The sequence below is a fragment of the Ursus arctos genome, unplaced genomic scaffold (assembly GCF_023065955.2).
Source record: "Ursus arctos isolate Adak ecotype North America unplaced genomic scaffold, UrsArc2.0 scaffold_17, whole genome shotgun sequence".
NCBI lineage: Eukaryota > Metazoa > Chordata > Mammalia > Carnivora > Ursidae > Ursus > Ursus arctos.
Window position 1 is genome coordinate 25,647,596 of NW_026622841.1, and position 72,089 is coordinate 25,719,684.

Genomic DNA, 72,089 nt, shown 5'->3' on the forward strand with positions numbered 1-72,089 from the left:
TAAAAATAGAGCTACCCTATGATCCAGCAATTGCACTACTGGGTATTTGCCCCAAAGATACAGACGTAGTGAAGAGAAGGGCCATATGCACACCAATGTTCATAGCAGCATTGTCCACAATAGCTAAATTGTGGAAGGAGCCGAGATGCCCTTCAACAGATGAATGGATAAAGAAGATGTGGTCCATATATACAATGGACTATTACTCAGCCATCAGAAAGAACAATTACCCAACATCAACATTTGCAGCAACATGGACGGGACTGGAGGAAATTATGCTAAGTGAAATAAGTCAAGCAGAGAAAGACAATTATCATATGGTTTCGCTCATTTATGGAACATAAGAAATAGCAGGGAGATCGGTAGGAGAAGGAAAGGAAGAATGAAGGGGGGGTAAACAGAAGGGGGAATGAACCACGAGAGACTATGGACTCTGGGAAACAAACTGAGGGCTTCAGAGGGGAGGGGGTGGGAGATTAGGATAGGCTGCTGATGGGTATTAAGGAGGGCACGTATTGCATGGAGCACTGGGTGTTACACGCAAACAATGAATCATGGAACACTACATCAAAAACTAAGGATGTACTATATGGTGACTAACATAACATGATAAAAAAATTTTTTTAAAAAGCAGAACCACTGGAGAACATAAGAAAAATAATGAAGTAATAATACCAGTCACGTATCTATAAAATATCACATATCCTTCTTCCCAAGTGTATCCATGTCTATTATTCCATCTATGGGCAGACCTCCCTAAGAATATTATTTCCATTTGACAGGTGGGGAAAGTAGGACAGAGAGTAAGACCACGGGCTGAGCTGAAGCCAGACCCAAGACCTCTGAGTTCTTCCCCAACACTTCTCCTCCAAGTCCCTCTGACTCTGTGTCTCCAGTCCCTCCATTCCCCACACAGAGACACGCCAGGTCCAATCCTGGGAAACATGCCATCATACTTGGTTTCTGAGAGCGACTCTTCATTGGGCAGAGGAGCCCTTCCCTTTCATTCAAGGGGCTCCGTTCATTCCTGAGAAGAAACTAGAGTCCCTTGTCTCCCAGAAGGAAACAGCTTCAAAGGGACACAAATGCAGCTATGAGAAATCCATGCTTGGTGAGCCAGGAGGGCCCATGATTCCACTTCCAAGAGGGTTCTCTGCACCTAGGTTTGAATGAAGTGGGTAAATAAAGACTTCACTGGTTCTGCATTAAAACCCAGCCAGGGATGACATCAGTCTTCTGAAATCACTGGGGAGTGAGAAATGGGTTAATAATCACTAGGGAGTCCCACCCACAAAAGTTGGAGTCTTTAACTAAATCCTCTTCTATGAGGACATAATGCACCATCATTAAACTGGCCCGTGATGAGCATTTTGCCTGCAAACACACCAGCCCTGCTTCATCTGCCTTCAATCTGCCGTGGACTCAGGCTCCGGCTTCTTAAGTGGGCTCAACTGTATTACAGGCTTCTGTGGCGATGTGGGACTGCAGCGAGCTCCATTTTATGTTCTTAAATATTCATAAGGAGCTTTGCAACATTAATATCTTAGATGGCTTACAAGAACACTTAAATACTGGGTCTTCACTCCCCTCCCTTCTCCCCAAAAGTCCCAGCCTGTTCTAATTTGTGTAATGCATTGGGCCATTTTAATAATTGTCCAGGGATTTATTTGGTGGTTCTGCTGCCCCATCGCAGAGGGTGTAATTACGACCCCAGCTTCCCTTATCATGCACTAATCCGGCTTGTTTCACTAGCGGAGAGGCCAAGATTGGAATGGGCAAATGCAGGACAGGGCTAATGCACAGGAATTAAGGTATGGGCCTCAGCTTTCCCTTAGCCATCCCGCTCCTCCTCCAGCTTTGCTGCTGCTGAATGGGGAATGAGCAGCCGTCGCGGTGTCTAGAGGATGTTTTTAATTAAAGAGCGAGTTTTATCAAAAGGAGCAGATTCAAGAATGGGAGACCAGGGCCATCAATGAGTACCCAAACAATAAACTTCTGGCACACGCCGCTCAGAGACAAGAGGCTCAGAGATGGGTCCTAGCCTAAGGTGGCGTGAAACTCTGTTGTCATGGTTTTGCATAAAAGTAAAATGGAGTGGACACTGCTGGTTATAACGGGGGGAAAGGGTGGACGGACTCTGAGTATCTTAGAGCTCACTGAAATTTTCTGATATGGTTCAAACACCAGGGACTCAGGAGATAGTGTAATGCAACTACTCAATCTGGACACTTCTAAAGGGATGCAGACTCATTTTACGTAGGGTCAGTTAGTCTTACGTCACTGGTATTGCCTGATCACCTCTTGCCTCCGGCCCTATAAGCTCAGGGCAAGAAAGAAGAGAGGAGATGATGTGGCAATAGTAAAAACATGCAGAATCCATGTCAATGCACAGAAAAATCTGAGCACCAGCGTGCTGGGCCAGACCCATAAAGCTTAGAGGACTCCAATTCTGAGTAATTCCGATAGGGAAATAAGCCAACACACATAAAAGAATATTAAACCCCTTAGAGGTGAACATATAAGCACATGCAAATTAATACAAAGCTGATTAAGAATATCTCTGCTCTAGGAATAAGCCTGTTGTCACCACCCACCACCCTTTTGAGGCAACACTTCTATAGTACTAATTCAAGTTCAAATGTCTGAAGCCGGCAAAGCTGTGTGCTGGCCTGGATTCATGGACCAAGCGTAAGCCCCGTCTTTCTCATCCCTCTCTGCTCCCAGCCCTTCCTTCACACGTGCCTTCCCACAAGGCCATCCCCCGGCGAGCAGTGCTTGCCCATAGAGACAACCATGTGGACCCATTTGATGTCCTGGGAAAGTAAAGTCTTATAATCCAGGTTCTTGCAGTTCTTTCCACGAAAGCCCTAGTCAGAGGAGGCTTCATGGCAGAGACGAGAATTGAACTGGACAAGGCTGGGCTAGTGAGGAACATTCTAAAAAGTCAAGCCATGCTCTGGGACGATTAATTGGTTTGCCTCTTGGGGAAGATATTTATCAGGAAGTTGTAGGAGATTAGGCTGGAAAGAAAGACCGAGGCCAGGACATCATGCCTAGATGATGGGGCAGCCAGCTTACAAAACGCAGACCGGGTTTCTGAAGTTACCTGCTGCCTTTGGTCCAAAAGCAATGAAGTAGTCTGAAAACTGACTACTTTATCTGTCTTTGCTTCCACCACCTGCCGTTTCTCTTCTTTCTAGAAGACATCATGGAATAGTCACCCCTCTCCATCTTCAACTGTTCAACCACCCATACATGAGCATAAGAAGGTCTCTCTACCTAAAGCATGAATTATCATGCGTTACTTTTACTCACTCACATTCTTCCCTTTAAGCTCTTAAAGGTACAGCAAGATACCTCCATTTAGAGGAGAAAACAGTATCTCCTCTCCCACCACAGCCACCTCCATAGAACGATCCCCCCACCACACACACACACACACACACACACACACATACACACAGGGGTATTAGCCCCTCACCAAGCTTGCTGACATCATGAAATCTTCCAGGACATGGGGTGTTCTAGATCAGAACTGAGAACAGCGTGGGATCAGACCCTACTCAAGGAGTCTAGTGAAGGCCAAGTGATGTTAAAAGCCGGAAGTCCTACTTACCATTACCTGCATGATCTTGAACAAACAGATTCCCAACCTGGGCCTCAGTTTCCCCACTTACAAAATGAAGGAGTGAGTCCTGACAATCTCCAAGCTACCTTTGGGATCTAAGACCTCACGCATCTCTTTTTACAACAAAGGCACTTTGTTGCAGCGTGGTGTTACCTGGTGGACAGATTCCGCACACGGACTACAAAGACGGCTTCATAACCAAGGGCCTGTGGACACTGAATTAATAATAGCATTAATCTCTCTAATCCATGTAAGACTCTGAAATAGAAGAGAAGGTCAACTGCTCCCAAAACCAGCTCCCTCAAGCTCCTTGATATCCAAGCACCAGGATCACAGACTTTCCTTGTCAGAACATGATTTACAGCACTCAGAAGAGTTACATAAATTTCCATAAACATCTGCAAATGCCCCAGACCTCAGATTCCACGAGCATGGGGGTGGGGGGTAGGGAGAGAGCAGATCCTGGGGATCGTGGGTGATGAGGCAGCTCCCTGTGCCAGGCAGCACGGCAGCTCCCCTAACCTCAGGGCATTAAAGCTAAATTTGACTAATCGTGAGTGGTTCTTCCTCTGCTGAGCACCTGAGCGCTAATTACATGCCTGGATAATGCAGTAATGCACAACATTGCTGCGCGAACCCAGCTCTCTCCTTTCCTCCACCTCACGAGATTTGTGGGTGAAGAAGAAGGTTCTTACAAACCTGTTTGTGTGGTTGTTCTTTACATCTCCTGTGATGACGACCAAAGATGATCTGAACCCCCTTCCCCAGTGCTGCTCGGGCGCCTGCATGGGCAGTCTTGAGCCCACAGCACCTCTCCCCCAGCAGCCAAGCACGTGTGCACAGTCAACAGAGGGGTGGCGAGCTTGGCAGGGAGACTGGGGCAAAGGTGCCATTCTCAGGGGAACTTTTAACATAAATTCCCCCACAGTGCCCAGATGTCATACATTTTTTAGCAACTGTTCCCAGATGGCCATCGTGGGGTGTTGGTTTCTGGGATCACTGAAAGCTTTCTTGTCCCCCCTTCCCCCGCTCCACACCCCTCCAGATGCTGCTTGGTTCTGTCCTGTGACGATTGAACTAGGCGTGCATTCCAGGGTCACAGCTGCTCCCTCGGGGCAGGAACCTGAAATTCCAAGGTCTCTGGGGCCCAAAGCAAGGCAGAGACTCAGAAACGAAAGGGTGGAGGGTGGAGGGTGGAGGAATGAGGTTTGCCAAGTGGAACAAGGGAGAAATCTGGGGTCTCCTAGACACTGGGAGACAACTTAGCCCTGCCACCCTTGCTGCCAACATCAGGACAGAACAGGAGACATGGCTCCTTCTGCCCCACACACCACTGGCTGCCCTTCTGTGCTCTTTTCCCCAGCAAAACTTGCCTTGGTGTTTATAGCCTTGTTCCATTTTTTTATATGCTTATAGAGGGATGGGGAGCATATCCTGTCATTTAGCCCAGGTCCGGCCCCCGAGAAATACCCCCAGCTCCTGCCCTCACTCCCGCTCAGGAAAGACCCTCAATTCTGCCCTCCCAAGGTGTGATCTGCTCACTTCAGGCCTGGCTGGGCACCGTGGAATGGAAGGAACCCCAGCAGCAGGCTGTCTGCCTGTGTTCAGTTCAATAACCATTTGGTGAACGTCTACCTTGGGGATGGCATTTACCGAGCATGCCAGGGAGGCCAAGGTGACACAGACAGGCTCTTGCTTTCGGAGAGGTTTCAATCAAGCAGGGAGTAGAACAAATTTCTCACTCTGTCCGCTGATCGTGCACATCCAGGTACATGGCTCCTGGGGTGCAGAGATGAGACCATTCTCTGCTGAAGACAGGGATACTCAGGGACACCTCTCCAGCAGAGAGGAGATCGGAAGGGAGAGGTATGCTGGACCGACAGAGCGGAAGCAGCAGGAAGGACCAAGGAAGAGCACGTGCAAATGCATGGAGACTGGAAAGTGGCCAAGGCAATTCGGGAGTGACTCTTCTCCTGTGTCACCCTTCCTTCCCTCTTCTTCTTCTCTCTCCCACCTCCCTCCCCGTTCCTTCACTAGCTCCCAGGAGAGCATCCCCAGAGGCCCATGGCCCGTGCAAACCCTCAGCAGACCCTCAAGGCCACTCAGCGGAACCTCAAGGTCACACAGCAGCCCTGTCCACACCTCGGCATAAAAGACAGCCAGCCTGTGGCTTCTCCACTTCCTTGTCTGGCATCTGTCCCTCCCTCTCAGGACCACTTACCACCTACGCTGGACCAGTAAGCCAGTGACCTGCAGGGCAGATTTACATCTTCAAAGAAAAAGAATGTGATGCTTAATAAAACGATGGCTGGAATATCAGGCACCGAGCACAAGCCCTCCTGAGAGCTATTCTGGAAGGTAGGCACGCCCTCATTGTCCTTCACTGACCGACTCGGGTGTAGTGAATTGGGCAGCCGTCTTTAAGAGCATCTCATTACATCAAAAGACCTCAAGGCCTCTTAAGAGCAAATTCCTCTCAAGATGAAACATGGAAGCTCTGGCACCTAGTGTCTCTTGCCTTCAGAGTCCACTGGCCATTTGGTCATGAGACAGCAACTACGAGAATGCAGAGCTGAGTTCCTGATCAAGGTAAGTCAGGAGCCAGGCTGGTCCCCCAGGCCCTCCTGGTGTCAAAGGAGGATTAGAATTCACATTGTCTCTTGGCCAATTATCCCGTTCCATTGCCTCCACACCCCTCTCCCCAAACCTCAGTACCTCTCGGTCTTACAAAGGGACCCTGGACAATGTCCTTCAGCCCCAACTGTGGAATCACCCAGTGATGTGGGGGATCCCCATTTGTGGACAAGCTGTGGCCTGAGCCCCGGAACAGACCAGCAGTGAGGTCACATCCCCGCTCTGCCCCCTCCCCCAAGCCGCCCGGCGATCAACAGTGCTGGCCAGGCCCATCTCCACTTCCCAGCAAAGGGAAGCTTTCCACACAAACCACATACACGGGGTTCCACCGCTGTTCCCATTGATAACCAAGAGCTTCGGCAACCGCGCGGCCTCTAAGCACAGGGCAAGTCATCCCAGAGATGCCTTGATTACATCACGGGCTGCAGCCCAGCCAAGCTTTTACCCTGGCCCACAAGAGAACCGGGCCTGCAGCCGGCCCCAGCTGCCACTGGGCGGCCCCACGGCCACCCAGCCATAGATCACATCTGTAAGCCCGGGAGTTCATTATCTCCCTAATGCTGCTTCTTTTGCAGATCATTAGAAAGAAACTTGACCTGACCTGTGAACTCTGAAATTGATTGTTGCCTTGAAACGGTCAACAGCCCATTTTCTAATCGATGCACAGAATAATTTTATACATATTTAAATTATATATTAACTTTAATGCTTGTTAAATTTATCCACCACTTTCCTCCTGTGCTTCTTTCACATTCGCTCCAACTCAAGAGGGTGTATTTACCAGTGGGTGGGAGGGAAAGAGGTGGGGAGGGGATCTAGGCCAAGACCAAGTGAAGGAGGAAAGAGGAGTCCCTGGGCTGAGCCAGAGGCCACGGAGGACGGGGCGGGGGAGTTCTGTGCATCTGGGAAGACATATGTGAGGGTGTAGGTGTGTGTGTGGTGTATGCGTGAAAGGGTGTGTGTGTTTGTGTGTGTGTGGAATTCTGTGTGTATCTGGGAAATACATGTGTATGTGAGTGTGTCTAAGAATATATGTGTACAGAGTGATCTGTGAGTGTGTGCATGTGTGCCAGAGTGCATGTGTATGTGGAAACACATACGTGTGTCTGTGGGTGTGTGTGTAGGTAGGAGACAGTAACGTGTATGAGAATGTGCGTAGGTGTGTAAGAGTATGTGTGTACCTGGGAAAACACATGTGTGAATATGTGTGCATTTTCTCTTCCATGCACTCTCCCCCAACTTGTCAAGTGGTCTAGACACCTTGCCCAACTCGTAGTACTGAGAATTAGAAAGAACTTTTCCTCCGGCTATACATTAAGGAGCTATCAATACAGGGGGTTTGTCTGAAAAGGGCAAGCTCAGACCATCATGTTATCCTCAGTGTGGCTTGAAATTGTTAGTACAGAGAGCGGTCCCCAAAGTGCTCAACTATCTGGAAGAAAGGCCAGAACTCCTAATGGTCTCAAAAGCAGGGGTTCTTAACCTGCTGTTCATGAAGGCTGAGACCACTGTGGATCAATGAACCCCTTGAAATTGAAGAAAGCACCAGCGTCCGTGCGCATGTGCGTGTGTGCGTGTGTGTGTGTGTGTGTGTGTCCAGGGAGAGACTGGCCACATTCACTAGACTTTCAAAAAGTCACTCCCATGACTATGGAAGAAAGAGGGCTCAGGTCAAGTGATACATCACATTTGTAGGTAGAGGCAAGGATTGCTTTCTCCATCCCCCCTGCGTCTAGCACTTGCAGCCCCAGCACGCCTGCCCTTGTTTCTCTCTGGGGCAAGACTCCCCAGGAGTCTCTAGCCTTAAGCCAAGAACACCAGATTGAGCGCTACTCATACCCAGAGCAGAGCAACAGACAGACGGCCTCCAAGTTCAGAGTCCAAATCAGTATGCTCGTGCTGTCCTTCCTGATCCCACCCTTCCAGAGTCTGGACACTCCCAAGATTTATATTCTCTGCCTGCCCCTGTGGGTGAGGTGTATACAGATAAGCAAACCTTCTAGGAACAATCTTTAAAATATCCATACCCTTCATCCCAGTTATTTTGCTTCTAAGACTCTATCCTAAAGAAATAGTCAAACTGCAAACAAAGGTTTGTACACAGAGCTATCCCTCGGAGTATTTAAACACCAGAGCAAATGACTGGAAACCACCTACTGGCCCAGCACCAGGGGAAACCAGATCAATGCAGAGCGTTCCTGTGAAGGACTGCTCTCCAGCAAGTAAAAAGCATATTTATACTTAGGAACCACGTAACTAAATTAACTACCAATAATTTTAATTGCCCATCCTCTATGTTTTTAAGTATGTTTAATAGAAGTTTTAACGACATGGGAAAATGCCTACAATACAATTATATAGTAAAACCACAATATGGTGGGTTTTCAAAATTTGTTCAATGCGTACAGAAAACAATTGAAGAAAAAAATCCAAAATCGTAATAATGATTTCCTGAGGTGGAGTGATTCTTCCGGCCTTTCCATACATTTTTATATTTTCTAAGTTTCTGTCATTAGCATGCATTGATTTAATTTTTTTAAAGCTAAATTAAAGAAAAACCTCTGCTTTCCAATCCATCCACTGCAAGAGTCATCCCTAACTCCAAACCCCAAACTCACAGACTCCAAATTCCTGTGTTTCCCTCCTTCTGGGGAGCACTGCTGCTAAACTAATGCCCCCACCAAAATTCGCATTTCCCCTTCGTGGTCCTCTAAATAAAACCAAAACAGTACTTACCTCCTCAGTTCCTTCACACTTCCACTTTCTCTTCTTCGTGAATTCCCAGAATCCTTCCTTGGGCAATCTGTTTTAACTTATTTCCCTTTCCCTGGTTACTCACGACAGCCTGACCCCTCATTTACACACAAATGCCCAATTTAGGTGAGAGAATGCAACCCCATTGTCTTTGTGAAAACAAGAAGGAGGTGGGCCCGGAAGAGAAAAAGGAAGTGGGTGAGAAAGACCTGCTTTGCTGTGTAGGTGGCTACCTACCTCCCCGGGAAGATCAAGGTCATCTAGGATGAACTGCCTTGACTTCTTCCCTCTGCCTCAGAGACTCTCGCGTCATTATCATCCATCCTTTCGGCCGCCGTCCTGTCTCAAAGGAAGACGTATTTTCTTACTTTGCCAAGGTGCACCCCTCCACCTGGACTATTGATCCCATGCCCTCCTATCTCTTCCAGACCATTACTGGATCAATCAGCCCCAGCTCTCCAGGGTCTGTGATCTCCCCTCCCTAGTGGCTAGTCCTCCTGCAGAGTCAGACTGCTCGGATTTGAATCCCTCCCCTACCACCTAGCAGATAAGCCGGCCACTTTTCCTCTTGGTGCCTCAATTTGCATGTCTGAAAATTGGAATAATAATAATAGCACCTGCTTCCTACAGTTTGGGAATGAAATGAGATGTTCCCTATAAAACACTTAGAATACAGATGTCATACATCAAACGTTAGCTGTTTTCCTTATTGTTATGGTCCGCAGGCATGCTCAGTGGGGGCTCCTGTTTTGGGAAATGCCTTTGCCAGCCTCTTTGTCCATCATTCCAACACCCTGAAGCTCTCCTTCCTGTCAGGGGAAAATCTCTCACTGCCCAGAATTTCTCTGCTTCTATCTGATCTCAGTACCTTGCCATCTGGACACCGTCTCCCACACTAATAAAGGTGCTCTCGCTGCCACTGCCAGTTGCACCCCTGAACCCCCAGGACTTCCCTCAGCCCTCACACTCCTCAATCCCCATCATGATTCAAACCCCTCGCTTCTCTAAACTTTGGTCTCCTTGGCTTCCTAACAGTGCCCAGCCTTTGGTTCTGTCTTCCCCTCTCCACATCCTTCCATTCTCCTTCTACTAGCAACTCCTTGTCTGTTTGCTCCTAGGATGGAAGCTCGTTCCCCAAGGTTCTGAGGCAGGACCTTCCTCCTCTCACTCAATCCCCTTTCCCTGAGTGACCCTGTACGCCCAGCTGTGGTACACTTTTCCTCTCATTAGCTCTTCACTGGTAAAAACAGGTCATAATCAATCCTGGAAAGCTGTGGGGAGTCCTGTGGCCAATTATTAGTTTCCACCTCTTTTCCCTGCCTTGGTCTCAGTTTCTTTATCTGTGAGATGGGGGCAGCGGCATCAAGGATTTATAAGCTCCTTTGAGCAACTCCTTTGAAAGGATTTGGCCCCAGTCCTCTGCCTTACTTACGAAGTGACTCCTGATGAGATTTTACAGGTCAATAAATAATACTCCTTTTCCCAGACAGATGACTCAGAAGCGCTGAGCCCACCAGAGAGGTAATCAGCTGCTTCACCGCCAGACCAGAAGACACAGTTTCAGATCTGTGGCAGTCACGGCTGGCTTACATTTCATTCCAGAAATCCCACCGCCCCTCCTACCTGGGAGACCTATGTCCCCTCCTCAGTGGGCAGCGGGCTCCATTCCCTGCTTCTGTTCCCAGTGACTAAAGTCCTTTGAGAACATGAGAGAGTCCTGAAGTTTTCCAGCTGGGCAGGGGAGATAACAGTTTGGGTTGAAACGGGTCTCCTGAATCCCTTGCCTAATTTCCTTGCCACTGCACCAGGAAAGCCACGCCGGTGGTAGTGAGTAATGCCCATTGTTCGTGCAACCCTCCCCCCAAAGGGCGGAGCACCCAGGGACTGACAGTGCCCCATCAGATCGGCCAGATACCCTGTGGGACCCCAGTCCAGAAGCCCGGGGTGATAGTAGTTCATATTTGTGGGGCACTGTTCTTGATGTTTTGTATGTATGAGCTCATTTCATATTTACAATAGTCTTACAGGTAATGATAGGTAATAGGTAATAGTCTTAAAGGTAGCTACAATTATCAACCCCATTTGGGGGATGAGGTTACTAGTCCCTGATCACACATCGAGCAAGCTCAGAGACCGGGTACAAAGTCAGGCAGTCCCGACTCCAGAGCCCATGCCTTCACCACTCTGCTCTCCTGCCTCCTCCACTGTCACGGGACCCGCCACTCCAACAGAAGTGGCATAGGACCCTTGGAGGCTCCGCCCACACATCAGATGCCCACTGTCATGGTTAATTCTGTATCAACTTGACCGAGCCGTCAGGCGCTCAGACATTTGGCCAAACCTTACTGTGGGTGTATCTGCAAGGGTGTTTCTGGGGAGATCAGCGTTCGAATCACTGGACTGAGCAAAGCAGATGGCCCTCCCCCACGTGGGTGGACCTCATCCATTCAGCTGAAGACCTGAATAGAACAAAAAGGCTGAGAAAGAGGGAGCTCCCCCTGGCTTCCTGCCCCCCCTAGAGCACTGGTTTTCTTCCGGCGTTTGAACTCAGATTAAACCATCAGCACCCCCTGGGTCTCAAGCCTGCCAGCTTTCAGACTAGAATGGAAAACACCTTCAGCTCCCCTGGTTCTCAGGCCTTCCAACTCAGACTGGAACTACATCAAGAGCTCTTTGGGGTCCCCAGCTTGCCCACTGCACATCTTGGGATTTGTCAGCCTCGATAATCACGTAAAACAATTCCTGATAATAAATCTCCTTCTATAATATTTGTATGTCCTGTTGATTCCTTTCTCTGGAGAGTCCAGACTAACACACCCACATCAGCTCAGATTTCCTAGTTCAGTTTCACCCATCGGGTGACCCGAGGACGAGGGTCCAACCATAGCCGCCCTAGTACTGAGCACTGGACCATTAGGGCAGGTCAGCAATGGCTACTGACCACAGAAAGGACGGAGAAGTAGAGAAGGCCACCAAGAAGAGGTGCCTGGGGGACAAGAGGGAAGAAGGCAGTGGGGTTGGCAGTTGGGAGCAAGAGAGCGTGCACTTAGCCTGACAAGCTGGAGGAATCCTGGTAGCGAGAGGGGAAGAGGAGATGGGAGGAGTCCTCCATTCCGCACTGCCTCCACAAAGGATGTCACACCCACCTGGGCCTAGTGTGCCCCCAGCTGTTGTCTCTTGACTCCCCTGCAGGCACGTGAAATCCCTGGGGAGAAGCCGGGCTTCATCTCCCATCGCTAGCACCTGGCACAAGTAGGTGCCCAACAGTAGTGGAATTGGGGGGGAGGGGTGCCTATCAGTCTGAAGCCAGATGAGAATGTCACCCGGCTTATTGTGTGATACAGTTCTTCTTGAAGAATGAAGGAAAAACCCTAGAGGGTAAATGAGGACAAGAGGTGGGAAATGGTTCTGGGGAGCAGTAGCCGGAATCCTCGCTCAAGGGAGTGGAACATCATGGGGGAACAGTGTTCTGGAACTGCACTGCCAGACTCAGATTCCAACAGCATCTCTGACTAGCTGTGTGGCCTCAGGAAGATTTCTTGACCTCTCTGTTCCTCGCTTTGCTTCCTCCTCTGCAAAATGAGGTTGACAGTAGCACTCACCCCGGAGAATTAATGAATTAATGCAGGTGAAGTGCTTGGGGCCCTGCCTGGCACAGAGCAGGCTCTAAGTTTGCTTGATCATCAGCGTCCCCACCACCAGTCATCATCTCGCACACACAGGCCATCAAGGGGACTCCGATTTGTTTTGTAACTAATATGAGCCATAGGAGTCCTTTTTGAGGTTTGCCCTTGGGGACTCAGCCTCTTGTAGATGTCACAGATCACCTGAATCTGACCCTCAAAGGAGAGACTAGACCCGAATGAGGACTGTAACACAACGTGTTTCCAGAAATCGCTGATGTCCCAAAATAAGGCTCCATGGATCAAGAACCTGAGAAGCGAGCTACTAAGTCACCAAAAACATTCAGCTTCACTCAAGGTGGTGGGGGAGGATTATTTGTTTTTGCAAATATTACACTTTCCAATTCCCTTATAACAGTGGCGGCTTCATCAGAAAGCTGGAATTGGATGCCCAGATTATTATGAGAGAGGCTGTGGCTTAATCTTCTCGATGTTTTTATATTTGAGAATAAAGAGGCATTTGGCACTTATCTAAAATTACAACAGCAGAGAAGGGAAAAAGCCCTTGCAGGTACGTGGCTGTGATCTGCATATTTACATGCTTTTGAGTTCATTACGGAATCACAGAATCGAGGCATCTCACAGCTACGAGGAGCCTCAGCGCCCCTCTCTTCCAACCCCTTCCTCTGACAGCTGGGGAAACTGAGGCCCAGAGGGAGGATGTTCATTACCCAGCATCACTCAGCTAGTTAGTGACAGGCTAACTATGCTTTCTGTGTAGAAAGCTCTGAAATGAAACTTTCAGGCAGGGAGAAGGTCCACTCCTTATTTTCTTATTCTAACAACAAAATGCCTTCCATCTTCCCTGTCTGGTCGGGAATGGGCCCTAAGCCCTCACTCTGTGCCTCTCCATAATCTGGTTCGGTCCGACCTCACCACCCCACGTTGGCCTTCGTGGCCGGTCCCCCCGCGACCTGCAGGGCTCCCACCCTCCCGACTCCCCCGCTTCCTTAGCCCACCACGCTGCTTCTTCCTTTCCTCTGAAGCCAAGTCGGAGGCCACTTCTTTGACGTTTCTCTTGCGACCACCATGGCCACAGAAGCACTATCAGCCACCGAACTCCCTGAGCAAGTTCGATGTGTGCGGCCTCAAGGCTGAGAGACGTGTGAGGAGGAGCACAGGGGAGTCTGACGGCCCCGGCCTCCATCCCGGCTCTGCCTCCTGACCTCAGGCCAACTCTTTCCTTCTTCAAGCCTCAAGTTCCTCCGCTGTAAAGATTCTTCGTTTGTACAGTTGTTCTGAAATTAAATAAACTACAGCATCGTAGGTACGCAGGTAATGGAACCTTCTATTTCAAGAGACGTGATTTAGTTCACCCATATATGGACAGATAGCACACCCTTTTGTCCTGTAGCTGGATCCCATGCTTGCTGGTTTTGTCTTCCCGACGAGACTGAAAGGAAATATGGCTAAACTCCAGGAAAGTGGGAATTGGATCCCTTTGATTCCCTAAACTACGCCCAGTGCCTCACACAAGGCCTGGGCACATAGTCGGCACTCGGTAAATCTTTGCTGAATAGAGGACCAAACTTTCCTTTCATCCCCGAAGGCGTTCAGATCCATGGGACTCACGGTAAGCCTTGTGTGGGTGTAGTGACGTAGGCTTTTCAAAGCATTTTCCCGTGGAAAAATCTGTTCGATATTCAGACAACTGTGAGTGGGAGGAAGATCGGGTATTACCCGTCCCCACTTCACAGGTGAGGATGCTGAGGCACAGACGACACGTCTAGAAAGTGCTGGGGCACAGGCTACACCCATTTCACGAATCCAGACGGAGTCTGCTCTCAGTCTGCCCTACCCGGTCGGTGCTCATGGAAGGACCGATTAATTTGGATTCTGACTGTGATCAACTTGGTGAAGCATTTGATGACTGTGTGGAGCTCTAGAAGAAGGACATCTCTGAGAGTGGGGGCCGGATAACGGGACGCCTAGGCAGGGAAGCTGGGGCATTGGGAGGGAAGTGAATTAGAGAAACTCTTCCTTCAGCAAGACAAATTTGTGCAGGGAAACCATGCTTGGCTGGGGAAGCCAATTGGAAAAGAATGATAGAGGGCCGGCTCCTGAGGTTCATCAAAGTCATTTGTTGCAGGTAAGCTCATTTTTCACAGGCCAAGGGGATATTTACCTGGAGTACACCTTTAAGGAATAGCCGACAGATTGAACGGTACAATGCTTTATTATATTTCACACCCTGGTGATTCAATATGATGGAGGCAGGAGGAGGGGTGATGGTGCTCAGGAGGGAGAGCCAAGAAGAAAGGCAGAAGAAAGAGATATTAAAATGCCCAGCAAGGGAGTGTCCCCCTTCTCTAGTGCCTGGAGCAAGCCTCGACAGCACTGGAAGGCACCAGAAAGTGCCTGACCAGCCATGCCCTGTGGATCATGCTCCCAGAGACTGGGTATCTGACATAGGTTGACCTCACGCCTTCCTCCTAACCACTCCCTTATGTCTCTTGGGGCCAATTCACCCCTCCACCATTTTTAGATGGGTTTTCACACAATTCTGGGAAACCTGAAAACCTGCATTCTCGTCCTTGTACCACCGCTCTCTCAGTTGGGTGAGCTGAGGCAACACGTTTGATCTCTCGGCTCACTTCATCATCTAGAAAAGAAAGAATTCCCTACCGGTCTAGGCTCCCTTCTAGCCCTTGCGTTCCACCATTCCAAGTCAGCCCCAGAGATCTATCTTTATCCGAACAGCTGGCTGCTCTGCAGCCTTCCCTCGCATCCCCGTCACAACGCTCAGCTGCCGAGGACAGAGGAAAGCCAGCTGCGGCCCGGAGGCTGCCTCCGATCTGGGTGTCAAAAGCAGGAACGGTTATCTCCTTGACAACCAGCATCCCTTCATGACTCTCCAGAATTCTCTCCTCCAGGATTCTCTCCTCCAGGATTCATCTCAACCCTCTGGGAAACTATATTTTTAGCCCTTTCCACCATTTACAAAGTCTCATAAGGTGGGTGCGTACGGGTGTTTGTGCAACATAAGGATTGGGTTTCTGCTGTCCTCAAATCTTTAAAGCCTTTTTTATGGAGTCCTTCCCGTTGGTTTCATCCTCTTACTCCAGATGTCACCATGAAGTGCTTCTTCCTATCTTTGCCCCTTATTCCCCCAGGAATCCCCCTAAGGGCCTTTTCCCTTTACTCATATCAACATGGCCCATGTGTCAAGTGGAAGGTACACTCCTTTGCCCTTGTCCCTTCCTCATCTTGCTGCCTGGAATGAACATCTGATAGCTGGACCTCTGGTGGCCATCTTGGAATGAGGCCACCTTGAGGATGTAAGTCATGAGCTAAAGATGGTGGGCCAGAAATCAGAAAGGTATTGGCTCCTTGATGACTGGGAGACAGAGCTATCGCACCAGCCTGACAATGCCACTTCTGGATTTCTCTCATATACTCCCCTTCATTTATGCCACAGTCTCTTGGGTTTTCCATCGTGCACAGCTGAGCCAAATTCTTAATGGATGCAATCACCTCATGTAAGGGTCTCTCCACTACATTCACCGTTCTATACCGTGGAGCTTTGCACATAACAGGGAGCATGGAGCATGTGAATATTTGTGAAAGAAAGTGGAAGGAGGGAGGAGTGGTTGATTTCCTTCTGGTTCCTTCTCCCTCCTCCCCTGTTCCCTGGCCATGGGTGGAGGGCCTTGGGGGGTGCTGGATGCTGAGCAGGAGTGTTGGCTGGGCTGACACCCACCACGGCATGTTCATGTTCACCCCCTGGGGCGATGTGTTTCCGAAGCTCTGATGAGGGCACATGAGGCCCTTTGGATACGAAGAATTTACTTGTTTTTAAAGCTAACTGGCATGAAATTGAGCGTGGAGTGTGGCGGCAAGTCCCCTTAGTGATAGCCTTCAAACCCTTTCCTCTGATTTCTCCTCCATCGGTGTTCTTTGGGACTGGAAACTTTTTTATTTGTGTTAGAACATTGAAGAGACATACTAAGTAATAACCGTGAACTTGAAGCGATACTATCAGCAATTTGGCAATTTAGCAAGGTTCGGAGACAGGGGGGCATGTGACAAGCAGTTTGGATGAAAAAAAGAAGCTCAGAAGCAAAGGGCCAGATGGAGAAAAAGCCAAGGAGAACCAGACCACACAGGATTTGGGGGACCAGAGCAGCATGGGGACAGGAGGCCTAGAGAGTGAGGGATATAGCAATTCACCTCAGCCCAATCAACAGTCACTGAGCACCTCCTTCTACCAGGGAAATACAGTAGGGCCTGAGGGGACCCTCCCCTGGAGGAGCTCAGTCTAGAGGAGGTCAGGATGTTTATGCAGATATGTAAAATATAATTTTGAATGTCCAAAAAGAAGAATACATCAAGGCCTATGAGAAGGAAAAATGAATTCTGCCTAAGGATAAGAAGGCTTCCCAGAGGAAGAGACCTAGGGTTGGGCCTGGCAGGCCGAGGAGACCTCTGGCAAGCAAGGACATGTGTGTTGGCAGGAGTGGGCAAAGGGAGCAGTGGGGCCATGCAGGGATGTGCTAAGAGAGGAAGTTGTCTCTAACTTCAAAATTGCTTCGATGAAATGGATGAATGTTTTTTGGAAACCGGCCTCCTCAGAGAATAGACACAGCTTTATCGTCCAGGAAATGGTTATTTTCCCCACACCCATAAAGATGGCTTCAGAGCCCTAACTCAGGTACATGGCGTTTCCTGGGAGTGAGTCCAGCAGTGGAAATCGTTTTGCTGAAACTCAGGTAGCCAGTGAGGTCAGCAGGCCAAGTGTGCAGGTGCACTCCTGACTGTCCCCAGATGCCACACCTGTGGGGTCCAGCTTGCACCAAAATGTCCCTGGACATTCTAGAAACGCAGGCTAGATACTAAATGGTTTGATGATGACGTTGGCATCTAAGCCAGTCCCTAGTGAAGAGCCCTGAGGACATCAAAACTCCCATGTACTTTTCTTTAAGCATTGGGTAGCCCTGGGAGCCTTCTAGTACCTTACTCCTAAAGTGACACAGACGTGTTAGCCTCAACCCAGCCTCTTCAAGCTCACAGCGCAGTTACAAGGGCAGGAAGCACATACGGGAAATAGCAAGAGAATATCTTCAGAAGGTAACAGAAAGGGAGTCAGAGGGAGCTAGAGTGCCATAAAATAGATGAGCAGAGTTGTAGAGTGGTCAATCTGGGAATACTCCCTGAAGGAAGCAATTTGGGGTCCTAAAGTGCTGGGAAAATGGGAACCCTTTGGTTGGTGGTTCTATGAGTCACCTACCACAATGTTAATGCTGCATAACACACCATCCCAAAAGTCAGAGGCTCAAAGCAATAATCCTTCCCTCTCACCCATGTTACTCCAGGGCACTGATCCAGTCTCGGCTTTGCTGGGCTTAGCTCCAAGCTGCCGGTCAGGTCCAAGTGTGAATGCAACTTCTTATGCTCCTTGCAGGAGCAGGCCAGTTGGGGCATGTTCTTCTCTGCACAAGACAGCATGTTGATGTCATATCTGCTAACATCCCATTGGCCAAAGCCAAGTCACATGACCGAACCCTTCATCAAAGAGGTAAAGTACACATTGTCTGCTAGGACACAGCCAAGCCCAACTTCAACAGTGCAGGGCAGAGTGTGTGTGTGTGTGTGTGTGTGTGTGTGTGTACGTACATGTGTGTAGGAGGCAGGAGTGGGTGGAAAGGAAGTGAGTTGTTTTTAAAACCTACTATAGTGATGGAGAAAAGGCGAAAGATATTCCACGTAGAGGGATCGTATACACAAAGGCATCGAGGCCAGTATGAGTCTGGTGTGGGGGGACAGCCAGGAGGGCACGTGCCACCCAAATCAAAATGGCAGAAGCACAGGAAGAAAGTGGAGACCCACCTGTCTCGGGCAACAAGGCTGGGGCCTCAGTGGCTGGCAAGCCAGCTAACCATCTCTTCCTTGGGCCCTTGCCTTGGAGAATCCCTTGGAGAATTAAGAAATCACAAACTGGAAGCAAGAAAGCTCACTCCTGTGGGACCTCCTCCCTGGAAAAATATTACAACTCCCGCCTCCTCCTGAGGCGTTCGGGGTTGGCCCAGCCCTGGGCTCTCACCCTTATCCGAGCAGAGGACATGCACACACGGGCCTCGCCACACCAGCACTCAGAAAGCGCTGCACTCCCTGTCTCGACTTCCCAACGAGACTCGCAGCCACTGCGGCCTGGGACTATATTTCACACTTTGTTTTCACTCTCTGAACAGCAGGAGCTCCATCACCACATGTGGAATGAATGGCTGAATAGTAGACGGTGCTAAGAGAATCAGGCAGCGCCATTTCTGGAATAAAAAACTGGGGAAAGTAGGTCAGCTGGACCAGCCACAATCAAGACAGTCCTATTAATAGGAAACGCAAATATTATTTAGGGACAGGAGCGTGAAATGGGAAAGGGGAAGGACACTTGAAGGTGGATGGAAACTCAGTCTTGTGTGAAAACACACACTGGAGCAGAAATGAACTTGCCAGGGAGGTTGTCTTTTCCTGAAGAAATGTAGTCACAGGTAATGGCCCCAGGGAAAGCTTCCATGGCAAATCAGCCCACCAGCCACCTCCTGCCAAGCCCAGAAGGGTGCTGCTAGCAAGGCGGGCTCTTGAGAAATGCTCATGGCAAGCTTTGTTGGCCACGTGAGGAGGGCTGTCCAGAACATAGAATTTACCCTGCCTTACACTGGGGCTCTTCCCACAGGAATGAAAACCTTCCTCCTTGCCTCCTCCAGGAAGCCTTCCAGGGTAGATAATACCATAACACTGACTTAATCCCAAATAAAGGACACGCGTTCCCCTATAATCAACTTAATATATTCTATTTAACTCATGATTACAGAGTTTTAAAATTGTCTTTATGGGGCGCCTGGATGGCTCAGTCGTTAAGCGTCTGCCTTCGGCTCAGGGCATGATCCCGGCATTATGGGATCAAGCCCCACATCAGGCTCCTCTGTTGGGAGCCTGCTTCTTCCTCTCCCACTCCCCCTGCTTGTGTTCCCTCTCTCACTGGCTGTCTCTATCTCTGTCAAATGAATAATAAAATCTTAAAAAATAAATTAAAAAATAAAATTGTCTTTATGTTTTGTACGTTAATTATAGTAGAAGCCATGGCTTTTCTTTCCTGTGAACCTCTCCTCCAGGCTGGGCACTCTCCTAGCTCTTACAAAATTCCCTTCAACAGAAGGTGGGATAAGTATGTGCAACAAAGACCACTCGTCTCCCTCCTCTAGAACAGGGATGAGAACCGCCTGCGTCTTCCGATGCTCTGTGCTTTCCTTCGATTCTCAGCAGATGTTCTTAGAATCCTGACCTTTCTCACAGCTCAGTCAGGGCAGAACAGTCACAGGGAGGGTCCCTGGAGGGCCCACAGGGAGGACCTCGCAGCCAGGTCATGGTAAGGCACCCGGAGGCTGGCGTCTCTTGCTGGTCTGCTCACTATCATCACTCGGCCTTCCAAGGCCCTGTTCAAACACCGTGTCCTCCAGGAAGCGGCCCCCAATCCTTTGCCGATGTCTGCAGAGTGCCACACAGAGCCGGCTCTATGCCATGGAGGGTTTGGGGGATCAGTTCCTGATCAGTTCCCTGAGGGACCTGGCCTGGTCCTCAACACAGGTGGCAGTCTCCACGTGAACTGATGCCCCCTACCCAGAAAGGGTCCCGGCCATCTCAGGGTCTGTATCCACCCACAACCCAGGTGAGGGAGGTCTTAGGGCTGACCTGGCCCTGCCATTTGAATGAGGGGGGAGACGGGAATGTCAGCTATGTCTCCAGACATTGCCAAATGTCCCTGGGGGACATCTAAAGCACGATGCCCCTGTTGGTTGACATCTGGTTGGTTGGTTGGTTGAGTTTTTTGACAAACGACCTCGTTTGGAGGTTGAGGAAGTCAGAGGCCAGTGGAGGCCAAGATGTCAGGGGTCCTGCTGCCAATGGCCTCCCTTTTTTCCAGCACACCTGAAGTTCTGCCTCTTTTTGGAAGGTTGATTCTGAGACCACGAATTGTTCCACTGGGGATTAATGAGAGGAGGCCAAAATTGAGCCCACGCCACCCAGAGATCTTCACCCGATGAACACAGAGCTTCCCACTGTCCATCTGGTGAAAGGGTTTCTCGTTCCTCCAATTGAAGTGGTTATACACACTCACGCTCAGACACACACACTCACACCCACACACTCAGACTCACCCACTCTCATTCACTCACACTCACACACACACACACGTTCCCCGCCCTGTGCCTGGACATAAAGTGGAATCAGGGATTGCTGTCCAACAATGCTGTTCATTGGTATCATACTTCGGGCTTTGCAAAGGATGCTCATAGCTAGTATTTTTGAACCTTCCATGTTCCTTGTTGTGACCACTCTCTGAAGCAGGCAGGCAGCGATTGTCATCGCCAGTCGAAGAAACCGAAGCCCAGAAAGATGAGCAGCTCATTTCAGGCAGAAGACACACGTCGCCAGCCGACGGCAGTGCCGGAACCAAACATCCGACAGTGCACGGGACAGCGCCCAGCAAGGGCGACCCAGCCCCGCCCCACAGCAGCGCCAAGGTTGAGAAGCCCACAGCAGAGTCAACAAGGCATCAGGAAGCCAGGCTTTTAGCCTCCTGTTTTGCCCCAAGCTGCTGTGCGACAGAGGCCAAGCGACCTCAGTCCTCTGGAGTTTGGATTCCAGGCAGTCTTGTGGCCCTGGTATAGGGACAGCCTCGGCTCCTCCTGCTTGTCATAAGAGCTGCTACTGTACCCCACCTCCAGACCCCCCTCTGACCACAGGCATCCCGCCCCCGGCACAGGTCAAATGGTCCAGGGATGGGCAGGTGACCCAGCAGGCCAGAGACCTTCCCAAGACCTTCCATTCAGAACTGGGGACAAACGACCTGTCTCTGGAGACCAAGCTGCGACGGGTGATGGCAGGAGCGGCGGTGGCCGTGTTTTGGTTGATGAGAGGAAGAAGGCAGTCTGAGAGACAAAAGCCAACCCGCAGAGAGGGCAAAGTGGAGCCCAGGACTTCTGGAGCACCAGCCCTAGCAATCCTGGAGGCCCAGCCTCTCCCTGGCCTCCCTGACATTTGGAGACTGAAGATAATTAATTTCCCTTCGGCTTCTCCTCATCTAAACCAGGTTTCCATCACTTGCAACCAACACCCTACCGCCTAACCTCAAGTGCTTTCCCCTCCCCCGTCCCTACCTCCACTGCCCACGCTTTCTCGGCCTCCCGAGCAGCAAGCAGCCAAGAGACCCAGTCTGGACCACGAGACACAAGCAGACGCCTGCTGGGACATCTTTTTTTCCTACCTTGCATGGTTCGTGCTCTGGCCAGAGCCACTGACTGATTCCAGCCGCCACTCTATTTCTAATTTGGGAGAAGCAAAACAAAACTCTCTTCATTTAAGACACCATCCTGGGGTTTCTGCGTACCCCCGTTAGACTGGTAAGGGTCTCCTGTAGCAGGAAGGGAGGGGCCCGGTGGTTGTTCACGCAGGACCCCTCAGCCCTGCACTGCCTTCCAGCTCTGTCAGCCCCTCCCCTGCTTGCCAAAACCCTGACTCAGAGCTGGGGATGGGAGAACAGCGAGGCTACGGCACTGCTTCTCGTGGGAGAGCGCCTGGCTGGCCCCAGTCCTCAGGCCAAGGGGGGCTGGTGAAGGCAGGTGTCACAGCATAACCCTGACAAGTGGGTAATCCTCGTTAAGTCAGAGAAGAAAATAACAAGTGTGATGAATGATCCCAGGAGACTTGAGGCTTGGGACCGGGAGGGAGCCAGAGAGCACCGGGAATATTCCTACCTGGTAAGCAGGGTCTCTGCAGGGCAGGCAGGCCTCTGAGGTCAGGAGGTCGGGCCAGAAATCCCCCCGAAGGGCCCAGGCGCCTCTTCTGACTGGTTCTCTTGCCCCACTAGGGGCCGAATGTGCTGCTCGTGGCCAGGCCCCGTAGGCCTCGCGGGCAGCCTGAAGAAGAGGCACGCAGGAGACGTGTCCCAGGCGTGCCCGGTCATAAAATTTAGTTCCTGGCCATCTACAAATCCCGGCTCTGTCGGAAAGCATTTCCACAAACCTCCAACAAATGGTAAAGCCGGAAATCACCTTAGAGATGGTCTAGGTCAACCTCTCATCCAAAAACAAAGAGACTGAGGTCCAGAGAGGGAAAGAGCCTTGACCCAAGGTGCCCAGCACAGGGTTGACAGAACCACACCAGGACTCCACATCCCCTGGCTCCGTCCTTCGGCTGTTTGTCACCGCAAACCCCTCCCCCTCGCTTGTGGAATTATCTCTTGGGTCCAAAAACTTGTGCTAGAATAGTAATAGGTCTCCTAGTCAGGGCGAATGTGGAAATGTATCAGTTATCTACCACTGAGTAATAAATTAACCCACAACTTAGTGGTTTAAAATGACCAGCACTACCTATCTCAAGGGTTCTGTGGATCAGGACTCAGGCCTGCTGAGCTGGGGGGTCCTGGCCCAGGGTCTCTCCTGAGTGTGCAGTCAAGATGGAGACTAAAGCCAGGGGAGGGGATGGCAGTAGGGAAGACAGTGTTTCCGGCAGGGAGAGGACAGGGAGCAGCAGGGATCCCCAGAGACTCTGGGATTGCAGAGTTGAGCGAGGCTCACGTGAAGCATGGGGGGCGGCCAGAGAAACTTCAGTCTCCATGTACACTTCTTTCCAGAAGCCTTCCCCAACCCTGCAAAACTCTCAACCGGCTCCCTGGCTCCCTGCGTGTGTCCATACTGCACAATTATAATTGTCTCTTAGCTTCTCTCTTACTCTGACATACTACAAGCACAACAACAGAAAATAATAATAATGAATAAAAACAATATAATAGCAACGGCTAACAATTACTGAGTTCTTACCAAGTAAATGCCAGGCCCTGTGCTAAGCAATTGGCATGAGCCAAGGGATAATTTTTTGAGAAAATAACTGGCTTTTACTTTTCCCCATTTGTCTCTCTTGCCCCTGGAAATCAGGGGGACAGGACAAGCTTAGAACAAAGAAGTCAGTGGAACTGCTGAATGAATTTTTTTTTAACTCATTGAAGGACTGCTAGTCTTGAAAATATTTTATTTTAAGGAATAAAAATTCCTTAAAATAAGGCTTTTCAGGCCAAACACCTGACGCAGGGTCCGAACTCTCGAAGGGGCTGGAGGACTTGATAGCCAAAGGTCACACAAGGAACACGGTAGGGGGAGAACATCACTCACATCCGTTCTCAGCCACAGGGAGAAAGCTGAGCAGCAGGCAGGAGGAGGAAATGGGGAGCATGACAACGGCTTGAAGTTCTTGAGAAGGAGCCCAGCACCCAAACAGGCACTGAATGTGGGGAGCGGGCTGGGTGGTAGAGACCACGGAAGGCTGAGCTCCCTGGCACCCTGCAGCGTGGGGCAGGAGCCCTTGAGCCTGTGTGCACCTCACCTGGCACCTACAGGTGTGGGTAGCAAGGCTGGAGGGGTATCTGGGCTGCTGGGCCTGAGGGCACCCCACAGCAGTGCGTGTTGGGGGAGGGGTTTATACGCACATGTGTGCTGAGCTCCATCAAACCAGTGTGGAAGGCTGAGGGAAGGCCAGGGCCCCAAAGTGATAAGGGAGGCACAGCTCGGCCTGCCTGCGCCTTGTGACCACAGGCCACAGGGGTCCACGGTCCTTGTAGCAGGTGCTGCGGGGGTAAAGAGTGAGATCCGAAGATTCCATGAGACGGACCACACTTCAGCCAAGGACTAGGCCAGAGGACCTGTTCAGACCTGCCCCTTTCCCAGTGCCAGGACAAACCACACACACACACACACACACACACACACACATACACACACACACATACACTGCCACCACTTTGCCACTCAGGGAAAAGGAGAAAAGGAAGAATCATGAACCTACTAGTTTTTACTCCAAAGTAACTACATTTAAAACCAGGAGAGACTTCCTTAAGTGGGCAGAATTATATTTCTGCCCCCACATTGATAGAGTGCTCACGGATCAGGTTATAGTCGGCAAAATGAAGTTAGTTTTGCCTATCTTCCTACTCTCTTGTCTCTACCCCCAACAGACGCCATCTCCCTCCCTGGAAGACAGCCTTCAATTCTCCTGCTGCCCTCTCCCTGTGCCTCTGTCTCAGGCTACCTCCTCTGGTTCCGCTGCCCTCCTTCTCGGGCTAGGTCTGCTTTCTCCCAAGCCTGCATCCTCCCCTCACACCTTCCAGACACCTGCAAGCGACCAGAATGGTAGAGAACATTCTGGACAAAGAGGGAGCAGCTGAGTTCCAGATGGTTCCAGCCCTGATGGACCATGAGATCATAGGCAGGTGAGCATACCTTTCAGTCTCGGTCTCTATATCCTAAAAATGGGGGTATTGGCAACAAAAGATTCTCACAAAGTTGCTGTGAGGCTCACATGGAACAGAGAGGTACCAGCAATAACTGTCTCTGTCTCAAAAGCTCACGACGGAAGAGCCAGATATTGTTTTAAGCATCTTCTGTAAATTGGCTCGTTCTGTCCATTTCACAGATGGCACAACTGAGGCCCCGAGTGTTCAGTGTCTTGCCTCAGGCCACACAGCATCAGGGATCTGCCAAGCCACCATCAGAACCTACGTTGTCAGCTACAGGCACTGGCCCACCAGCGCCTCTCCAGGGAGCGCAGGTCTCCTGTCTTCCCACACCCTGGAGGCTCCGCTCACTTCCAACAGCAGCCCGCATCCCTCCCAGTGGTTTGGTAGTGGTAAATCAGCACCTCACACCTTCTATCCCCGGGGAAGGGCACCCATGGAGCTCAGCGGTGTAGATGACGTCCCCTGACTCCTCAAGTCCACCTGCCTGGTGCCGTAGACAGGGCAGGACACTGACCCACCTGGACCGAAGCTGGCCTAACACAGGGGCAGGGTCCCTGAGGCCCCCCAGGTGTGCCAAGGGTAAGCCCTTCGGCTGTTGGGTTGTGAGGAGATGGGGAATGAGGAAGTCTCAGGTGGAAGAGGGACCAGAGCTACAGACAGGATACTCCAGGGATTTGGGAAACTGCCATGGTCTGAATGTGTGTATCCCCACCACCACCAAAATTCACCCCAAGGTGAATGGTATTAGGAAGTCAGGCCTTGGGGTGCCTGGGTAGCACAGCAGTTAAGCATCTGCCTTCGGCTCAGGGTGTGATCCCGGCGTTACGAGATCGAGCCCCACATCAGGCTCCTCCGCTATGAGCCTGCTTCTTCCTCTCCCACTCCCCCTGCTTGTGTTCCCTCTCTCGCTGGCTGTCTCTATCTCTGTCAAATAAATAAATAAAATCTTAAAAAAAAGAAAAAAGGAAGTCAGGCCTTTGGGAGGTGATGAGGTCATGAGAGTGGAGCCCTTCTGAAAGGAATTAGTGCCCCAATGAAACATGTTCCAGAGAGATCCCTCACCCCTTCCACAGTGTGAGAATAGAGCAAAAAGGGGCCAGCTATGATCCAGAAAGAAGGCCCTCCCCCAACCTGCTCCTTTCACTATCCTGATCAGTCTTCCCCAACGGGCCACTCTGAGAAAAGGTGATTAAAATGTAGATGGCGTCTCTTCTCTAGTCATCAGCTCTCCTCTGTCTTCAGCTGCCCCCCTGCCTTGCCCAAGGCCTCCCAGACCAAAACGTAACTACCCAGCAGTGAGGCCAGCCTCAGAGGATACAGCCCAGCCCCGGCCTCACCCCTCCTTGTCTGGATCCCAGACTTCCAGGCCCTACCCTCTTCCCAGTGGTGTGCCAGTCAATGACTCCCGGGACCTGCCACAGAGCATTTGGGGACATCCATGGTGTGAATATGGCCGACTTCAGGTTACCAGCGGTTAAACAACCGGCTGGCAAAATTCCTGACTATTGAACAGTCAGCTCTTGTGAGCTGGTATGAGCCAGTTTCAGGACACTCCCAGCCAACCTGTCCAGAGGTCTTCATGCCTGGATGGGGCAGCGGGAGGTTTCTAGGACAGAACACGTTTCCCACCACTGGGTCAGGGCAGGATCTGGCCTCCTTACTCCCTCCACCCACCTCCAGGCCAGGACAGCCTGAAGTGAACACAACTGAGCATCTTTACCCACTTTTCCTTATACCCAGAGATGGAAAGAACAAGCTACCACCAATAATAGATGATATATAGATATTTCGAATATAGGTTTATAGATACAGGGACAGGCATATAAATATACATATCTATAGATACAGACGTAGATTTCCTCTGTGTCTCATATATTTTGCAACTTGGAGTAAAAAATGGCTCTATAATAATAATTATAATTATTAGGGCACCTGGGTGGCTCAGTCGTTAAGCATCTGCCTTTGGCTCAGGGCATGACCCCGGGGTCCTGGGATCGAGCCCCGTATTGGGCTCCTCCGCTGGGAGCCTGCTTCTTCCTCTCCCACTCCCCCTGCTTGTGTTCCCTCTCTCGCTGGCTGTCTTTCTCTCTGTCAAATAACTAAATGAAATCTTTAAAAAATAAAAATAAAAAAATAATAATAATTATAATTATAATTAATATCATATGAGATGAAAGACAATCTAGTCCTGGTAGAAGCATCTAGTTCACACTCCCCAACAGTGAGCTTGCTTATTCTGGATAAAGATCTGCACAAAGAGTGCGTGGTTCTCTCTCCCTTTCGGGGGCTCTCTCTCCCCAGACCCATTAGCAGGCAGTGAGCGCTCCAGCGGCCGCTGACACGTACAAACGCTTGCCGGCGGGCCCACCGCGTGTGTGCTTTTCAGCGGTGTGAAGGTTGAGTTGAGTCATTTTGCACCCAATTACTTTGCAGTAAATTTGCCGGATGGTTCTTGTCCTGCGGTATTGATCCAGCATCTCACCTTGAGCTTGTTTATTGACACATCAAATTCAGAAGTCAGGTCCGCTCGATTGACCATTTCCCAATTAGGGCATTTATATGATGTCACCGAGGCTCCTTGTCATGTTCTGACGAGAACCATTTGTCCCCCCAACCACTACCGCCACCCAATCGCCTGCAACCGAGCTGCCATTTTTCTCTGACCTTTCCGGAGACAGATGGCAGTCCATAAAATACATCATTAGCAACGTGTCATTTTATCTTGCCGCCGTTTCTTCACGTGAAAGGTGCTCCGTTCAACAAAAGATTCTGCAGCCTGGCCCTCCCCAGAGAGAGGCTTACAACTGCTTCTTTGCTGGAACAGCGGATGATGAAAACAAATGCTTCCTTGGTCTTCGGAGGGATGCCCTTGGCCTTTTGGGAAAGGAGGTGTTTGGACAGCGACACAGGGCAGACGACCAGGAGGGGGAGAGTTGAGGTGACGGCAGAAGTGTCAAGAACACAACTGGATGTCAACAAGACAGCAAGTGCCCAGGGACGTGGTGATTCACTCACAGCCAGCCAGCCCCCTCGGTGAGGTTTATCTGACGATGTCACACTGTTGTCCCTTCACCTGCCTATGTGTGTGTGGTGGGGGTGGGGGTGAGGGAGAAAGGCGGTGTCCTGACACGTGCACTCTTAGTGCTGAACTCAAGGTCAGGAGATGCTGGCCCTTCACACGGCGAGGTTGCATTATTCCCCCATTTGGGGGGCAAGTTCACAAGTGCAGGGGCAGTGGGGGTGAAAGTAGGTCTTCCACTTCCTGATATAAGCCTAGAAAGAGCTAGATGGTGGGCTCCATGAAAGCAAGCACCAAGACTGGAGTTTTGCTAACCATTCCATCTCGGGGACTGTCACACCTGTCCCGAGGAAGGCCCTCCCAAAAGTGCTTGTTGAAGAGTGGCTGAGAGGTGCCACTCAGTACAGAAGTTCATATGACATAGTAAACAGAAACACTACATATATATTCTTACCACCAGCGTCGGGAATTTGCATGGTTTTCGGAGGCCATTCACATAATGTGGATGAGAAATATGATGGTCTGTGATACTCTTGCTAGTGGGGGAGGTGATGCTGAGCCAAGATCGGGGCCCTGGTCTCTGGACTCCAGGTAGAGCACACTTGGCTATGTTATGTTTGGGGGTCACACGAGTAGAGTACAAGACAGAGCTGCCTCAGCTTTTTCAAGTCAAGGCAGACAAAACATGAGACGATCTGTGAAGCACACTGAGGTAAATGGAGGGGTGGGCAGTCCTAGAGGCCAGAGCTATGCAATCTGGGGATCCCGGCTGCCCAGGGGGCTGAAACGATCAATAGCTCAGCAACCCGTAACCAATTCAAGGCACTCAGACCAGGAAGTCTGGTGTGTGATTGGAAACATGGCAATGGGAGAGATTAAATCCATCCCAGTCATTCACTGTGGCCATGCAAGAGTGAACAGTGGTCAGAGCTGTCCCTGGGGTGAGTCCCCTGCCCCCCACTGGCCACTCCCATTCCTCTCTGTGCCCTCACTAGAAGCCATCAAATCCTAGGTTACAACAGGGTCTGAACAGGCTAGTCACACCATGTTAATCCCGAAAATCAGTCCCCCTCCCTTAATCTCAAAGACCTGTGGCAAATATCCTCCACAGTCAAGCACTCAGACAAATCCTGAATGTGAAGGCCCGTGGTTTGTCTTACTCTCAACTCTTATTAAGATTAGAGTCTGATGCAACTCGGAACAAATTCTTGTCCTCAGCAGGACGAACAAATGGGTGAGAGGGCCTTTCCTGACCATAGGCAACCAGGAATTATGGGGAGGAGATTAGATTTTAACACAGAGTCGCCAGCCCGTCACTAGAAAGACGATCTTGGTATGAGACACTCCTAATTCAGTACAAGTTTGGTTGTTTTCTTTTAGCATGCTTGTTGACAGAGGCACATAATAAAGGATAGGGCATGATACCTGTCCGCAAGGGGCTTAGCTCTACTTAGGAAGATGAGGAACTTCTAGGAAGCAACAAACAACATAATGTATCGGGAGTATCTCTGAAGAGGGAGCAAATGGTAATTACCATCACTTGTCAGTACAGGTGAGGACGAACCGGACTATGGAGGAGGTGTCGTGGAGGCAAGACTTAATGGATGGTAAGGTTTGGGTTAGTTCTACTTCTTCTGTGTGCCTGAGAAAGACCTGAGATTGTCCAAAGTCTGCTAAGAATGTGGACAAGTAGTCATGCTCTGGGCAGTTCTTCAAACTACAAGGTGTGACTCATTAGTGATGATGAATCAGTTTAATAGGTTATTACCAGAATGTTTTTAAATGAAAGAGAGCGAAACTGCAGAATGGAATGGAATGGAATGGAATGGAATGGAATGGAATGGAACAGAACTATAGAAGAGTGCATCCACTGTGTAGTGAGGAAGACCATCCATAAGCCCACACCTTGGTTTCACTGCATATGGAGGCTAGGGAGGGTGAAGTGTACTGGGTCCCTAAGTAAAGGCATTTCTCTCTGTGAATCATCGTCAAAATAATCTGAAAGAGATGGTTGTGGGACATCATTATTTTCCTTTATCTTTTTCTTTTACCAGAAGAGCTATCCATCTGTCTGAATCCTTGTCCAATCCAATGCAATGCAATCCAACCAATTTCTTATTGGGCACCTATGTGCCAAGGGTATGAGGATTATAAAGCAGTCAGACCCTTTCCCAGGGTCCTGGGATCGAGCCCCGCATCGGGTTCCCTGCTCAGCGGGAAGCCTGCTTCTTCCTCGCCCACTCCTCCTGCTTGTGTTCCCTCTCTCACTGTGTCTCTCTCTGTCAAATAAATAAAATCTTTAAAAAAAATAAAAATAAAAAAAAATAATAAAGCAGTCAGACCCTGTGCTTGCCCCATGCACAACATTAAAGAACTAGTCCAGATTCAGCACTCAACACTTACTGTGTGCCATGCACTGTGTCATGTGCTAGGGACATATCCTTGAACAGAAGAGCCATGAGTCAGTGCCCGGGGACCCCAGGGTCTTGGGGGGAGACCAGCAAGTAGGCAGGTACGCTAGCCCAGGTGGGGTGTGCAGGGCTAGGGAAACAGCTAGTGATGCGGCCTGAGGAAGGAAGATAGTTAGGACTGATCTGCCTTAGCTATGACCTAAAGGGTGAGAAGGCAGTGACCCAAGCAAAGGAGAGTAGTTCCGGGCAGAGACAGGCCCATAGGTAACTAAGGTGCAGGATTTGTCCTGACTTGCCCAGGATTTTCCTAGTTTGGGCACTGAAAGTTACACATTCCAGGAAACCCCTCAGTTAGGCAATCCAGGATGGTTGGTCATCCTAGAGGTAAGACAAAGTGTGGAATGTTCTGGAAACCAAAATTGGTTCAAGTTTAAGACAAGTTTAGTAAGAAAGGTATCTTACGCTTTGTCTAAAACCTCAAAGTTGATTCTAAGGCATCGTATTTAAATATTGAGTTTATTTATCATCACATCAATTCAGTTGTTTTAATTTTTTTGAGAGATGCTATTTTAATTTTTTTTTTTAAGTAGTGTTTATCTCTAACTCTAGAACAGGCCTAAACCGGGAGTGTGGGGAAGCAGACAGGTAATGTAAATAAGAGACCGCCAGCCAGATGAGGACAGCAGCAGTGGAGGCTACGTGCCATGCAGAGGGCAACTCCTACCCATCCCCCAGCTGGCTGTAGGCCTGAGGGAATGTTGCCAAACGTCCTGATGTTTCAAAGGAAGCCCCAAATCAGGAATTTTATGTGTGGTCTCCTAATGTTAAAACAGTGGTGACGAATTCAAGATTAAAAAAAAAAAAAAAAAAATACAGTGCCAAAGAAACATTCTGTGACTGCTGGTTTTCACCTCTACCATTACCATTCATAGCACCTAGTCAATGGAACTACCGCCCCCTTATGGCAGCATAGCCAAATTGCAGGATAGTCTCTCAGGGGTAACAGACCCCTTTTGTTAGAGTACCCAAGGGTAAAACAGTCCTTGGTGAACCTGGAAGAAAGTTGCCCTGGAGAGAAGGAGCGGAGTTCCCCCCCCCCCCCCGCCAAAAAAAAAAAAACAGAAGGGCTGAGGAGAAAGCATCAAAACCCAAGCTTTGCCAATGTCCCAGATTGGGACAGGCTGACCAGGCTCCATGACTGAGAATCAAAGTCAGCCAGCAATTGATCTTGGGTTGGGCCTTGAATATGACATCTCAGCATGAAAGTGGCTGTCTTGCTGGCTGATTTATAAAACCGCAAAGAAAAGTCCTCAGAGCAGAATCCTGGGCATTAACTAAGGCAGCCTGCGTTCCCTCAGCAGCAAGGCCAGGCCCCTGAGGGAGCAGCCATATTGCTCTCTGCACCTGCAGGTCTGAGCTCATCCTGATGCCATTGCAGCCAAGGCGAAGTTAAGCAGCCCTGGCTGCTTGTCCCTGCGTCAAGGACTAAATTTTTATGCTAGAGCAGGCAGGTCTGTGCCTGGATTCCTACACCTCCTGTCAACAGATTTCCCCAACAGGCTTCTCTGGTTGCACTTGGCTCCAGACCTCGTCTTCATCTTGTCTTGAGCTGTTGGTCTGCCGTTTCTTAGTGGCAAGGGACAAGTTCAGCCCCAGTCTCTGATTAAGTTAAGAAGGCATCCACCCATATGCTAAGATTTCAGGACTATTTCTCATGCCCCCAGTTTTCCCCCCATATTTCCTGAAGTGTATTCCTTAGCAGGAGAGAAATGCAAACAGCAAATACATGTGCACACACACATGTGCATGCACACACCAGGTACATATGTGCATACACACACACACACACACACACACACACACACACACACACGCCAGACCAGGAGTCGGCAGTCCTGGCCCCCTTCCCCACCTGTCACTGACTTCTGCATAAAACTGGGGGATATACTTCTTTCTGGTCTCAGTTTCCTTCTCTATGAAATGAGGGAGTAGGAGTCAATGATATGACCTCCGTCATTCCTCCATGATTCCCTATAAAGTCACGCTAGCAGGCAAGCCAATGGGTAGGGGATGGTTTCTTGAATCAGGGTTTCGTAAAGCAGAAATGGTCGCGGGGCCGTGACCAGCTGAAAGGAGAGTGGGGGCCCGCTGAGTGGGGAATGGACCAGGACAGGGGCAGGGGGCCAAAGGTCCCGGAAACCACCTTCCCTTCCACTCAAGGTTGACGCTGGCTGTGAGGTGTCTGTAACATTCATCTCCTAGTGACGTTCCGCCTCTGCTCCCCCCATTACCTCCTCACGGCAAATGTTCTATGAGGCCCCTCTCTGCGCAAACCCCTGTGCCGGGGGCCAAGCAAGGCTGCCTTTGCCTCAGTTCTTCCTTCTGCTTTGGATGTCTCCCACCCACCCCCTCACGGAGAGACTGAGGCTCTAGGAAACTGTCATCAGATTCTGAGCAGGAAAGAATGTCCCACCAGAGAGATAGGGTCGCACAGCGGTCTAGAGCAAGTCTTGATGACGCCATGCAGGCCCAGGTTTAACCCTCAACTCTGCTCTGGGGGCACAACACTTAATCTCTCTGGGCCTCAGTTGTCCCATCTGTAAAATGGGAATAATAATAGTACCTCTCCCATGGGATTATGAGAAAGAAGTAAAATAATTCAGGCGTGGCAAAGACTGTCAGTACCTACCTAGTACCTAGTTTCTCCTTCCTTTCTAACAGAATCCCCATCGTATTGGGGACTCATTACGCCTAGCTAAATAAAGTACATTTCCCAGCTTCTCTGTAGCCAGGGATGCTGGAGAAAACATGTGCACCCAGTGACATGAGTGGAGGCCCCGTGGGCAATTCTGGAACATGTTTGCTTGCCTGCTAGAGGTCTTGCTTCCTTTCTTCTACCTCTGTCCTTCCTCCTGCTGAGAACACAGGTGATGGCTGGAACTGCAGCCATGTTGCAGGCATGAGGGAAAGGCCAAGGAGATAGGAGTGACCTTGGCTCTAACTCATACCGCCAACCACCTGCACCCAAACTTCCTGCTTATAACCACTATTTCATTTCTGTTGCCCTAATTTTCATCCATCTGAGCCTAATGCCCAGTTGGGTCAGTGTTCAGCTCAGTGTCATGCACACAGTCAGCACTGAAAACCTCTTATCCATTCCGTGGGGAGATCTCTGCTGGCCCACTGCACATGCCTTGTGGCGCTAAGGACACCAGATAGGACTCCAGCATGACACCGTGATCCTAGACTCTGCCACTCTTGAGCTCGGAGGGCTTCAGTGGGTCCTCTCTGTACTTCAGTTTCCTGTGTAGGGGTTGGACCAGAAGAGGTATGAAGCTCCTTCCAACGCTGACCTTCCAAGGATCCACGGCAGTCTCTTGAAGGACATCCAGGTCCACCGTCTGGCCCCCTCATGCTGTACATGCCCAGACCTTTTCCGATGCCTCCACCCCCACCCCAGCCCCTGCAAGGTTTCCTGAGATCCTGAGAAATGTCCAGAGAAGAGAACTGTGTAAATAAAAGGCCATGCTGCCTTAGTTAACTTTGCCACCTGGTTTAAATAAGAAAAAATACCTAGAGTAACATCAAACCTAATGGAATCAATAAGTCCGTAAATAATGTTGGTAGCATTTCACATTAAGATAACATGACTACTTTATTAAGAGCTGATAAGTAAATTTCCCTTTTTCTGAAATTATGCTAGCATGTGTAGAGGCATAAATAATTGCTCGAGCTGCTGCTCTGAGGTGCTTTCTTGCAAGTTGTAATATCATCTATTAACTAGGTTACAATCATTCTGACGGCTCTCTGTGCATCTTGGAATAATTTACTTTGCAAGCAACTTTGATGAATCATTTATTCATCATTATTAAAGTATTTATAAATCCTGCTTTAATTTAGCCCTGTTTCCTTAGCTTCCTTGCAGCATATTGACCAAAAATAAGAACGCTTAGGGCAGTACTTCTGCTTTGTTCCTTGGTTGCATTTTAACCAAAAGAGCGCTGTTGGAATGAATGGCCTCTAAGCCCACATTATAGCCCCATCCCCCAGACCCCTTAGCCTGAGCTTCAAGGTGTCTCCACCTGCCTCCCCGGCCTGTGTATGTAATCTGGCTAGGAGGAGAGGGGCTCCCCACTCCACACACCTGGGACGAATGAAGAGAAGTAATATTTTATTGAAGACCCCCACTGTGTTTCAGCTCCCTTAGCAAATACTTATTGAATTATTAGCATGTACCAGACACCGTTCTAGCAACTTCTTCTGTATCATTTCACTGCATTTTCTCAGCAATGATTTCAAACACATAGCTCTTATAACATGCCAGGCCAGGATCTAAGTGCTTTGTATATATTAATTCACTTAATCCTCACAACAGAGATTGGCTCTACCATGAGTGATACTACAGCTTGTTACCTCACATGATTCCCATTTTAAAGATGTCAGAACTGAGGCACAGAAAGGGTGAATGAATCGCCCAAGGTCACACAGGTGGGGAAGGACAGAGCTGAAATTCACATCCAAGTGGTCTCGTTTCAGAGGCCACGCCGTTCACCACCAACCTACCCACTGATAATCAGATGAGGTAAGCACTCTTTTCAGCCCATTTTTCAGAAGAGGAAACTGACGGACATACAGAGGATAAGTGATTGTCCCACAGTCTCAAAGCTAGTGTGTAACAGAACGAGGATTTGCACTCATGTGATCTGAAGTGCTCTTGGCTACTTGATATATAATCTGGCCACGCTTCGTACATTAGATGTTGCCATTCCCATTTCACAGATGAGCAAACTGAGCATGACAGTTCGTGTAATCTGCCAAAAGACTGCATGATTATTAAGTGTCAGAGCTGGTATTCAAACCCCGTCTACCTGGCTCTTTGAATCAGAGCACGAGAGGAAGAGAGGAGGAACATGTTTAATTTCGGGAAGTTTTGCTTGGGGCCTGCATTCCGTCTACTCCACTCTATCCCTCCAAGCTCAGGTGCCCATTTAAGTGCCCAGAGCACCTCCAGTTTTTGATGTCTCTGTCCTGATAGAAGGGAGCAAGACAAGGGAGGCTTCTGGGATACTGTGAGGAGGATGAAACAGGGACGGGGACACTCACTCAGGAGTTTCTCCCTGTGGCCTCTTAATGCATGTCTACCTCCTATTTCCCCCATATCCAAGTGTCCGTCACAGTCACCACGTTCTCCAGGGCCTTGGTCAGCCACGCCAGGGAAGGAAGAGAAGCAAACTGCTCAGATGTACGGAGAAAGCCTTTGGGTTGGATTTTCAGCTGGAAAATAAGTAATTAGAAAATCAAACTAACATTCAGACCAGCAGGGGTCTGAAGCCATGGAAGACAGAAGACTGGAGAATCTTCTTAGGGAAACTTGGGGCCTTCCGATGATTTGCTAAAGTCCTACGCTGGAGCAAGAGAATGCACAGAGACGCTTTTTGAGGTTCTTTCTGCTCTTTGTCTTCATGTTTCAAGGAGCGCTGGCTTGAAGAAGGAGTTGTTCCCAAAAATGCTAAAATTCAGGCCCGAAGGAAGCATGCTTTCAAGAGCAAGAGTGTGTGATTGACACTTTCAAGACCCGCAGAGCGGACCTTTGTAACGTGAGACTTGTGCTCTGAGAAGGGACTGTTCAGTGCACTCTGACTGCACAGGAGAGGAGGGGGAAAGGAAAGAGAAAACCTTAGGAACTTTTCTTCAGAGCTGACTCTTCCTTAGAAGAATGTCACTAATGCTGACAAGACATTAGGCCTCATACCAAACCCCGAGCAGATTGACAGGCCTCAGAATCCAAAACAAGATGCTTTTGTGAGTTATTGTAAAATACAGAGGTACCAATGAAATGGAGACTTTTGATACGCACAAGGTGTTGGACTAATGGTGGAGGTTCAAGATTCAAGGAGGCTGCAAATGAGATGTGCGGATACGGGAAAATCTTTTAGGGCTTCTCAAATAATCAAGTCATTACTGAGTTTAAATGGTTGCTTGACCCAGTACAGACTGAAGACATCTGCCCCATGGAATGTTCCAGTGCCGACATAGACCTACCCTCTCAATCCAATGTATCTGCTTACGAACCGGACCTAGCAGAACACCAAGGTCTCATACTGAGTATAAAGGCATGAACAAGGCATGGTGCTGTCCCCAAGGAGCTCCGGCCTAGTAAGGGAGACAGTTGATTACACATACATGGAAACCAGGAATAATTTCCCTTGTAGCTCAGAAACACACCCACTAATCCCCTGCAGTAAGGGTTATTCGTGGGAGCTAGAGAGATGCCCTGACCCAAAGCCCACATCTTGCGGATGTCATTTGGACAGACGAGGCTTGATGCCCCAAATCATGCAGTGGCCCCCCAATCCTGCATCCCTGCTTCTAGGGTCCCCAGGCCCAGCCCTCAAGTCCCCTAGACTGAATGGCTCGCAGGACCTGTCACTTTCTCATGCAGCATCATTTCCTGCCTCCACACAAACAAAAGTGGACAGCAAGCCAGTGCCATCTTGTTTTCTGCTATTGGATTTATGACATGTCAAGTTTAAATAGCATGTGTAAGGCTTACGATGGAGGCAACACAGAAATTCATTTTTCAAGCCCATCAAGGCTCTGAGCCCCCCAGCCCCTCCCTGCTGGGTCTAGGAGGACGATTTCGTGACATCCCGATGCCGAGAAAAGACCTCCCTGGATCCCTACATTCAATTCTGCTTCTGTCTCTCTCTTTTTCCTTTCCCTCCAGTCCCCCAAAATACCAACATAGCATAAATGCCACTTACCGGTACCCAATAAATACCAATTAACCTTTATGCAAGTCTGCTGTGCGTCAGCCCTAACCTGATTCCTGGGGCTGAATTATTAATCCCTTACAAACAAACCACCAGCCCACCATACACAGCCTTCTTGCCACCCAGCTGACGTAGCTGGCTCTAATTTAGGCCCTGCTCCACCCACCTTTTGTGCTGTTCTTTATTGGGATGTGAGAACCATTTTCTCTACTTTCCCTTCCCCCTCATCAGGAAATTAAACTGCTCAGTCACCCCCAGCTTTTCCCAATAATAGAGGCAGCTTGGACTTGACCCATTAAAGGAGAGAGCCCGGAAAAGTCTTGCTACAGGACCCAGCAAGTCTCATTTTTATAACTGATTGGTAAGACAAGCATTTGGGTTGCAAAGTAGCTTTGGTCAGGTTTCCATTTTGCAGCAAACCCCCAAATTAAAAATCCCCTCCAGGGGATAATTCTTTTGCAAATAATATGAGCCGGGCTATTTCTGTTTTTGTCAGGCACACTGTCACTCGAGGCTGGTGTCTCATATGTTATTCTGGCTGCATGAGAAAGACCTATAATAATCGCATTGGCAACTGAAATGACGGCGAGAATGGGAATGTCAATTTACAATCGTGAAACAAGGTGAAAACCACACTCCTCCACAGAAAGTTGAAGCCCACTTTAAACAAGGAAAAACAACAAAGTATAGTTCCCAAAGTCCGTTGGCTTAACCCCTGACACGGCAGGCAGTATCGGGGGTGCTGTTAGCCTAGAATCACCCGGGGAAGCAGGGCCCTTGACCTCTTAAAAATGAACAAAAGGACAAATGTGATGCAGCCATCTCATTAGTTTATGCTCGAGTCACCGTGAATCATGGCCAGTTACTCTAGATCTCTGCCCATGTGGCCACTTTCAAATACCACACCCTTCTCCACCTTTGCCAAATGGATCACTCCTCCTCACCCTGAAGGATTCAGCTCAAATATCTCCTCTTCCAGGAAGCCTTCCCAGTTTTTGGCCAGATTTTATCTGCCTCCCGTCTCCCATTGTAAAATGTTTAAATAGCACAGTCGTAAGGTGAGTTGACTTTTCAGTCTCTCCCACTACAGTGTAAGTCCTTTGAGAACAGAATACACATCTTAGTCCTCTTTTAATCTCCAGCAGCTGGCACAGTGCCTGGCACACAGTAGGTGCTCAGCAAATGTTTGTTGAATGAATAGGTATGTCAAAATATGAAAATACAAGAGGGGCGCCTGGGTGGCTCAGTCATTAAGCATCTGCCTTTGGCTCAGGGCGTGACCCCAGGGTCCTGGAATCGAGCGCCACGCTGGGCTCCCTGCTCCGCTGGGAGCCTGCTTCTTCCTCTCCCACTCCCCCTGCTTCTGTTCCCTCTCTCACTGGCTGTCTCTCTCTCTCTCTGTCAAATAAATAAATAAAGTCTTTAAAATAAATAAATAAATAAATAAATAAACAAACCAACAAACAAACAAAAATACAGGAGATGAAACAGAGACCTGAATTTAAAAGGACTGATTATGCTGGACTCAATCTGTGGAATCCAGTGATTTCTTTATTTTAACATGGCCTTCCTAAGCGCCTACCAGATACTCAGCCTGTGTTAAATGCATAGGTGGTAAGATGAAAGGGGAGAATCCCTCGTTCAGGAAACTTACCATCAGACTGGTACATTTCTATGCGAGAGCAGTGGAAAGCAGTCCGTGGCCGGATTGATGCAGCACAGCAAGATGGTACCAGCACGACACTGGGGACTTTGGAAAACTGATTCCTTGTCCTAATCCCACCACCGAGCCATGATGTGACCTTGAGCAAGTCACCGCACATCTTGGGACCTCCATTTTGTCATACGTGACATCAAACTGTTGAAGTGATACTGGGACAATTGCTACTCATATGGAAGAAAATAAAGTAAAATTTCTGCCTCGTGTCATACAGAAAAAAATGAATTCCATGTGGATTAATGACCTAACTGTAACACATCAAAATTCAGAAACTTTCCGCCCAGAACTGCAGAAGAATATCTGCATAGCATCAGTTTGGGAAGAATTCTCTTCACAGAACGTGAAAAGCCAAAACCACAGGGAACTCTCTGACCAATGGGACGCCCTGAAAACAAACGCACACCCTAATCAGAGTGAAAAATGAAGCTACGACATGGAAGAAGTCATCTACGACCATCACGGTGAAAAATACGGGAGTAGTCCGACCAGCTAAAGAACTCTTACCAATCTATGACAAAAAGACCACTTGGAAGAAAGAGGGTCCAAACATATGAAATGCCATTCACAAAAGAGGACGATGTTCGACCTAACTAGAAATCAGAAAAATGTCAATTAAAAATGGAGTCAGTTACCAGTTCATACGCATCAGATTGAAAAAAATTGGAAAGCCTGATAATACCTAGTCTTGTCAAAGATGTGTCGCCACAGGGACTCACGTGCTGCAGATAGGCACATAAATTGGTACCGCTATCGCGGAGGACAATTTGGCAATAATTAGTAAAAAATGAAGCTATTTGTACTTACAACTCAGAAGTTCATCTGTCACTGTCTACAAGGAGACATACATAGCCGAGTATGTTCCTTGCTACATCGTTTGTTACAATAAAACATTAGAAACAACTTCAGTGAGCATGATCAGTAGATTGGAAAAACACAGCATGGTAACATAATTCAGCAACACAGCACAGCGTACTGTACCGTACCGTGGCATGGTATCACCGTAGGATGGGATGGTGGTCTCATCATACAGTGGACTCCTACACAGCAGTTAAAACTAATTCCCTAGAGCTGCATGTAACCACATAGCTAAATCTCAAAAGTACAATGCCCAGGAAAAGCAGGAAGTTACAGAATTACATATGCTGATGACTGCATTGATGCAAAGTTTAACACAGAGCGATAATCCTTAGTTACGGAGGAATAATGCAGCAAAGAATGTAAACTGGGCAGGACAGCAGTTACCTCTGGGAAGGAGAGAAAGGAATGCGGCGGGGAGGGAGTTTGGAACAAAGGAGGCCTCAACTGTATGGTAACATCTAATTTGCTACAAAGAATAGTTAATAAAACTTTTGTCACGGTACCTGGGTGGCTCAGTTAGTTGACCGTTTGACTCCTGATTTCAACTCAAGTCACGAGCCCTGCATCAGGCTCCAGGAGTCTGCTTGTCCCTCTCCCTCTGCTCCTCCCCCAACTCTCTCTCTCTCTCTCAAATAAATAAATAAAATCTTTTAAAAAACACATTTGTCATACCTCAGTAGTGGACATACAAGTGTCTGCTATGTTATTTCCTGTAGTTTCTTTACACGAAACATTTCATTATCTTAAAGGTGGCAAGAATATAGACCAAAATATTCATCGTAATTATCTCGGGGAGGAAAGATTATAAGTAGTTGGTTTTTTTTTAACTGAAGTATATAGTTGACATATTACATAGTTTTAGGTGTTCAACAGAGTGATTCAACAACTATATACATTTTGAAACGCTCATCGTGGTGAGTGTAGTTACCATCTGTCACCAAGCCATTACAATATTATTGACTATACTCCCTATGCTGTACTTTCTGTCCTGCGACTTATTTATTTTATAACCGGAAGTTTGATTTTGTTTTTGCTTGCCTATGTTTTCGAAGATTTCCCTAATGTGCATTAGCACTTTTGAAGAAAAATAGAACAAAAATTACTTATAAAAAACAAAACGAAGTGTTTTTAGAGTAGATTGGCTTAAAGTCCCTTCTGATTCTTGAGGCGCATGATCGGGACCAGCTTAAGGACAAATATGGGCCAACAATTGTTCTAGATCCGTGTGAGAAACTAGTAGAGCTCCACCAGCAAGTGTCTAATCGAATCCTAGTGGATTTTGGCATCAGTGCTCCAGGAGGGCAGGGGAGGGGAGAACAGTGCCACGGGAGTGTCTGCAGGGCCTCAAGACAAGGTGGCTGATGAGTGGGCTACAGCACCGTCTTGGGCTGGGCTCCCAACCTGCTCCCAGCAAGAATTCTGTTGTACCACCCGCTAACACCCACGTACAGCATGACATTAGGCAGGTAACTTTAAACTGCTTATGCCTTGATTTTTACATTTGCAAATTAAGAATAACAATGGCATTTCCTTGTAGGGCCCCTGGAGAATGAACTATAATAATCCATATGAATGTGTCTAGTCCAGAGCCTGTAGCCATTGCCAGGGACAGGAGCTGGCCCAGCTTCTGGCCAAGGTGAGTCGGAGGCTGGAGGCTGAGTGTGCCCTGTAGGTGGGCAGTCTGGGGAAGCTGGGAGGTCTCATCAGGGAGGAAGGCAAAGGGCCACAGCAAAGTCTGCACTGTGGGGGCTCTTCTGGGGCTCTGTGCAGGCAGTCTGCTTGGCTCAAAAAGGAAATAAATGAACACAGCCCTCAGAGGCAGATGGAACACAGGATCGGGTTCCCTGGCTAATGTGGCCTCTTTACCCAGCATCCCTCGCTGCCAGTCGATGATCATTGTCACCCCTTAGGAAAAACAGGGGTCTTTGGGGAATCACGGGTGGGGAGGGATAATGCCTGAGCTGTGTGGCCTTAAGTGAGTCACTGCACCTCTCTGGATGCCATTTTTTCATTCATGCAATGAGGAATTTGGAATCCTGGAAAGAGTATGAGACTCACAAGAGCAAGGAGACCTTGGTTCTGGCCAGCCCTGCCTCTAACCATGGGGCTTCAGGAAAGTCTTACCTTCTCAGGCCTAGTTTCCTCTGTGTAAAATGACCAGTGGGACATGAGGTTCTCCAAGGGCCTCTCAAGCTCCAGGTTAGGTCACACACACACACACACACACACACACACACACACACACAGACACATGCACATACACGGGCAGTTCATGCTGAGTTGAACCCGGAAGAGGATTTAGGGCAAACTGAACCACCTGGCATGTTAGCATCCCATATCCAAGATTTACATTTTGCTTTTTTAAAAGCAGCCGCATGCCTCTGAGCAGGACCACTTCTCTGGCGTGGCTGCCCGCAAAGGATAGTAAGGCAAGGCACTGGGCCCGCCCTTCCCCTGGAAAAGCACGGCCACCCCCAACCCAGACTGCCACAATGTCTGAGATGTCACCATTCACATGCCATTCTGTTAGGCCATCGTTCAGATTTCCACTGAAAATGCCAAGGCTAACCCTGGGCACATCACCTCTTCATCTTGGTCCCCAATTTCACAACTGGCTGTAAGCAAAATCCTGAAAGGATAGGTTACAGACGGGGCTGGATTGGGGCAATCACGGAAAAGGATGAGTGTCGCAAAAGCAAACCACCTCCTCACACAGGTCAGCGAGTGACCACTGTCTCTTGTCTCCTACCCACTCTCTCTGTAAGACCGTCTCTGTGACTGGCCTTATGGGAAGGAATCACTGTCCCCTGCTACAGTAACGGCCCAGGGGCGTCAGGTTGCTTATGCAGCCTAATGATTCGGACCTCAAGACCTAGAGAGATGAACTGTCCTTGCCCGAGTTCCCAGGGCGGGCTAAGGGCAGGGCCTCAACCAGAGTAAAAATGGTGACGGCAGCTACTCATTGAATCCCTGCAAAGGCCAAGTCATTCCAGCCTCACCACACCTATTGAGCAAGGACTATTAATATTCTCCTCTTTCAGAGGAGGAAACTGAGGCACAGAGGGGTGAAGTGTCCCAGCTGCTGGGACACAGGGTCTCTGGCCTCCTGGCCCCAGGTGCTGCCTCTACGATGATCTGCCTAAGGCCGGCCCTGCTCCCTGCTCCTGGCTCCTGGATCTGGGCCTCGTCCCCCCTGCACCAAGCCCTCAGATCTGGCAGGCTCTGGGGGTTGCCCTTCTCCACGCCTCACCCCTTCCCACCCTCTCCACTGAGAAAGGGAGACACTGCCACAGAAACGGTGCCAGAGAGAGTGACTAATGGAGGCTGACCCCAGGTTGGCACAAATGCGGTCTGACTCCCTAGCTCCAGTGACACAGACCGCCTCCCTCATACTGACCGGACAGGACCCAGCCCCGGGGCGGGAGCAGCACCCAGCCCCGCATCTCCCGGGGCCACCCCCCGCCCACCTCCAGGGCACAGTCCCCACTCCTGCCAGAGCCCCTCAGCTGGCCAGGCCATCCTTCAGACCCGGATGACACGCGCTCCCCGCTCCCCGTGTGCTGGTGACAGGCGCCCAGCTGGAAAAGCGATGGGCTGCGTGGTAGGGGCAAAGTGCGGGTTTTCCTTCATCAGAATTGGCAGCTGAGCTTCGGCTAGAGGCGGCGACAGGGCAGCCCCGTGCAGGAGTGAGTGCACACACGCCTGTGCGTACCTGCTCTCTCACACGCACACACACACATATGCACAATTGCTCACACGCCCACTGCATCCAGACTGCACACATGAGACCCAGGAAGATGAAGCTGAGTATCAGCTCTCAGGGACAGGTGCCCACTGCCACTGCCTGTCCCTGGAAAATGAGTAGAAACGACAGCAAAGGCTTCCCCGCGGATCGCGCCCTACAGTTTGCAAAGCACTTTTACACCCATAGGATCAGCAGAAAAGCAGGGGTTAAAGACTGGAGCTAGGGAGTCACTTTCAGGCTGCGTGACAACAGGTGAGCCGCTTAACCTCTCTGTGCCTCCGCTTTCCCATCTGTAAAGAAAGACTAGTAACAGACCCTGAGGAAAGCCTTGGTCATCGAGGAATTAGGGCAGCTCCACGGCAAGCCCAGAAGAGACCATTTAGCTCTGCCCCCGGCCCCCACCCACTCGAGCTGCTGATGGCTGCAGCTTCCCAGCTGCCCAGTACTCTAAATTTATCGCCTTCCACAATAAGCGCCCCTCTGGGCCACTTGGGTGAATTCCTGGGCTAAGTGACCCAGCCTGGGAGGGAGAGACCACGACAAGCCATGTGCCAGACACGCATGCGCCACACAGGCATGACCGCCCAGGCTGTGTGTCCAGTGCTGTCGGCAATGGGTTCGGTGCTGGGCTGAACCTCCAGCCCTCCACAAAGTCTCCTGGGGCAAGACTGGAAACAACGCCAAGAAACCAACCACAGCTCTCTCAAGACAGCCAATGAGAGCATTTAGAGCAAATGTCCGCATGCAGTCGTCAGCACACGCACATTCATCCCAATGTTCATTCAGCAGATTAATAACCCCTAAAAGCCCTGCCCAGCTCTGGGATGGTCGTACGGGGTGGGCGGGAGCTGGGGAGGACACTGCGCAGGCAGACCCCAGAACTAGACAAAGGAGACAGAGGTGCTCCCAAGTGCCCACCACAGTGCCTAAATTCCACCACCAGGAAAAGCCATTGTGTCCATGGTTGTTTTGGGTTTTTTTAAGATTTTATTTATTTATTTGAGAGAGAGAGAGATCAGAGAGAGAGCGAGAGCACAAGCAGGGGTGGAAGGACAGAGGGAGGAGAAGCAGACTCCCCGCTGAGCAAGGAGCCAGATGTGGGGCTCGATCCCAGGACCCTGGGATCATGACCTGAACCGAAGGCAGACGCTTAACTGACTGAGCCACCCAGGCGCCCCGCGTCCGTGTTTGTCTACAGATAGGTCATGGAGAAATCCTGCTCCTCTTTATGGAATTGTACCCTTCCTAATCCAGTTGTCTCTAGAGACAGTCTCAGTATGTCAGAATTGGATGGGACTTTGAAGAGCGTCTAATCTTACCATCCTCAAATTCTAAGTCGATGTGTAAAATATGCAAAAGTGAAACAGGGGCCATCAGGCTGGGACAGGCAGGAGTAGGCGGGCTAAGCCCAGCATCCGTGGACCACTCTCCCAACTCACGGTGCCTGTTGAATTCCCTTGAGGAGTCTGAAAAGCATTTCTTAAGATGTATCCCTTGGAGTAGGTTCCACTCACGTCACAAAGACTCCAAAAATAATGGCTTAAACAGGATAGTGGTCTTTTCTGTGACACGAAAATCAGATAAAGCAGCACAGAGCTAATGTGAGGCATCCATAGTCATCTGTTTGCAGACCACTGCCAGGCCTTTGCTCCTCATCCTCACGGTTCAAGATGGTGGCCTTTGATTCCAGGCAGCTGGGAGAAGGAAGTAACAGAGAAGAAAGGTTCCCAGAAGGTGCGGAAGGGGCTCCACTTACATCTCATTGGCTATGATTTAATCCCATGGTCATACCTAGCTGCATAGACTGCTGGGAAATGTAGCTTACTCCTCAGTGGCCATGGGATCAGCTAAAAGCTGTCATTATGAGATAAGGGGAGAAGGGATACCAAGGTAAGCAGTTAGTGGTCACTATCCTGCTAGTCCAGTTTCCCGCTTTATAAATGAACAAAATGAGGTGTTAATGACACTAAGATTGATTAAGGCCCCAATACCCAAGAAATCTTCCCCCAACACCCACCATAGGGCCTGAGTTAGACAAAAAATGGGAAGATAAGCCCTGTCTCCCCAGTGTGGAGGCAGATATGCCAACCAACATTTACAGTATGATAAATGACGTCACCAAGCTCAGTACAAAATAGAGTGGGAGCAGTCACACGAAAGCACCCAAGTTGTCCACGAGGGTCAGGGAAAGGGCCACCAAAAGAGAGAACTTCCCAGCCGGGACCGGATGGGTTAGAAGGTGTTTGCTGAGCGGATGAGAGTGGGGGAGGGTAAACCTGGCAGAGGGAAAAGCAGTGCAAAGGCCCAAGGCAGGACCGGGTGCCATGTTTAGAAAAGAAACAGAGGGGCAGTATTGCCAGAGCATAGAAGGCAAAGGGGGTGTGATGGCTGATTTCATGTGTCAACAGGGAGGGTGTTTGGGGATGATTAATATTTAAGTTAGTAAACTTGGGTAAATCAGATTGCCTTTATTGTGGTGGGCCCCATCCAATCAGTCGAAGGCCTGAACAGAACAAAAACACTGACTTCCCCAAGCAAGAAGGAGTTCTCCAAAGACTGCCTTCAGACTTCATCTGTACCATTGGCTCTCCTGGGTCTCTGCCTGTCTGCCTTCAGACCATGGCTACCAGCCCACATTGCAGATTTTGGACTCACCAGTTTCCATGATCATATGAGGTAATTCCACACACACACACACACACACACACACACACACACACCCTATTGCTTTGGTTTTCTGAAAAACCCTAAATAATTCAGGGGTGGGGTGAGGGGAATATAGAAGATGAGGTTGGACAGACTGACAGGGATCAAATCATGAAAAGGCCTGGGTGCCATTCAAAGCCATTCTGAGTTTATTCTCTAGAAAATGTGGAGTCACCAGAGGCTTCAGAGCAAGAGAGGGTTCCTACCTGTAAACAGACATCATATCTACAGGCACATGCACTGTGGGCCTCCTGCACGTGATAGGTACCGTTCTCAGGGCTCCGGAGGAGAGGGTCAAGGCCAGCGGCAGGGAGACAAGACAAGTGACTGGATGTACTAGAGCTGGAAAGGGAGAAGGGCCAGGATGGCTCCCAGGTCACTGGCCTGGGCAGCTCTGCAAGGCCAGGAACTGATTCTCTTTCCACGCTCAGCCCCTAGCCCTGCCTCTGGCCACTGTGTCTGCATATCCTTGTGGGATGAAGAATGAGTAGAGAAAGAGATGTAGACCCTGACAAAATAGGACTGTGGGCCCAGCACAACATTGTAAGCAGACGAGCCTTTTTTTTTTTTTTTAAGATTTTATTTATTTATTTGAGAGAGAGAAAGAGAGCGAGAGCACGTGAGCACATGAGCGTGGGGCAGGGAGAAGCAGAGGGAGAGGGAGAAGCTGAGCAGGAGCCCGATGTGGGGACTCGATCTCAGAACCCTGAGATCATGACCTGAGCCGAAGGCAGACGCTTAACCAACTGAGCCACCAGATGGGCCCTTAATTCAATTCAAAGACTTGTTGACTGGCTGATGAGCAGCCCCAGGATGTTATCTGCAGCCCCACCACTGGCCTTCGCCTCCTAGACCCCCAGGCCAAACAAAGCTCTGCCAGGGAAAGCAGAAGGTGTCAAGGGCACATCCAGGTTTCAGGAATGCGGCCTTCCCTCCCTCCCTCCCTCAGCTGGATGCATGAAATCCCACCGTTTAGAGTTCAAGTCCTTAAGCCTTCATTTCAGTCCAACTAAAGGCACAATCCCACCGGCGAGGATCCCCCTGTAAGCCGCTCTGCCATCTACTCCCAGGGCTGCTGGGGCCGGAGAGCAGGTAGGGGTGAGGAGGGAAGAGGTAGGACTGGAACAGGTCTGAGGGGACAGCAGGGTGGAGGCAGGGAGGCTGAGTGCCCCAGACCCCCTCACCCCTCGCAGTCACGCCAAACACGGCTCCTCGAAGAGGAAAGACCAGAACCGAGAGAGGGAGGCCGGGACCCAAACCCATGTGGCCCCATCGAGGGGGCCCCAAAGGCTAAGACTGGGAAAATTAAATCCAGTGACTAAGCTTGGCGGCAGGCCCTCACTACAGACACACGGGGCCCTTTTCATACCACGTTTTAAATATATTTCTGCCCCGGAGAGGCGGTTGACAGGCTCGGAACGACCTAATGGGACACAGCCGCTAATACTGCAAGTCAGCAAAGCTTGTCAGCCCGGGTGCCATCATCCCTCACCCCCTCTCTCATTTTTATAGAAACGGCTCAGAAACAGAGAAGAGAAATTTCCAAAGCCAAACAAAAAATCAATACTGCGGGAGATAACCCGGCATTAATAGGAAAACCAGAGAGGGCTGCTCTGTCGCCCGCCTCGGCGGCGCTATCAATCACAGGGCCCGGGAGCTGGGCGCCACCTGTGCTCCCCACCATCGAACCATCGCGCACAAAACGCCCGTGGACAGCGGCCTGGGGGCGCCGCAGGGCCTGAGCCCCGGGAGGGGGAGACTGCCAGGTCCTCAGCCCCCAGGCTGCCCCCACCCCGGGCCTCGGGGACCTCGGTCGCCAGGCCAAGGCCCCGCACCCAGGAGGACGATGGGGCTAGAAACAGAGCGAGGAGCGAGGCCGCCAGCAAAGGAGAAGCAGGAAGGCCTCCGAGATTGACCGGAGCTTCTTAGACAAATAGCCCCGCTCCATGCTCTCCCCCAACGTGCGTCCTGAGACCCTCGATTCCAACACCAGGGCGAAGCGGACTCAGGCCGCCCGTCCCCACCAGGCCTGCCCTCGGGGCCCGCAGGAGGGACACAGAGCAGGCCTGGCGGGGAGCAAGCCCACCACCGCCTCTGCGCCCCTCACCTCGAGTTCTCAGGATACAGCTGAGCTGGACGGTGGGCACCCCTCCTCACTCCTCCTCTTCTCTCAGCTCTGCGGCCTCTTCTCCGACCCCCAGTCTAAATCCGGGCCTCTGCCGGAGGGCTCTCCGGTTCTCCTTCCTCACCCTTCTGCACGATGACACGCGGGCGGATATGGTTATTTGTTTGTCTCCGCCCACACACGGGAGTTCACAGGCGTGTGGCCACACCGGCCCAGGTAGAAACGTGTCCCATGCACAGCAGCCTAGCCGCCTGGGCTTCCACTCTGCACTTCGGACCCGCGGTTCCGCTGACAATGGCTTCTCCCTCCTGGTTGCTCCTTTAAACCTCCTAACTACCTCCAGGAAAACCCCTTGACTCCTCCTTCTGCAGAATCTGCCTCTTCTCTGGTCTTCTAGAGGTAATGGGCCAATCCAGGGGTTCTCCGGGTGCAGCCCGAGAGTCACACAGCCCCAGGACCTGGAGCTGGAAGGGACTTGGAAAGTCATCTCAGGATCTCCTAGGGAGCTTAATTTTTTTTTTTAATTTAAAAGATTTTTTGTTTATTTGTTTTTGCTAGAGAGAGAGAGAGAGCATGTGCAGGGGGAGGGGCAGGGGCAGAGGGAGAAGCGGACTCTCTGCTGAGCAGGGAGCCCCCGGGACCATGACCTGACCCAAAGGCAGACACTTACCTGACTGAGCCACCCAGGCGTCCTAGGGAGCTTTAAAGAACATGCCAATGCCCAGTCCCATCTGGGCACGACATCAGATCACCCAGCAGGAGACTCACAAATTCATTTTTTTTAAACTCACCCGATGATCATAACGTACCAGAGCTGAGAACCACTGTCTCTAAGCCAACCCGCTCGGGAGCTCTGCGTACGTGTGGGCAGGTTGTGTACTGCACCATTCACCCGGAGGCCGTACCCGTGGTGCCCTTGGAGGGCAATTTTTAAAAAGGCCAAGTGATGCAGCCAAGGTCATGCAGCAGGTTAGTGACAGCCTTTTGAAACCCACAGCTGCCACCTCCTCTTCAGGGCAGTTCTCCCCTTGGCCACTCAGAGCAGGGCTCTTGCTTCATTGTGTGAGCCTCGAAGAGTCCCAGACTCCGCCTCAGACTTCCTGCATCAGAATCTGCATTTTACCAAGGTCTCCAGACAATTCAGGCCACACATTCCCCCGGCTCCTCCTCCCGATCTGTCTTTGCACGTAGGAGGCGATCAATACATATCAATACAATCAGCAGATTGACTGATTGACAAATCCATGGTTTGCATTAGACACAGGCCCCCTGAGGGTTGCTATATTGGGAACGACCGACTTTTCAAGTTCCTGTAATCGGCGATTACTGAAACAGGGAATCCCTCCTCACCACACCGGAGGCATCCCTTTGCAACCATAAAAACAGTGACACTGATAACAAAATAATGTCTTGCTAAGCGCGCCCAGGGTCCACTGGATGATTTCATCTGCCCCTTGCCCCCTTCTGTAAATAACATCTAATCACCTTACCCGGCCTCATTTGGATAATGGTTCCTTTTTCATCTCCACAAAGAAAAAATTAATCCAAAAACAAATAAATAGAGAGCAGGAGAGTTCTTCAGGGCTTAGGGTGTCTTTTGATTAGAGTTTATTTACTGACTCTTATTAAGCAACCTGATTAAAGGCAGCCTGGCTCAGGAGGACATTGCCCCTCAGAGCGTCTATCTCCCTCCCCTCCCCTGCTGTCCTGCCCTGCGTCAGGGGCTGAGCCCACTGTGGCCAAGGGCCAGGATGGCTGCTCGAATATACTGGCTCCTGGTGCTTTCTTTCGTTTTCTTTTCTTTTTCTTTTTTTCCTTTTTTTTTAATTAAAGTAAAATTGACATACAATATTATATTAGTTTCAGGTGTACAACATAGTGATTCAACATTTATATACATTGCAAAGTGATCACCATGGTAAATCTAGCTACCATCCGTCACCATACAAAGTTGTTACATATTATTAACTATATTCCCTATGCTTTACATCGTATCCTTTGTCTTTTTTGTTTATAACTGGAAGTTGGTACCATTTAATCCTCTTCCCCTAATTTGACCACATCCCCAGCCCCTCACTACCTACCCCCCGCTTGCCCTCTGGCAACTACCAGACTTTTCCCTGTCTCTATGAATCTGTTTCTGTTTGGGGGTTTTTTTGTTCATTTGTTTTGAAAAATACTGAAGACTTCATGAATTTGTGTGGCACCTGTCACTTTTAAATGGGTGTTGCTCTTTCCAGGTATTTGTTCTACAAACGCTTGGCCATGCACAAGCTCTGGTCTCTGCTTCAAGCGTGCGCGCTCCTTGGGCAGCACGACTTTCACTGGAACACATAAACGCCTGCCTGATTCAATGGACCACCTCACCTGCAGCAGCAAGTACCCAACTCCATGTACTCTTCTCATAGGATAGCCCCAAACTCCTGGCCAAATGATCCAGATCAAAGTGTAATGGATAAGAAATAATCTACCGAGATCTAATCTAGCTGTTTCTCTAATTCAGTGGTTCTGAACCTTTAGGGGAAGACTCATGGGCTCTCACCCTAGAAAAATGCGCATAAACATGCATTGAAAATTGTGCATACAGGGTTAGGGTTTCGTAGGCTTCATAATGACCAGTTTGATATTCCATGATGTCCACCTGGACAGGGCAGAATCATCAGATACCTAGGCACACAAACCAATGTTTTGCTGTCATTATGGAAACACTCTTACAAGAATGAACTGTGGTGTTGGCCATCAGTTACCATTTGGGGCCATTCCGAGATTCATGCTCATGGTCTTATGGAATAGATGTAGCTAAGATGATTACCTGTCACGTTACATGCTTTCTCTTTAAGAGAATCCACCGGGAAGCTTTCTTTCCAGTCCTAGTGCCAGGAAACTTTGTTCTTCTTCAATGCAACTGACTTGTTTTCACTTGATGGACAGGGTCAATCCTGTAATTCATCACATTTACTTCTTTGCATAACCTCCCAGGTATCTCAGAGCCTAAGCGTGGCTCCAGTGAACATGCCTTTTTTGGGTATTAACCTAATTTGTAGTATTAATCTTATCCAGAAACTGAATTTTCTCACTTACTGATTTTTTTGTACTCTATATCTTTTCCTTAAATCCTTTTTAAAACATGGTGGGGAAGAAATAAAACAATGACATTATTGTTTCAATTTTTACTTTTCCTGCCCTCAAGGATTAATGGGAAAGACAGACATGTAAACGATAAAATACACTGCAAAGAAGCCAGGTCTATATTTGCAGTGTGAAGAAGACAGGTTCAGAGTCCTGAAGATAGAGAGGCTAATAATTACATTGAGGAAAGGAGTGGTCAAGGAAGCCTTCCTGGAAGAAAAGACACTGAACTAAGCCTTGCATACTGAGGGGGAGTGTTTCAATCAAGAACAATTTTGCTATTTCCCCGCCATCTGGAGGACACATGCTTTGAGTCACTTTCCCAGTAATTAGGGATGTATTGCAAGAAGCACCAGGGGGCTGGGATTAAGAAGACCTTATTCCTTGTTTTAGGCAAGGCACTTAACTGGCTTGTTCCTTAATGACTTCAACTGTTATGCAAGGATAGCCCAGCTGCCCTGCCTCAAAAAGGTTGAATAACGTAAATTTTGATGTCACACAGCTCAGGGCTTAAAATAGGCAGTCTAGGTGTCGAGTCCATGAAGCACAGAGGCTTCAAAGGATTGTTGGCTTTCTGTTTATGGAGACACTGAGTCAATTATGTCTATGTCACCATTGTGTGAGGGTAAACTGGCTCTCCAAAGACATAAAAAAAAAAAAAAAAGCCCTCTGATTTATAGTATTTGTTGATTTGGGTAGGGTAAATACTCTATATTCCTGATGATTGGGCAGTGGTCTCTCACTATCCAGCACAAGCTGGCTCCAGCACAACACAACAATGAGACCTTCAAAGAAAGACCTCTGTCTCCTTTCTCTTTGCATCCCCGCTAAGCAGTACTGTGCTTGGTGAACAGGAGGGCTCAGTAAGGATTTGTGAATGAATGAATGGGTGAATGAATGCAGATAGGGGTTAGTTTCATCCCTCTGATTAGTGCGAACTCCTGAGAGTTATCTCTTACCAGCTTCTAGTTCAAGGCCCATCTCTTACCAATCCCAGCTCTGCAGCTGGAATGCATCCCCCTTCACATGTTCCCAATGCCAAAGGTTTCAGGGCGCTGTGTAGACACGCACTAAAAACAGAAGCCAAATCACTCCTGAAATTGCCATTGACGAGAGCAGGATGTAGCTCATTCAGGCGGTGCTAGAAAGCAAGTGTTCCCATAGTTAAAGCTAGAGGCAGCTGCAGGTGCTGTTACCTTAAGGCAACGAGCCCCTTCAGGTGGAGGTGCGGAAGTCATTATGCCTGTTAGGGTGGGTTATAGCCTGTGGGCCGTCTGTAATGCTCACTACCAGCAGAACCTGAATTACCCTCGGGGCTGGCTGGGAGCTCCCTGCCTTGTTAATTTTCTCTTGTTTTGGGGAAGCATTCCCCAGGGCTAACTTGCAAAGGGTGATGCTGTGCCTGTTACCCAATGTGCCTTGCAAGGTCCAAGATATTTACCAGTTAGCTCTAGGGTTTTATGCAAAGCCAGCCAGAAAGTAATTTGAAACCCCCTCAAAGGACAAAGGTCATGGGCAAACCACTTTGTGTGCCACCAACTCTGTGATCTTTCTCAGCCCCCCAGCCCCACCCTCAGGCAGAGCTCATCAGCTGGCCTTCACCCCCACTGTCCTGGTACACGCGGATATACTGAACCACGGTGGTTTTGGACATGGCTGGCCTACTAGGAGAAGGGTCATGGCTTATCAATTGTTTTGTGCCCTTCCAGAACCTAGCAGAGACCTTGCAAAGTGATACTAAATATCAATTGAATAGATAAATAAATGTGTGGTTATATCCTGCCCTGGATTTATTGCATCTCTGAATTCTAAAAGGTTTTGCGTATATAATTGGAAAATAATCCAGTCTTTAAGGAATCATGGCGAGTGACAAAGGAGTCCGAAAACTGAGCCTAGGCAAACGCTTCACTTCTCAGGCGCAGGGGAAGAATGGATTCTGGAAAATATAAGACAGGAAACCTTTAGGCTTCCCTCAGCTAAGTGTGAGAGTAGTGTGAAAGGGACTTGTGCATGGAAAGATCTGGCAAACACTACCTCGGCCAGGGGATCAAGATCAAGCCTATCAGTGAGAAGTCGTGTTAGCCTCATGTATCCCTGGTGTGTATGATGGGATAAGAACAGCGTTCTACCTCTGTGACCTTCCTCCTCAAATCCATAACCCCAGTGAAACCATGAGACGAATATCTGACAAGGTCAGGCTGAGGGTCATTCTACAAAATCCCAGCCCAGTACTCCTTAACACTGTCAAGGTCACCAGAATTAAGGGAACTGAGAAACTATCTCAGCATAGAGGAGCCTATCCTTGATGGGATTCTGCAACAGAAGGAAGGAAGGAAGGAAGGAAAGAAGGAAGGAAGGAAGGAAGGATGGAAGGGAGGGTGGAGGAAGGGAGGGAGGGAGGAAGGGAGGAGGAAGGGAGGGAGGGAGGAAGGGAGGGAGGGAGGAAGGGAGGAAGGAAGGATGGAAGGAAGGGAAGGAGGAAGGAGGGAGGGAGGGAGGGACGGAGGAAAAAAACACTGCGGGAAAATTGATGAGATCCAGAGAAACTGTGATACTTGCTTAGCAGTAATATACCCATGTCAGTTCCTTAGTTGTGACAAATGTGCCATCTTAATGAGAGATGTTAACGATAGTGAAGAGGAAAATTGACCAGAGCAGGCCCAGGCCAGGAGGCCCCCAGAAGATGGAAAGTTACTAACAATAAGCTAGAGATAACCAGAAGCCCTACTGGGAGCAAGAGATAATGAGCCTCCGCTTCCGTAAACAGGCTTCCCGCCACAGGCTGCCTGCACTACTGTTCCCGCCTAAAGCAGCCCGCGCTCTCCCAGTTTAAACCCACCGACCAGCAATCAGCATAGCCCTTGGAACCTCACCCTACAAATAAGCCCTGTAACCCTGTGGCCCGGGGCCCAGAATTTCACGAGCGCATCTGGGTCCGTGGACGTAAAATCAATCCAAGTTCTCCTACTTCTTCAAGTGTCACTTGGTCTCTCACGGCTCTGATTCTTTTTTTTCCGCAAAAATAGGAGAATCCCGGTATGGGGTACGTGAGAACTCTCTGTACTATCTTTGTAATTTCTGTTCACTCTAAAACTATAATCAAGTTAAAAAATTTTTAAAGATATTATTTATTTATTTATTTATTTGAGAGAGAGAGTGAGCGAGAAAGAGAGAGCACACAAAGCGGAGCAGAGGGAGAGAGGGAGAGGCAGACCCCCCTGCTGATCAGGGAGCCTGATGCGGGGCTTGATTCCAGGACGCTGAGATCATGACCTGAGCCAAAGGCAGATGCTTAACCGACTGAGCCACCCAGGTACCCTCAAGTTAAAAAAAATTTAAGTAAGTTAATGGACATTGAGGAGACAAAACTGGATTATAAGAATTTGTCATGGACTCAACAATAACAGACCTGAGCAGCTAGACTCATTGGCTCCTATGAGAGAGCAGGGCACCTTACCTGTCTCTAGGGACATGCACTTGTGAACCTGGATAGGTGTGGCCTGGGTGGCCCTACGCTGGCTGGTCCCTTGGCTCAGGGATTGGCTGCCCTGGGAAGGGTGTTTACTTCGTAGGCACCAGCTAGAGGGTGGATCTCTACAAATACAGTGTTAGGTCTCAGGATTCTTTCCTTGACCCTGTCCTTTTGGATGTCCCTGTTAATCAGGAGATATGAGTACATCAACTGATATCATTGGGATTCCAAAAATAGCTAGAGCCAAAACTAACAAAATGGAAATGAACAGATATAACGAAAATATTAATTTACTAAGCAAGTAAAGGATAAGAAACTTGGTTAAATAATCATTTCATGGAAAGAGGGGAAAAACGCTTTGGGATTTAATTATTTCATTGACACAAAGAGAATAAAGCTGCCAGTTTAATTAATTATAAACCTGAGACCAGTAAGTATAAACTGTACATTTCAAGAAAGACACTGACACGCTCCCCAGAGCAGAGTGACCAGGATGGTAACAGATCTGAAAACCACGGAAGAACAGATGAAGAAACTGACTGGAAATGGGGGCATGGTAAGTGCTCTCAAACAGTTGAGAGGCTGCTGGGCGACTAGTCCTGCCTCCCCCAAACCCCCGGGACACCCCCTGGCCAAGGCAGACCCTCCCCAAGTGGGCTCAACTGCCCCCACTGGGGGTGTCTGGAAGTGGTCTTATTGCCCAACACTGCGTGGTGACAAGTTCAGTAGAGGCTAAAAGCTCACTTGTCACAGGGGGTCATTCCAATGACTCCTATCCAGCAGGAAGGGGAAGGTAACAGAGATTGACCAAACTTTGATCAAATAAATTCCATGAGGCCTGGGGCCACATGACTTCTCAAACTGTCACAGTGCTTGTAAGTCACAAGCCAGTTCCCTTCCCTCAACATCTGCCTCAATTCTTACTTTCCTTCAGGGGTCCAAGTTTTGACTTCTCCTAACAAGACACCGCTCAAACTGTGGGCCACAAACCTGCGTCAGAACCACCTGGAGAACTGATGAAAATACAGATTTCTGATCCCTTCATCAGACCCCAAAATCGGAATCCCTAAGGGGCAAATCCCAGGAATTTCATTTTAATAAGCAGAAGGTAGAAGGTGACTGTCACAGGCCGGTTCTGCTGTCACTCAGGTTTGGCGTGAGATCGTTGGGCAGGCTTCTCTGGCTGCCAGGCCCACATGGGAGTGCAGTGGAGACACACAGAGCTAGAAGCATTGAGGCATTGGAGTGTGTTCCTGAGTGGACTGTTGCCTCAGCGGTTTTGACTCAGAGGAAAGGGCAGGCCTGGAGAGATAAATCTAGAACTCTGGGTACGAATGAAACAAAGGTATGGAGTGAGACGAAGAGCGAGCCCAAGGTCAAGCCTCCGAGAAGGCTTGAGAAGGATGAGCCTGCAAAGGAGGCAGGGGAGGAACAGCCAGGCAAGTCAGAGCAAAACGAGACCAGAGAGCATTTCCGGAAAGCACTCCATGGTCTTGAAGACCAATGAGCAGTCATGGGGGAAGAGGACCCCAAAACGTTGAGATGTCAGGGTGACTGGAAATCCCTGGTGACATGGGGGAGCATTGTTTTGTGGCACAAAATTATCATCACACGTTAAGGAATTTGGACTTGATCTTGAGCGTTTTAGGCAATAGAACAACGTGCCCAGATTTGGGAGAAGGATGGAGAGAAACAAGACTGAAGGAATGGAGGCCAACAAAGAGGTTTTTGTGAGTGTCAGATGGTGGGAAAGAGGAGCTATAGGACTTGAGGAAAGTTCAGGAAGTAAAACATAGCAGAAATGCATTATTTACAATAGCCCCAAAGTGGAAACAACCCAACGTCCAACAACTGGGGAATGGGTAGATAACACGTTTATCCATACAAAGACTAGGCCGGGAGAAGGAACAGAGTCTGATTCGCGCTCCCACATGGATGAACCTGGAGACCGTGAAGTGAAGTGAAGTGAAAGAAGCCAGCGGCAAAAGACCACACTGTGTATGAGCCCAGTTACACAAAATGTGCACGACAGGCATGTTCCTAAATCCAGAGAGTAGATTGGTGGTTGAACAGGGCTGAGTGAGATGGAGGGGATCGGGGTGTTGACTGAAGGGTATAGAATATTATTTTTGGAGTGATGAAAATGTTCTAACACTGATTGTGTCCATGCGTGCGCAAGCTGTGAAGATACTAAAAAACATTACATTGTACACTCGGAATGGGCGGATTATATGGTTTATAGACTCTGCCTCCGTGAAGTTGTTTTTTGAAAGCAGAAGATGAAAAAGAGAGAGGCAAGGATGGCTTCAGGTTTGAGTAGTGTCTCCGGTCAGGTTCCCCAGAAAACCGACTCAGAGGCAGAGATCTGTGGGCCGAGTCCACACCCGCGGGAGAGGGAAGGGAGGGTCCTGAGCCGGCAAAGCAAGGAGCTGAGCAGCAAAGCAGGTGTCGCCAAGGCCTCGCCCACCACACAGGGATCTCTGAGGCTGGGGAAGCCCTTTAGAGCCCACAGTGAGCGGCCAGTCATTGACTCTCTGGACCGGATGTGACCTTAGACAAGATGGGCGAGGCCCTCCGGCTGAGAACAAATTCTGGAGAGGGACCTAGGTGAGAGCCATCAGTCGGCTGCACTCCCAGCTCTGAGAGAGCATCCGGGGGGCTTGGCACAGTGTCCAGGACAAACGGCCACTCTGGAAGAGAGGGAGGGAGAAGCCGGGTGGAAAAGAAACAGGCTACTCAGCCGAAAGGGGGCGTCAAAAGGAAAGCGCAGCTCATTACGCTGTTAGAAATTGAACGTCAACTCCCTTACACTCTGCAACAACTTTTGCAAAATGGTTTTAATCTTCACAAATTAATATGGTTTTGGCTGCCTGGTGCGGATCAATAGTGTACTAAATATGGATTTACACACGAATAGCTCGGCAGGCCTATCTGGTCAATAATATGTGTTATTAAAGCTCCCTAAATACGTATTTACGGAGCTGGACCAATCATCTAGGCCTTCAAGGGTCCCCCAATGCCTGTGGGACCTCAGGAGCCCTGCAGTGACCTCACAGAGCAGATGAAAAAGAAACGGGGCTTGAAATAACCGTGGGACCAAGTGTCATTCTTCCCAGGGCAGCTGGGGAGGACTCCACCCTTGTCTCCTCCATATTAGTAGAGCTTACCCTCCACCCCAGCGCCATGCCCTGAGGGATCTGAGGATTTGAGAAATCAAGGGACTCACCCCAAGTCACAGAGCCGGTGGAGGGGTGCGGACCAGAGCCCTGGCTTGCCGTCTCATGTTCGGCTCTACGGCAGAGTCAGAAGGAAGAACAAATTTTTTAATAATATTTTATTTATTCATTTGAGACAGAGAGATACAGAGAGAGAGAATGAGCAGGGGAAGAGGCAGAGGGAGAACCAGACTCCCTGCTGAGCCAGGAGCTGGACACAGGGCTCGATCCCAGGACCCAGAGATCATGACCTGGGCTGAAGGTGGATGCCCAACCCTCTGAGCCACCACGGCGCCCCAGAAAGAACACTCGAACCTTCTCTACCCCATCCTGGCTGGGTGAACTAGGGCCAGTTACTTCAGCCCTTTGTACCTCAGTTTTCTCTCTGGCAAAATGGAAATGATGAGTACTGGCTACTTGGTGGGGTTGTGAAGATTCAGTAAGAGAATTCTCTGGAAGTGCTCAGCCCAATGACTGCCAAGCCATCAGGATCATTCTCACACCGCTCCTTCAGCAGTGGGCTTGATGACGTCGTTCTCACAGGCTGTCACGCCACTTGTTATTTCAAACAAGGAGATATCTTCAATACCCCCAGACCATTAAGGGCAGGAAATATCGCCCTGGTCCAACTACACAATAGGAGGCTGGCACGTCATTATTTCTCTGCTTTGTAAACAACGCTTCTTGAAGTTTCTGATGGGAAGCTTTCCCAATGGCAGAAAGGGGCTCTCCTGACTCAGGAGAGTGGGCTGGAAGTAGGATTGGGGTCTTCTTGTCATCTGTCCAGAAGCTGTGATATGGCCGGAACCTCTTGGGGGGTGTTCCCATCCATGTGCATTCACATCACATCATTTCAGGGGCCAGCAAGGACCCCAAATCTCTCGTGCTACCCTACATCCAAGCGGCCTAAATGCCGTCATTGGAGAGTCATATCTTTGGGTATCCTCTGGGTTCTTCCTCCATTGAAATAGTACTGCTCTGTAGTCCTACTACTGTCAGCTCAAGAACAAACGGGGTCCTAAGACGCGTGTTGAGGAAGTCCCTCACAGACTCTGATTTCATTTAGGTTAACGTCTTAAGATTTTCTTAGATTTTCATCTCACGAAAAGCGGTAAGACTTTAAAATTCCCACAGAGTCCAATTTCTAAAACTACAGGGTAAGACATTATTGCCTTGTCAAAAGTGGCCAGTGGCTCTGAGAGAGTCATTACCAGTGTCAGTGGCTTGGCAGGGGCAAGTGTGACATGTCCCTGGCAGAGGCGAGAGCAAGACTTTTTGTTGGGGAAGAAGAGGAAGGAAGTGGCACTGGCCAGGCCGTCTGATCCGGGAGCCCACGGTCTCTCAGGGGCAGGGGAGCAGCAAGAACATGTCAGAAGGGGGATAGCACGGGGAGCAGACCAGGAAAGGAAGGGGAGAAGGAGTTCCCAGGCTTGACCCTGTCTCCTCCAAGTCTCCCACAGGCCACGGGGCACCCCGCCACACAGCCACACAGCCACGCTGTGGAAACAACCCACTCAGGCATCCTCATTGGCTCCATGCTGGAGCAGAGAAGGTGAACTCCGAGCAGAATCCATCTTGATTAGGACCACTCTGATCACAGCCCAGCCTCACTAACCGGGCGACAAGCAGGACGCCCATTTCTGTTTCCAAAAGGTCAATCGATAGAATGTATGCTTGCGTCGAGGTCATCAGGCAGCCGGTCCGTCACTGCTCACGGCTCTGCACCTTGTCAGCTCTCTAATGGCCTCTCCCACCCCCATGCGGGGTGGCCGAGCATGGCAGGATCATCACAAAAGACCAAGAATGTCAGAAGCAATCAGGACACTCGGAGCACAGCAGCCTGCCCTTGTCTTCCTAGGGCTCAAGACTCAGTCGAGAACTCAGCCACACTGGCCATGTCATGGAGCGAAGCCCTTCATCTCCCCCTTGTCACCCCACGAGAGGAGCGGCTGGGGACAGCGGCCCAGGCCTCATCTCACCTCGGCAGAGACAGTGTCACTCTCCCGACCGCAGGTCAGTGAGAAGGCTGGTCTGCTCCCATGCAGGAGGTGAGGGGCAGAGGGCGCTGGGCCAGCGGCAGGCAGGGAGGCTGCTCTAGCCCACCATCCTTCCGGCCTCAGTCTCCCTGTGTGTAACCACGGGACAAATCGCCCCACTGGGCCCATGCCACTGAGCTGCTCTCAGACAGGGGAGATTAAGTGCTTGTATACATACAATGTGTCTGAAGAAGGAAAGGCCAGAGGTCGGGAGACTACAGGTTTGATCCAAATATGGGTATTGACTAGGAAAACAGTCATAAATAAGTTATTTGGACCTTCTGGGCCTCCGTTTACTTATCTGTAAAATGAGACCTCTGGTCCAGATCTCACAAGTCCCGTCCAGCTTGAAATGGGCAAAGGAAGGGTATTTGGGAACTGAGTGCCCAGATGCATTCCATTTAAGGTGTTCCATTTTAGGAAAGGTTTAAATGTTCCACATTGGTCCAGACTGTCACCCTGGAGCCCCACCGCTAACTGATGTCTGCAGAATGTGACCTGGACCTGGGTTTGCCTACCTCCTGATCCAGCCAGGTCACTAAAAGCCTGAGCCCCTCAGTTACCCTGCTCCTGCACCACAGGTCAGACTCTGTTTCCTCCTGGCTTCTGCAGATGCTGTTCCCACCACCTGCCTGGATCTGTCTTCCCTCCCTGCCCAGTGGGTCTTACTGTCCTGCATCTGTGTGTTTGAGCCCCTGGAGGACAGATGTTGAGTCTACTATGTTCCCCTTTGCATTTCCAGCCAGCACCTACCACATACTGGACATTTTGTGAATATTTGCAGGATGATAAATAAATGAATGCATGAGTGAGCCTCAACCTATTCCCAGGGATTTCCAAACTAGAACCTCAACTTGTTTATATCCAAATAATTATTGATCGCTTTTAAACAGCTGAGAGAGATGTTGTACAATATCTACCAATATACATCTCCCCGCTTTCTGACCAACAGAACCCAGTTTGGTTCAGTGCTACTCTTCACACTCCCTTGCAGCTAAGGGTGACCATGTGGCTCACTTGTGGTCAAGGAACTGCAAGCAGAAGCCTACAGGGTAGGCATCCAGAAAACTTATTTTTCTAATAAAAAGAGAAGTGTTTTACCAGCACACAGTGCCTTTTGCCATTTGCAAAAGTCCCAGCCTGGAACTTGCACCTGATCTCTTGAGGGAAGCAGCCATCTTGGGGCTATGAGGTTGCAGACCACATGCTAAGGATAACGGAGCCTAAAACGCAGTGTGGTCACTGATGACTTGCTTGAATAGCTGCATTGGCTCTGCATAACCTATTCCTGGTCTATTTTTCATGTGGGAAAACTAAAATCCCTAATTGTTTAAGCCACCGTGGTCACATTCCGTTAACAGACAGCCAAGTAGAATCCTGAGTCGGCAGCTAACCAGAAATAAACAATATATCCATTCATGCATTCAGTCAACATTCATTAAGCACCTATTATGAGTCAGGTACTATGATAAATGCTTTTTATACATTGGAATACAAATCAGCATATGCCTCTGCTACTTCACTCAAACTAAGTAAAAATTTTCTAAATGATAAATGTCTTATGGCCGCTCTTCAATAATTCTTTTGAATTACTTTTTAAATGTTTTTGTTTCTTATCTTCTGGAAGGTCTCTTCACATATGTCTTGCCTCCCCAAATAACAGGTTGAACTATATGAAATTGCTGTCTCTGTAAGTCAAAAATATATGTTCATTTGCTGTGATTTAACCTAAATGTCACACCTGACTCCTTAATGTGAATCATAGATTTTTCTCTGTGGTCTTGAATTGACCCCTGCAATCCATGCAATTCATAAGCCAATCCCCTCCTTAGAAGAGGAAAGGGAGGTCACTTCCTGTCCCAGAGCCTCAATGTCCTCATCTGTACAACGGAAAGGTTGGGCTACAATCTCTCCAGGTTCCTGCTAATACCAAGTCTAGAAAGTAAACACAATGGTCTCTCACCCAATACTCCTGGGGGCCTCACTGCCCAGTGAAGACGCCAGCCAGGTTCTGAGCAGGCCCATGTAAATCACAGAATCAGATATGGTTGGTGACCCAGCAATCCCTAAGAGGTCTTCTTGTCCATCCCTCTGTCCCTAAACCCCCACCACTGGCCTTGCCTTTGAAGGCCTAGTAAGAGCATCCCAGGCCCGAGTTAGGAGGCCCAGCTCCGGACCGGGTTCTGTGGGTAGACAGGCGGCTCCACAGCCCTGCACGGGTTTCTGCTTCTTGGAAAAAAGCCTGACAAGAGAGTGCAAGAATGATGAGAGCACCTTAATTACCAACTACAAAAAATTAATAATAAATGTGAGCCGGAGCTCTCTAGTCCAGTGCAAACCTGAAGTTCTTTGTGACGGTAGCTTCAAGGATCACTTAAGACATTTTTCCTTATTACATTATCTTCTCATAATAATTTTACAAGGTGTTGTGAGGCCAATTGAGCCAAAGAGCATGGATGAAAAAGTTCAAAGTTCCAAACACACATATTACTGCTTAAATCCCCAGGCTGCCCATCTGGAGTGAGAACATTTACGGAGTTCCCATAGGCTGTGGCCCAGCGCCTGTCACCGTCATCCCTGGGGACAGCCGCTCCCTCTCCAGGCTGTCACCTGCCTTGATTCACCCATCTTCCCTGCTGAGGACAGCCAGGCCGAGGGCCCTCCATGCCCCTGCCACGTGGGCCAGTGTGGAGCCAAGTTTCTGGGGGAGCTCCAGGGTGAGGGGCACTGTGGGGGTAATTACTCCAGCGCCTGCGCCGCCCCCAGCCCAGCGCACTGACCACTTGGCCACGGCACCGTTTGGTGCAATAGCAGGTGGCAGAGAACGCGGATTTATTACCTGGAGTCCTGGGATGGCAGCCAAAGTGCCCTTCTCTCCAGCGGAGCAGGAGGGCCCCGCAGTCAGCCAATGGGCACCCTCCATCAGACCCCGCTCCCATGGAAGGGACTGAAATTCCACAGGGCACAGGGGTATCATTCACACCTCGTCGTTCACACCTCTGGGGGAAGGACCGTCAGCTCCTTTCTTTGCTCAGCCAAGGAGGCAAGCATCGGAAAGGAAGCCAGCGCACTATGTTTGGGCTGTATTTCAAAGCCCAGGAATGATATCCTAAGAAAGGACGTGGGTCCTGCGGGGCAATGGGCAAGCCCACTGCGGGAGGAGGGAGGGCCCCGGGAGGAGACGCAGCTGGGCCCCAGCACGAACGTTGGCATCACCGGTTTGTCTCGAGCAGCACGAGAGTCCTCGCTCTCCGCGCCCGCCAGCGAGCCCGTGCCCGAGCTCGCACCGACCTCCAGCCGCCGCGGCACAGCTGGGCAGCCTCTGGACGGGAAGCCAGGCTGAGCGAACCTGCTCGCCCTTCACTTACTCATCCGCCCACCCATCCACCTGTCCACTCGTCCGTCCTTCTGCTCATCCCTCGTTCCATAAGTATTTGTTGAGTGTCCACTCTATTCCAGGCACCGCACGAACCACTGGAGAAGCAGCAATGACCTGGTGACCCAAAGTCCCTGCTGTCACGAAGCTGTTATCCTCGTGGGCGATGAGCCACGTCCACGGACTAAGTGCCCCAGAAGCAGGTGCTATGGGAGCACAAAGGAGGGGCACCTGACTCAGACGTGGGACCGGGAAGCCTCCACCCGCTCATTATAAAATGGCAGTGCTGTGACTCGCCCAGCCGTCCTGCAGGGTCGCTGAGAGGACGGGCTGTGACCGCACGTGTGAAAGAACTTTAGGAACTGCAGATATGTACCAGTGTCATTACATGTCATCTCCACGTCCACGTGTTCTGGCCACAGCAGCTCTGCTGGCTGACGCCACAGGCCAACGCTCCCTCAACAGAAGACCATCTCCCAACAGGCGAAGGACTGGATGCTCGCACAGCACAAGCATCTTTGCTGGGTTTTTTCAGCAGTGGAGGATAATCACATGGCATCATCCATACCCTAGGAACCCCCAGGAATCTCCAGAGGCGTGAGAGTTGCTATGAGTGCATAGAAGCTGCTGACGGGCTTGAGAGGCCTGGGGCAATGGGTTCAGACTGTGTGGTCACAGAGCGTGGGGACGTTTAAAGGCTGAAACTGTGTTTGCAAAGGCACTGACAAGAGACTCATCATTCTCAAAGGACTAGAAGGAAGCTGGATCCTCAGACAGGGTTCTTGGATGAGTGCTGTTTTCAACACAAAGTTCCCAAAGTCGGGGAACCGGTCTGCCCCGTGGTACCTGGTATGCAATGAGGCAGCCCCGCCATGATCGATACAGAATCCAATTAACGTTGCTAGGTGTTTGAAGTAAAATACTTTTAAACTAGTATCTTTTAAGTCTGGGATTTCTCACGTAGCCACTTACTGTCTAATAAAGCACCAGAAGGAGAGGAGAGCAGGAGATCCAACCCAACCTCCCTGAGATGGGAACTGAGACCTAAGGAAGTGAAGAGCTGAGTGGATACCAAAGCCTGGCCTCCTGACCCAGTGTTTAGGGCTCTTCCCTCTCCTGGGAAGACGGCATCCTGTTGGGGGCACCGTCGGGGGTGGGGACACATTTCCAATCATTTACTCCCTACTGGTAATCCCCTAACTCCTGTAAGCTTCCCTAGCCTTTCCCTGTAAAATGGACCTTGGCATTAGCCCGTTTCATAGGGTTGTTGTGAGAACCAAATAGGATAGTGCATTTATAGGCATGGTGTAAACTCAGGCTCAGTACCGAAGGCCTGCGTCATTGTTGTTACCATGGCTCCCAGGGATGGTAACCAGGGTGACACAATTCTGGTGGCAGACAGAACACCTTCAAAACTCCCTAGAACTGAGCAGCCAGCCCTGAAAACTTCAGGTGACCGCCATTCAGAGCAGCCTGGGTCTGCGTGGCCCTGGGGGGAGGTTGAGGGGGCTCCTTCAAGCTCTAAGGTCACCGTGAATGTCTAAAGCAAGAAGTCTCCAGCAGGTACGTGCTCTATGAGTGACAGCTACAACCCCTAAGATACCCCTAAAACTTTACTGGCCCGTTTTTATCCCCCACACAGGGACCTCTGTGTCTTACAGCCTTCTCTGCCCCACACACGGGAGTTAACCTGAGGGTGTGTCATTTCATCCCCCAGGACTCAATTTCCTCCTTTGCAAAATGGACAAACACCTGTCCAAACCACTCTCAGGGTTGTGGTGGGATACTGCTATTATCACCGCTGAAAATCTGTGTGGTGATTGAATCCGCCTTGTGAGTATTCCATGCCCGAATGGCCAGTTTCTCTTAGTGGACCACACCCTGCAAGCTCCATGCCTGGGAGAAGGTATCCCACATAAACAGCTAGTAAGGGACAAAAGTCAAAGCCACAAAATTAAACCAGTACATCAGGACCGATATTTAACAACTCAAAAGTTGGATTTTTGGCTGGATTTTTTTTTCCCCGTTTCTCATCAAGTTATTCCGGTGGGCACCCCCATTTTGTTGTAGATCATGGTTTGGGCTCCACGATGCAACCAATTTGTTGAGATCCTGTGAAAGGCAAGGCACAAGGCACGTGCCCTTTGAAAATCAAAGCGAGCTTTTAGTCCATAGCATTTGTTCATTTTTAATGTAAGTAATTAAACAAGTGATTTTTTTTTTAAAAAAAGGAACTCCAATGCCTTTGGTTAAACACATTAATATAAATGATTAAAAAAGCTAATCTCCTAATGAGTTGAGAATTTTATATCGATTCAGTAATTACAAAGCATATTGCAAAATCAATGATAAATACTCCTGAAATTCCTATTGATTGGCTTACTCTGATAAGATTATATTGAACAAAGACGACAGATTTAAGAGTGTAAATGTATATTCACGTTAACACATTCGGTGACAAATGGAAGCACGGGGGTAGACCTCAGGCCGGCTTGGAAGGAGCTCTGCTCGGTACACGTTGTTCGTGCTCTTTCTACACACTTGGTTCTGGCTTTCGAAGCTGCTGGTTAATGAAACATAAGATTATTACTCCCTTGTGCATTTAAGTTTTCAGGTCTTTATACAATAATTAATTAGGATTATGTGACAAGAAGAGAATTTCCACCAGGAAAAGAAAAACTAATAGTACTGCTTTAACAAATGATGCTTAAACTCCTATTGACTCAACTTAATTTATTTAATCTTTCTACCTAGACCACCCTGAAGGTAATTATTCACTTTAAATACTTTTAAACTAGTATCTTTTAAGTCTGGGATTTCTCACGTAGCCACTTACTGTCTAATAAAGCAGGCTTCCTGGAAATGCAGTGTGTTAAATGATAAAGAAATGGGGACGTCCGTAAAACCTATGCAGCCGCAGTTCTCGAAGTGGGGTCCCGGGATCAGCAGCATCGGATCACCGGGGAACTTGTCAGAAATGGGAATTCTCTGGCCTCGCCCCAAACCTACTGAACCAGACACTCTGGGGTTGGGGCCCAGTAACCTGTGTTTTTACAAGGTGATTTTGGTGCCTGCCCAAGTTTGAGAATTATAGGTCATTAGGATTTTTCTGAGCATTTATGACATGCCACACAGTATAAGGATACAGGAGAGTATGTCCCACCTGCCCTCAGGGAGCTTACAGACTGGTGAGGGTGTTAAGATTTATATACTTGGTTCCGTCACTAACTGGCTTTAATATCTTGGCAAGATTCAACCTGTCTGGACTTGTTTCTTCATCATAAGGACATAAGGGTGGCCTAGATACTCCCCAAAAGTGGCTTCCCATTCCCAATACCATTCTACAAGTCTACAAATTAGAGGAAAGTGAATTTGTCCACGGAAGCTCTGTACCAGCAATATGATGTGAAACACGAGAGGAGATCTGGCAGGCTACTGGGGCGGACTGGGGCAGACTCCCCTCTGGAAAAGTATCGTCTTCCATCCCCTGCTAAGGTCACTCCTCTGGCTTTCGCAGCAGGAGCTAAACCCTCTCTGGAAACGGAAAGGCATGGTGGGGGAGGGGACAGAATGCCTCCCCCTCCCCCAGAATTCAGCCGTCTGTGTCCCTACCCCCAGTGAGAAATCACTGCTCCAGCCCTCTCCTGCCTGGTGGCCCTCTGGTGGCAGGGGGCTGAAAGGTTACTTTAGGACTGATCGAAGAGAACCACATGACCAACCGCTCCTAGCTGGCCTTTCCTGAACCTCCCGCCCTCCCACTGCCCACCGCTCCCAGCACACATCGTGCTTATGGGGTACAAAGGTTTTTCATGAAGTGAATGTTTGTTCATGGTTCACAGGCCCTGAAGGTAATCCTCAAAAAGAACTTTCCGACATGCTTTGCATTAAGACATTGTCACTGAAAAAACACCTCACTTTTCAACGGGAGAGGGGCACACTCATTTGGAAACAGGGCACACACGAGAAGTCTTAACACCATGTCATACTAAATATAATGAATCTTCTTAGTAGTCATGGCGCGTTAGAGCTAGAAAGAAAAGAACCCCCTTGCGTTAGAGTCTATACTGCAAAATTTAGCACTAAGTTGTATACTGTTTATTAGAATAATGAAGGATGTGTCCATTAATGTTGTGCCTCTATTGGTCAGGCTTGGGATCAAGACCTGAACCCAGAGCTTTTGTCCTCAGGCCAATTCTGCCTCCATCACTAAAGGAAGTCTTGCTTATAGCAGAAACAGGGGGTGGGACACAGCAAGAAAGTATTTCTTTATGCATGCCAATTGTTCATTCTCTCCGTGAAAATGTTCCAATGAACAACATTTTTCATCAAATCTTTAAGTAAAAGTGACATTGCAAAATGCTCCATATCATTCCTAAGGCTTTGTTTGCTCTCTGTAACACCAAGCACCCCCCAAAAGGGCTTGTACTTCTCAGAAGCTGTCCTCTGGGTTCCCAAACTCAGCCAGCCTGAGGAAAATGGTTAGGATCCCCCTGTCTCCATTCTCCCCTTCTCTCTCATGTCCCTTGGGAAATAGCTACACAATTATTTTATATTAAGAGATGATCTATTAGTAGTAGTTTCCTTATCCTGCCTCAAAGGTATGCAAATATTAACAAAAGGCATGACTCTGACCCACAACGTGGTGAAATTTCTGGCATCAGTGGTCAACAAGTTAGAAAAATTTTTCAGCCACTGATGACGACAGAGAGAATCCACTGGTGCCCCTCCGTCAACTAGCATCACTGATCTGCCTGCTGGGTGGCCGTCCCCCTTTTGGCAAGGTTTCTCCTATAAATGGCCCAATCGATATTCATTAGGCATTGCCAGCTCCTTGTCTCTTCCTAACTGATTTATCCGCCATGCTATAAAACCCATTAAAAATTAATTCTCTAATAGACAAGGGCTCAAATTGGCTGCCCGGAGGTTCCGGGTACAAGACAGATGTGCATTGCCTTTAGAAAGGAGACACCCAAAGGCAGGGGCAGCCCAAGAGTGGAGCAACCCCTCTTCAAATACATGTGCCCAGGGGAACCCATGAGCAACCCTCGTGACATTTGTCCACCCCAAGAAAAGGATGTCCCACAGCCTTCCAGATGGGAAGAGAACACTGATCCAGTCTTCCTGATCAAGGACTAGAAAATAGAACACCTTGACAATCCCCTGTCCCAAACTGGGACTATGTGGGAGGGGGAAGGATGGATCGTATTTTTGTGCAAAAGCCCAGCCCAGGGTTTTAGAGAGCTCACTGGAGCTGCAGTGTGGAGACAAGAGGGGTGGAAGATTGAATTCGGGGAATCCAACAAGACAACATGCAGCTAAGAGACAATGGTGGCCTGGCCCAGAACAGTGACAGCAGCGATGTCGAGAGGGACGGAGCAGAGCGTAAGTGATGGGGCCAGGAATTGTTAGGTGCCCTTGGGCTGAGAACAGAGCCTGGCAAAAGGAATGAATTAGGGGATGAAAGGAGAGAAGAATCCAGAAAACAAGCTGTGGGTCAACCTAAAAGTGACTAACTAATATCCACTGATAGATTTAGGAATACAATGGACAGATTTGAACCTGAGAACATATTTTCTCTTTTGAAATGCTCCATAATGGATCTGGATTTAAAAACAGCACAGCCTCATTCATTAATTCATTTCGCAAATGCTTGTTAAGCACCTACTATGCGCCGGGCACTAGGCTAAATGCTGGAGACAGAATAATAAAAGCGATACAGTCCAAGCCCTCAAGGAAGCTTACATTTTTTTTTTACTATACCGTTGACATAGTATTGCCTTCTAGAAAAAGAAGCGGGAGGAGGAGAGCACGTGCTGTTCCCGCTTCTCTCCGTGGCCTACCCCTGGGAATTGTTCATCCAGCAGATCATTAATTGGCCCTTCTCTTCCTGGCACTGTATGCCTGGGAGAAATAACGAGGCCCTCAAGCCAAGTAGCAATGCCAAGCCTCCCGCAGGATGGTTAATATCAACACCTCGAAGATCTACGTCTCCCTCTGCCCCAGCAGGGCGTGGCAGTCCCTCTAAGGCTGAGTAAAGATCTTCCCACTCCCAAGAGCAGACTCCAGGGCTTTGCCACTCCCCGACTACAGAGCCAGCTTCCCTGTGCACGGCGGGGCAGAACAGGGAGGCCATCAAGTGGCCGGGGGATGAGGAGGAAGATGGAGAACACTTCTCAGATGACGGGGCTGAGATCGTGGCTGACGGTTGAGAGAGGTGTGGAAACAGATGCGATGCCACATCCTAGATGGCAGAATTCAAGCACCCCTGCCTGTCAACCTTAAAAGAAATAAGAAATACGTTCCAGGGGCGCCTGGGTGGCACAGCGGTTAATCGTCTGCCTTCGGCTCAGGGCGTGATCCCGGCATTACGGGATCGAGTCCCACATCAGGCTCTTCCGCTATGAGCCTGCTTCTTCCTCTCCCACTCCCCCTGCTTGTGTTCCCTCTCTCGCTGGCTGTCTCTATCTCTGTCGAATAAATAAATAAATAAAATCTTTAAAAAAAAAAAAAAGAAAGAAATACGTTCCAGATTAATAAAACTACCTACAAAAGGCAGGAATTCTGAGATGAAGCAGCAAGCCATCATTCAAGTGGTCTCAAGAATTATTTGGATAAACTTAGGAAAAACTCCTAATGGCTAATTAAGAGGAAGTTTCAGAGTATGGGAGGCAAGTCCAAAGTTGTTGACCCCTTAAAGTGGTATCTGTCAAATGCCCTCTGTCAGGGACAGGATGAACCCATGGATGGCCCACGGTGGCCCTGCTAATTGCCATGGGACAGTGATGCCCAGTGCAGGTCTGAAGGACACCCAAAGGTCTCTACCCCAGCCTTTTCTAGCCAACGAGGACATGGCTGGCTTTCCTCCTCTCTAACCTGACATTTGCAGTCGCCAGGCCTTTGGGGTCCATAGATTTCCAGATCTGTGCACATTGCTCTATTTCCTTCAAGGAGCCTTGCCTTTGCTGTGGCATCTTGTCCCATCATTCCTCAGAACCTGAGATTAGGCAGGTCCCACCCCACCACCCCAGGGCCAGGACCCGCAAGGGAAGAAGTGGATTTCCACTTACTCTCCCATTGGGAGGCCAGGGTGAGGAACACCTTTTGGGAACCCGGTGGTGGCCCTTCCTTCCTCTCTGACCTAGCTCAGAGGGCTGACACTTTTGCCAAAGGCAGCATTTGATTCATGAGCTCCCAAGAATAACGGCTCCCAAGCTGCTGTGAGAGGGGCTGGCTTCCTGCACATCCTTCCTCCTCCACCCCTACACTCCAACCACCAGACCCTAGCACCTCTGGCTCATCTCCTTGCCCAGACAGTGGATTGGCTGGCTGGTGGATTTTCTGATTGCCCCACTCTGCACACCTTTTTCAGTAAGATGGGAAAGCATCTATTAGCCAACCGCTTTGTGGGGACCAGCAGTTTCCCTCCTTGCCACATTGGACAGCTGCTGTGCGGAGCCCATCAGGGGGAGAGGCCCAGAGACTTAGTTCTGGATTTCTTTCCCAGGCAGTAGTATGCTTGACCCTCACCAGCATCGTCCTCTTGCCCCTCCCCCTCTGCTCCTGACACAGGGACTCAGCCCAGCTTCCGCTGCCATAACTGATTGCAAGATGAAGGCCGGCCTCAGAGACACGGGTTCTGACACCGTGCGGCCCTTCCAGACTGGGGACCCTGATACCCAGGGCCCAGCTGCTTTCAAGACAAATGGGAAAATCCGTGACTTGAGCCTTCAAGGGCCTTCTCATTACTTCCTGACACTCTTACATTGTCTGTAGTAGCTCCTATTCCTTCATGTATTCATGCAATAAGTTCTTAATCTCTACTATGTGCCAGGTCCTGGGATACCAGATGACCAGGATGGGCACGACTCCTGTCCTCTCCGCGTTTTACAGGAAGAGAAGGAATAGCCTTCTTAGTACGTTCGTGTTCAGTGTGTGGGCAGAGAACACAGTGCTTATATTAAGGGTGTGGCCCACCGGAATTTTCGGTGCCCTCTGCAGAGTGTATTTTGAGTAGAGGGACGTTCCAAAATTCTCAGATCTCACTGCATAGTAACTTTGTCCTCTGGCTCCCCCAATGTTGAGTTCTGCCTCCACCCCTGATTTCTGCCCTCTGCACCCCCTCCTTCCCCGACTATGCCAGCCCCTCCGCGCCCTCTCGCCCTCTCTCCGCTTCCTTCGGCACACTTTGCCTTCATTCCACCCCTAGCTGGAAGCAAGAGCGGCAAGACTAATTTCATTTCTCTTCTTTTCCTTTGGTGAGTCGATCTGTGACAACCCTTTTTATGCATTTAATTCATTCTCAATTTCTCATAATCAGGGGGATGGTATCCCCTAAGGTTAGGCGAGAGCTTGTCAGGAAAAAAAAAAAGGCAGCGTAAATTCACAGAGGTAATCAGAGTCTATCTGCACTTCCCACTGCCCGTGGAGCTATTAACTAATATCACTCTCTAATCTTTTTTGTACTTATTTATTTTGTAGCGAGAAACTAGTGTTATAAACACCCCTACTGTCAAAACTTG